This window comes from Schistocerca cancellata, chromosome 2 (assembly GCF_023864275.1).
Source record: "Schistocerca cancellata isolate TAMUIC-IGC-003103 chromosome 2, iqSchCanc2.1, whole genome shotgun sequence".
NCBI classification, from domain to species: domain Eukaryota; kingdom Metazoa; phylum Arthropoda; class Insecta; order Orthoptera; family Acrididae; genus Schistocerca; species Schistocerca cancellata.
In genome coordinates, this window is record NC_064627.1 from 657,587,652 (window position 1) to 657,659,740 (window position 72,089).

At 42.8% G+C, this 72,089-nt stretch overlaps 2 non-coding genes across 2 annotated transcripts; both read left to right on the forward strand.

Moving 5' to 3' along the window:
* The first annotated feature begins 1,148 nt into the window (after window positions 1-1,148).
* Window positions 1,149-1,220, forward strand: Trnap-agg (transfer RNA proline (anticodon AGG)). The gene has a single exon. It is a non-coding gene; the product is annotated as a tRNA-Pro (tRNA).
* A 21,458-nt stretch (window positions 1,221-22,678) lies between these two features.
* Trnap-agg (transfer RNA proline (anticodon AGG)) lies at window positions 22,679-22,750 on the forward strand. Its single transcript has one exon. It is a non-coding gene; the product is annotated as a tRNA-Pro (tRNA).
* The last annotated feature ends 49,339 nt before the right edge of the window (window positions 22,751-72,089 follow it).

The following is a 72,089-nucleotide window of genomic DNA, read 5'->3' on the forward strand; positions in this document are numbered from 1 at the left end:
CAGTGTATCAAGGAGTGAGGACACGTGACACTGCTGGTGGTGGTCCGTCCATCGGGTGGGAACGTTAAGCTCGACGTCCCCTTTCGTGCTGGTACCGATTCTCACCTTCTCCCTCCTCTGATTATCATACAACGCAACCTGACACAACACTACATACACCGATTTCAGTCTTCTGCACGTATCAGATACACTTAACACACGTCTCACATAACAAAAGGTGCCGGTGTGCAGGAAAGGCAGGAAAATGCTTTCCAATTAGTCGGTAGAACTTGCATCTCGGCGGCTTCCAGGCAACGACGCCACACGAAAAAAAATGGCTCTGAGCACTATGGGACTTAACTACTGAGGTCATCAGTCCCCTAGAACTTAGAACTACTTAAACCTAACTAACCTAAGGACATCACACACATCCATGCCCGAGGCAGGATTCGAACCTGCGACCGTAGCGGTCACGCGGTTCCAAACTGACGCGCTTAGAACCGTACGGCCACACCGGCCGGCTAGACGCCACACGATTTTACTTTTTTTAGCATTCGGTGTCGCTAGGAGACAAATACAGAAATTTATGTGAATTGGTATCATTTTAAAAGACATTAAAAGTCAGGATGAAAATAAGACAATAGAATTTGATGCTCACGCGTTATAGGCTTGTATTTTTAAGACGGGTATTGCCATATTTCCTCTGTCATTCTAATGCTGGTTCTTGTTCATGTCCAAATTATGCCGAAGGCGACGCCACGTCAGACTCTCAATCTCCTTCCCCATCTAACGTTTGAGCACAGCGGATAAAAATGCTACTTTTGTCGGATAATGCTGCAGCGTTAAATTAAGTTAACTTTATCGTTACTGTGTGATGCCAACTTGCTTCTGTTCTCTGCTTTTGAAGTTATTTTACTTGCTGAAGAACAACAATTTCAAATGCGCCACGCAGCTGTGAAAGTAGGCAGCCTTGGTTGAAAGCTGCCAGACTCGCAGCACGTGAGCCCCTCCTGTACACGTGTGCGGCACAGCTGTGTTTCGCGTCGCGTGAGGCTGGCAGAGTGGAACACAGCGACCGCTGGCGGCCGCAGAGCGCGCGCCGCGTTCTGCGCGCAGCTGGACCGCCTCGCTGCGTCTCACGCGAGAGAAAGGCTTTTTCTGTCACGTGCGGCTCGTTGGTCTAGGGGTATGATTCTCGCTTAGGGTGCGAGAGGTCCCGGGTTCAAGTCCCGGACGAGCCCATGTTTTTGTATCCTATTCCTTGCTACGTTCAGATTCCAAAATTGTTCACTAGAGCCGTTGGTAGCTTTGACTTACTGAGTGTTATTGTGCCTTTATAGTGACGACTGAGAGAACGGAGAGCCTGATAAACACGACGATCCTGTCGAAAGCATGGTACCTGGCGCAAATCTTAAGCATCCCGACAGAAATTGCGCGAGCACTAACGAGCGCAGTGTACTACCTGTTGTGGCGTCGAAATATATTCAAAGTGGCGCAAGCAACGTTCTCGCTGCCAACGAAAGATGGGGCCCTAGGTCTAGTTGATATAAAGACCAAGTGTGCAGCCCTTCTACTAAAATGGACGCTCGCCATCCAGGACAAAAACCCTGACAGCGTCACAGGCAAGATAATTGGAAGATACAAGCCCGCATCAGAAGAAGTGCCGGTCGACACGAGGCACATTCCCTTCAGAATGCGACACGTCAGGTTGCACTACGCCAACAAAAGTTACGTTCTGGACACCGTGGTGAACCCCAACCACAGAACAGCCAAGAGAATATACTGGGCCCTCAGGGAAAAGCCGGCAAAAAAAAAAAAAAATTGAACACACACTCCCGCAGTACAATTGGAAACAAATATGGGGAAACGTCCCGGAAAACGTGTTGCCTAAACATGCGAAGGAGACATGGTACAAAATTGTTAACAGAACGGTACCACCCAACCAAAGACTGCCGGAGATAAAACTCGTGACAAGTGCGATGTATGTGCCATGACCAACACCTTCGAGCACCGATTCACCTGCGGGAATGCCATTAACATCTGGGAAGCGTGCCAGCAGATGGTGGCCCACATCAACAGAATGGCGCCGGGAAGCATCACAGGGGAAGCACTCACCGCCCCATACTGCAACCCATTTCTACGGCCCAAGCGACTGGCGCTCTCTGGATCCTCACCATGACGGCACACGCCATCGTAGCGCGGAGGCAGACCGACCAGCTGGCCTTCCTGATGGACCTCTGGGAGGAGAATAAGACGGCCCAGCAGCACAGGCGCTACCGCGAGAACTTCAGAAACTTCCTGCAGATTCCACTGCAGACAGCGATCGCCAGAGTCCTCCCCAGCCTGTGACCCTGAGCACCGCCACCAGACACCTCACGTTTTTGAGCTTCTACTGCTATGAGTATGAATCCTGAATCCTTCCTTGTCATGCTGCTAAAGTTTTATGAATTTATTTGTAAAAGTATAGACAGTGAAAATTAAAATGTCCTGTGGTGCCTCTCCTGCTCCAAGTCGGCCCGTTTGACGTCCTACCCCCCTTAAGCAAAGATGATGATGAAAAGATGAAACAAATGACGTGAAAACGGCTATTCATTTACTTTGACAAGATTAATTTTTCCTAAAAGTCATGTTATTTCACGTCTCAGCATTTAAGGATGGTAGTCGATTGGCGATTATTATAGGCCCCGAAATAGGTTTTTCTAAACAGTACTCCCCTCGAATATAACAGACGTTTAAGATATCCCAAATAAGTCTGTTACTATTACTTTATTAACATTTTTATGTAATTCGTTTACATCAGTACTGGGTCCAACAATTCAGTATAACTTTCAATAAATTGCGAATCAGATAAATACATCCCTAAAGCATTTCTCCAAAAGTTTGGAAAATATCTGTGTCATACCATTAAGAACGTTACAAATTCATCATTTATGCGATACAGGATTGAAGAGTGCATTCGCCAGAATCAGCATTTCATTTAGATGTAACTCTGTTGTAAATACAGGTCTGCAGACTACGACTGTACGACTACATAAATGGAGGGAGCCCTGAATACTGTGTATCACTTCACCTTTCGTTTGAAGAAGTCAGACTATTTTTTTCGTAGTGAAGGATCTTTCACCTCTGTCTCGCCTAACCTCAACTTGGTGTGGTTTACCGGTTCCAAATGAGTACTCACGAACCATGTCCTGTTTCTTACCAGCAACAGGTACGGTCAACCGGCGAGTGAGCCCCTTCCCTGCTGGAATGTTTTTCACACACTCACGTGGGCTAAGCTTCAGGAACGCAACTGAAAAGCATCCTGTGTTAAACGAAGCTTTAAATGTTTTAGAATATCTTGCCGTTTTCGAGACTTTTTTTTCCTCAAGATACCGTATTCTCCAAAAGTTAGCTGCTAAATTTGGAAATTAAAATGCGTAGAAATACGAAATCTTTTATTAAAATATGGTCATTGCCCTCTGAAGGCCATCCCTTTATCCGTACCTCGACTGTTTTTGTAGACAGTGGGCAGCTAGTTACCAGTATAAGGTTTTCCGAAATGAATGCTTTAACTTCCATGGTTCTAAAAGAACACTTGTTACACCTTCGTTAGTGTACTCTCCCACTGAGTTGCCACCACCCGAATCTGCAAGACCTTAATATCAGGAAAATGTAAGGAGTATTAGTTGTGGCCAGAGCGCACCTACTCGCTCACTTGGTAACGCATAAGGGACGTTCGTCCTAGTCAATCGACTACCAAATTACATCTAAGAAATATGAGTGCAATGGGCAGCAGTCAAGTCAGCAACTTTCCCCTCAGACGCCTCCGCAAAAGGAGGCCTAAAGAGTCCCTCTAGTGAAATCACAGCCTGGTTGCTACTCGTATCCACAGGCGTCACCCCGAAGGCCAGTGTGGAATTTTGGTGTCATACATTGCGCATTTCACCCAGATCTCGTTACGCTGTAGAGGAAGAGAGAGTGGGGATTTAAAACCATAACGCTTTCCAGAAATTTTGCGCTAAACACAAATTCCTTGCATCATTTTCGTGCTTTTGTGGAATATGTAGTGTCTAGAGCTTGAACCGTTGTCAAAAAAAGCCTTTAAAACCAGAAAAACACATTCCGTAGACAAAACTAATGGGCAAAACATACACCAGTAAATCTGACTAGTCTTCATTTCCTTTGAAAATAAGAGTAACGTCTGTCTACTGTTGTTTACAGGACTTTCGCTCCCCGTTCCATAATAATTGTTTGTAAAAATATTGTATTTTTCAAGTGATTTCCTTCACGTCTTTATCTCAGTGTATCTCAGAGAGGCGAGTATAGTCAACTATTGTTGTCAAATCTGTTTAGACATTTCTCTTGGATTTGCGTGGCTTGGAATGAACTTTCATCATATACACATGTTTGAAATAGGTAGAATGCTACAAAGACAGTTTGAAAAACTGAATCAGGTTGTTGCATTAAAGTACCATATTCACAGATTGAGTAAATATGAGTTAATGTCACTGCGTACCCCACTTGTAGTGAATCACATGTCAGTTCTAGTATAATATATTTGTCCAGTGAATACCCGTTTATCATCTGTATTTCTTCTTGGTGTAGGAATTTTAATGGCCAGTAGTGTACTTGCATGTTGACGATCGTGGTCTAAGTGGCTAATAGACACTTCGTCATGAGGCGGCTCAAAATATCGGTTTTAATTTTTAACGGTTTTTCCAAGATTACAGCGAGATCCTCATAGAACTCGCCCTGGCGTGGCATCGACCTAGTGACGTCGCACAGGCTACCTGTTAGTTGTTGTAATCTTTGTACCCCGGAGCCTGCGGTCCAGCTATCGCCCTATCGTCAGATGCAGGAGTTGAGAGGACACAGTAGAGTGGCAGGGCCGGCTGCCTTCGTATACTGTCCGCTTCGTTCCTGAAGAGCAGGTCACACTGTATTGTAGTACAGACTCCTTGGGCCTTCGGTCTGTTTACCCTCCTTTCTACGCCGTATTCCCCTGCTTTTAAGAAGTCCAAAATATGTTACCTGTGGAAGTGATCTTTCACAGTTCAAACAATTAGTTTTCCAAAATGGCAATTTTACAACAAAATGAAATAGACAGCACTATTTATGAACAATGGATACGCTCGCCCTTACCATAGAGCGCCTCAGAGAAATTTCGATATTTCTACCCCTAAGGTTTCACTACACCTGGAGCCTCCAAGAAAGGCTCAAGGAATCTGAAGTAGCCTTTTCTATCGTGATCACTGCAATTTGTTCGTTCAACTTGCCCAGCCACATTGCACGATTAAAGCTGGTAGTTTTATGCGCAGATAAACATCCACCGGTTTAACTGCTAAAACAGCACTCTCCTTCAGGATACTAATTAAAATTCACCACCAGTTCAATAATATATTGGAGGTTCCAGGATTCCAGAAAGTATGCGTGTTTGATTAATGCATGAGAAACAACTACAAGCAGACTTAATTTGTTTGCGTTAAAAGAAAAGTAAAATTCATTTCCTTGTCTCAAATAACTCAGTTTGACATCTTCTGTCATAGATTTAATTTTTACTCTGAATGCTTCTGACATTTTAGAAAGTGTAATTCTGTGATGATACAGAATTTCAGGGATGATGGAGAATGGTAAATCTATTAATTTGATTTCAGGAATCCGCCGCGCGCTCTAAGGCGCTGCAGTCATGGACTGTGCGGCTGGTCCCCGCGGAGGTTCGAGTCCTCCCTCGGGCATGGGTGTGTGTGTTTGTCCTTAGGATAATTTAGGTTAAGTAGTGTGTAAGCTTAGGGACTGATGACCTTAGCAGCTAAGTCCCATATGATTTCACACACATGTGAACATTAGTTAAGGGATCCTGGTCCGTAAATGACTGAGTCGGAAGTTGGAAGCGAAAATCGCTCTGACGCCTCTGACATCAATCCTCTTCTACTACAAGCTCTTTGCTTTCCATATTTTGAGAGGAAGTACTATGGACCAAATATGAAAAAATTCCCGAAAAACATGGGCTCTAAAGTGGATACCTTAAGAGCTACCGGCACTTGTTCATCTTTGCTAATGTGAAACACATCTCTTCTCTCTTCTACTGAACAAGTGCTCATAGATCTTAAGACGTCCATTTTAGAGCCCATGTTTACATTTTTGCTCGTTTGGTTGATACCACCTTCTTGCAAAACAAGGAAAGCAATGAGCTTACAGTAGAAGAGGTCCATTGGCAGAGATATCAACAATTTTCGCTAATAACTTTCCACTCGGTCCTTTCCGGACCAGATTCTCTTACTACAGATTGATACATTAACCCGTTTCCATCACTCCAGAAAGTTTGTAACTTCATCATGGAATCACCCTCAATTTGATCATCTCGTTACGACAGTCATGAGAACCATAATCAGATAAGTCAGCTCTATGAAGAGAAGCCAGTGCAGACTGCGAGGCGAGGTGAAAATAAGAAACTAATGGCTCAGCAAGTCATCCGCCGCAGTTTTTCCGCACTGCCTGGTTTCCACACCGTCTGGTTTTGATCTAAAACTTTCTGTGATGACTAAGGTTACGAAGTGGCTCGTTGGTCTAGAGGTAGCCGGCACGGTAGCTCAGCATGTTCGGTCAGTAATAAAAAAACTGAGCCAAAGAATCAATGATGAATTTGAAAGGATTGTCTTGTGACGTCCGCCCAGACCAAACACAACGAACAATATCGAACAAAATGAATTAAAAAAAAAAAGAGGTATGATTCTCGCTTCGGGTGTGAGAGGTCCCGGGTTCAAATCCCGGACAAGCCCCAACATTTTGTGCTGCTCCTGGATTCTATGGACAACATTTGCAGAGTTACATTAAGCCTCTATCCCCTCTACCTTTCACTTAACATTAGACACAAGTTTTGGTTTTTTCAATATTGTCTTAATGAGCCCACATCGGTCGATCACAGGTGAGCTGTAAACAGGATATATTTTTCGTTATCTTTCAGACACGTAAGTATTGTTTCTTTCGTATTACTGTTTTCTTTTAATTTATTCTATTCTGTACTTACCTTCTGATGTGATATGAGTAAGAGAGCTGTAGTTGAACTTCACTGTCTATAATGACGTGTTTGTCTGCCAAACGGGAAAGCATTAGCAGTAATTTAACGGTTTACGAAGTTGACCTGAATTTATTTAATACCTCTTAAAAGTCCTGTAATTAAATATACGACCTTACCTAACTATGATACATAAAAGCACGTACAGTTTGTAGAGCATGTTATGGCGACGCAAAAGTCAATATAGCTGTAGCTACAAGCGTTTCTCGATATTACGTTTAGTCTGTGGCGAAAAGTGTCAAACGGATGCTAGCTACACGGGTTCACGGATTGTCTGACGAATTCTCTCGGCTCTACGCCACACCTTTTTTTGAGTCTGCATTTGCAACCTACGTCTCGATTATTTACTGGATGTATTCCCATCTCTGTTTTCTACAACAGTTATTAACCTCCATAGCTTCCTCTAGTAGCATGGAAGTCATTCCCTGATGTCTTAACAGATGTCCTACCATCCTGTCCCTTCGTTTTGTCAGTGTTTTCCATGTATTCCTTTCCTCGGCGATTATTAGGAGAACCTCCTCATTCCTTACCTCGTCAGAACTTTCAACATTCTTCTTAATTTCGATTCTCTTCTATTCCGGTTTTCCCACAGTCTACGTTCCACTACAGTACAATCCTCTGCTCCAAACACACATTCCCAGAGATTTCTCTTTCAAAGTAAGGTCTTTATTTGATACTAGCAGACTTCCCTTGTCAAGGAAGGCCCTTTTTGCCAGTTCCAGTTTGCTTTTTTGTGTCCTGCTTGCTCTGTTCGCCATGGTTTTATTTTCCTGCCCAGATAGCAGAATTCCTTAACTTCATCTACTTCGTGAACGCCAATTGTGATGTTAAGTTTGTCGCTGTTTTCATTTCTGCTACCTCTCATTACTTTCGCCTTTCTTCGGTTTACTCTCGGTCCATATCCTGTATCCATAACGTGTACTCATTACACTAGTAATTCCATTCTGCAAACCTATTATTATTCTTCACTTTCACTCAGGATAGCAATTTCACTACCGAATCTCACCACTGATATCCTTTCACCTTCAATTTTAATTCCCCTCTTGAACATTTCTTTTATTTCTGTCATTGCTTCTTCGATGTATAGACTGAACAGTAGGGGCGAAAGCCTACATCCCTGTGTTACAACCCTTTTAATCCAAGCACTTCGTTCTTGGTCCTCCACTTTTATTGTTCTCTTGGCTCTTGTACATTTTGTATATTACCCGGCTTTCCCTACAGCCTATCCCTATTTTCTCAGATTTAGAACGTCTTGTACCATTTGGCGTTGTCGAACGCTTTTTCCAGATCGGTAGTCCTACGAACAGGTCTTAATTTTCCTTTAGTCGTCCTCCATTATCAACCACAACATCACTATTACCTCTCTGATGCCTTTACATTTCCTGAAGGCAGACTGATCGTCGTCTAACACATCCCCCGTTTTCTTTTCCATTCTTCTTTATATTATTCTTGTCATAAATTTGGGTGCGTGAGTTGTTAACCCGATTGTGCGATAATTCTCGCACTTGTCAGTTCTTTTAGTCTTCGGATCTGTGCGATATATCTCCAGACTCATCCCCCAATGATTTTAGAAATTTCGGTGGAATGTTATCTATCCCTTCTGTCTTATTTGATCTTAATTCTTCCAAACCACTTTAAACCCTGATTCTAATACTGCATCCCCAATAATTTCTACACTGAGGCGCCAAAGAAACTACTGCAGGCATACGTATTCAAATACGGAGAAACGTAAGCACGCAGAATACGGCGCTGCGGTCGGCAATGCCTATACAAGACAAAGTGTCTGGCGCAGATGTTAGATCGGTTACTGCCGCTACAATGGCAGGTTATCAAGATTTAAGTGAGTTTGAACGTGGTGTTATAGTCGGCTCACGAGCGAAGGGACACAGCATCTCTGAGGTAGCGATGAAGTGGGGATTTTCCGGTACGACCATTTCACGAGTGTACCGTGCATATTAGGAATCTGGTAAAACATCAAATCTCCAACGTCGCTGCGGCCGGAAAAAGATCCTGCAAGAACGGGACCAATGACGACTGAAGAGAATCGTTCAACGTGACAGAAGTGCAACCCTGCCGCAAACTGCTGCAGATTCCAATGCTGAGCCATCAATAAGTGTGAGCGTGCGAACCATTCAACGAAACGTTATCGATATGATCTTTCGGGGCTGAAGGCCCACTCGTTTACCCTTGATGACTGCACGATACAAATCATTTCTCCTCGCCTGGGTCCGTCAACACCGACATTGGACTGTTGATTACTGGAAACACGTTGTCTGATCGGACGAGTCTCGTTTAAAATAGTATCGACCGGATCTACCTGTACGGATCTGGATACAACCTCATGAATCCATGGACCTTGCATGTCAGCAAGGGGCTGTTAAAACTGGTAACGGTGACGCGCTTGTGCAGTTAGTGATATGGGACCCCTAATGCGTCTAGATACGACTCCGACAGGTGACACGTACGTACACATTCTGTCTGATCACCTTTGTCCATTCATGCCTATTGTGCATTCCAGCGGACTTGGGCAATTCGAGCAAGACAATGGACGCCCCACACGTCCAGAATTGCTACAGAGTGGCTGCAGAACACTCTTCTAAGTTTAAACACTTCCGCTGCCCACCAACTCTTCAAACATGAACATTGAGTATATCTGGAATGCCTTGTAACGTGCTGTTCAGAAGAGATCTCCCCTCCTGCGTACTCTTACGGATTTATGGACAGCCCTGCAGGATTCATGGTGTCAATTCCCTCCAGCACTACTTCAGACATTAGTCGAGTCCATGCTACGTCGCGTTGCACCACTTCTGCGTGCTCGCACGGGCCCTACACGATATTAGACAGGTGTACCAGTTTCTTTGGCTATTCAGTGCGTATCGACTCTTGTTTCTTGTTCTATCACGCCATCAGTCAAATCTTTCCCCTTATGTAGACCTTCAATGGACTCTTTCCACCTATCCGCTCTCTCCTTCGCATTTGAGAGTGGATTTCCCGTTGCACTTGTAATGTTACCACCCTTACGTTTAATTTCACCAAAGGTTGTTTTTACATTTCAATATGCCAAGTCAGACCTTCCGACCACTTCTCTTTCGATTTGTTCTCATTTTTCATACAGCCATTTCGCCATCGCCGTCCGAGGTGGCCGAGCGATTCTAGGCACTACAGTCTGGAACCACGCGACCGTTACGGTCGCAGATTCGAATCCTGCCTCGGGCATGGATGTGTGTGATGTCCTAAGGTTAGTTAGGTTTAAGTAGTTCTAAGTTCTAGGGGACTGATGTCCTCAGAAGTTAAGTCCCATAGTGCTCACAGCCATTTCAACCATTTCGCCAACGCTTCTTTGCACTTTCTATTTATTTTATTCCTCAGCGACTTGTATTACCGTGTTCCTGAATTTCCCTGAACATTTTTTTACTGCCGTCTTCCGTCGATCAACTGAAGTATTTTTTTTTTTTCATTTACCTACAATTTGTCCCCACTCACCTTCCTTCTACCTATGGTCCTCTCTCCAACTTTTGTGACTGGCCATTTTAGAAAAGTTCATTCCTCTTCAGCTTAACTGCCTACTGAGCTATTCCTTGCCACAGTGTCTATATCCACAGAGAACATAAAGGATATCTTTTCTTTCCTTAGTATTTCCGTATCCCACTAATTTGCACCCTGATTCCTCCTGACTAGGCTCTTAAAACTTCCGCGTACTCTTCGTTACCTCTAAATTGTGCTCTTAGTCTATAGATCGTCGTGGGTACACCTTAGAATCCAGTACCTGATTTCGGAATCTCTGCCTGACCACGATGTAATCTAACTGAAATCTTTCCATATCTCCCGGCCGTCTGCAAGTATACCTGCTCCTCTTGCGATTCTTGGACATAGTATTCGCAATTACTAGTTGAAGTTTATTACAGAACTCAATTAGTCATATTCTTCTCTCACCCCTAGTACCAGGTCCACATTCTCCCGTAACCATATCTTCTGCTGTTTCCTCTTCTGCTCTTTCCCCTGCAAGCGCATTCCAATTCTGCATGACTATTAGATTTTCATCTCCCTTTACGTACCGAATCACCCATTCAATATTCTCATGTACTTACTCTCTCTCTCTCTCTCTTTTTCTGTGTGTGTGTGTGTGTGTGTGTGTGTGTGTGTGTGTGTGTGTGTGTGTGTTTTCGGCTAGCGACCTCGGCATGTATACCTGAACTATCGTTGTGGGTGTTGGTTTGCTGTCGTTTCACAGTAATTCACTCTCTGCCCTACCTCCCTATTCATAACGAATCCCACTCCTTTATATCATTTTATGCTGCTGTTTGTATAACTCTATGCTCATATGAGTACCACTTTCAGACTTTTGACATTCCACGCCCCGACTCGCAAAATGTTATCCTTTCGTTGATTATTCAGTATTTCTCTCACATCCATCTCACCCTTGGCTATCACCTCCCGGAAATACGAATGGGGGACTAGTCTGGAATCATTTGCCAATGGAGGGATCACATTGACACTTTTAAATTACAGGTCACATGTCCTGTGGATACACATTATGTGTCTATAATGCAGTGGTTTCCATCGCCTTCGGCATCCTCAAGCCGTTGATCACCATAGAGTCTTCCACCTTTAGGTGCAGTTTCCCATCCGAAGGGCAAGGCAGTGCCCTGAAACTCTTTCCGCTGATGATCTTTATTCGACATTTAAGTGGTTTGCGTGTACAAACCCGGGACCAAGGATATTTTGAGTACTAATAAGACGCTACCCCCTTTTTTGCCCTTGGCCACGGGTGGCCTCTTTTCGGAAAAAGAACACAAGGCTCCAATTCTTGTAATTTTCTAGCCTTTTAAAACAACTTCATCAAAATACGTTAAAAGTATTGGTGTAGTACACATATATGATTACCAAATACATATTACTAAAAAAGTGTTATATTTATTAGTGAGAGACTGAGCTTGGTGCAGTGACAGCAATTTTTCGATAGCTGGTGTCATATTTGACAACACAAGCCATATATCGCCATGTTCCATTATTGACAGTCCGATTCTTTTCTTAGTCAGTAAATTGCTGACTGCGCTAAATCGTCTTTCGGCTACATACAATGATGGGAATGCAATGAAGAACTTCTTCGCTGCAGCACGTAAAACTGGATATAATACTCGACTTCGAGTTTGAAGCTATAATTCTTCATATTCATTTTTTAAATTTTAGTTTTAGCTCTTCATTTGTTGTTAATTATCCTGTGGTGATAATTCTAGCGTTTGTAGATTTGAATGCTCTGGAATGATCATGTTAAGGAAATCGTGAAATCTATTTGTAAAATGTACTTTACGTGCTTCCAAATGCAGTCAATATACCGAAATGTCATCAACATATGTTTTCCCAGAGTGATACCATAGAACCGTCTCCCACCTAAACTTTATTTGCAAAGGCAAGAATGTTGTTGTTGTTGTGGTCTTCAGTCCTGAGACTGGTTTGATGCAGCTCTCCATGCTACTCTATCCTGTGCAAGTTCTTCACCTCCCAGTACCTACTGCAGCCTACATCCTTCTGAATCTGCTCAGTGTATTCATTTCTTGGTCTCCCTCTACGATTTTTACCCTCCACGCTGCCCTCCAATACTACATTGGTGATCCCTTGATGCCTCACAATATGTCCTATCAACCGATCCCTTCTTCTAGTCATTTTGTGCCACAAAATCCTCTTCTCCCCATTTCTATTCAACACTTCATTAGTTATGTGATCTACCCATCTAATCTTCAGCATTCTTCTGTAGCACAACATTTTGAAAGCTTCTATTCTCCTCTTTTCCAAACTATTTATCGTCCATGTTTCACTTCCACACTTGGCTATACTCCATACAAATACTTTCAGAAACGATTTCCTGACACTTGAATCTATACTCGATATTAACAAATTCCTCTTCTTCAGAGACGCTCTCCTTGCCATTGCCAGTCTAAATTTTATATCCTCTCTACTTCGACCATCATCAGTTATTTTGCTCCCCAAATAGCAAAACTCCTTTACTACTTAAGTGTCTCATTTCCCACTCTAATTCCCTCAGCATCATCCGACTTAATTCGACTACATTCCATTATCCTCGTTTTGCTTTTGTTGATGTTCATCTTATATCCTCCTTTCAAGACACTGACCATTCCGTTCAACTGCTCTTCCACGTCCTTTGCTGTCTTTGACAGAATTACAATATCGTTGGCGAACCCTGAAAATTTTATTTCTTCTCCATGGATTTTAATACCTACTCCGAATTTTTCTTTTGTTTCCTTTACTGCTTGCTCAATATACAGATTGAATAACATTGGGGAGAGGCTACAACCCTGTCTCACTCCCTTCCCAACCACTGCTTCCCTTTCATGCCCATCGACTCTAAAAACTGCCATCTGGTTTCTGTACAAATTGTAAATAGCCTTTCGCTCCCTGTATTTTACCCCTGCTACCTTCAGAATTTGAAAGAGAGTATTCCAGTCAACATTGTCAAAAGCTTTCCCTAAGGCTACAAATGCTAGAAACGTTGGTTTGCCTTTTCTTAGTCTAGCTTCTAAGATAATTCGTAGGGTCAGTATTGCCTCACGTGTTCCAATATTTCTACGGAATCCAAACTGATCTTCCCCGAGGTCCGCTTCTACCAGTTTTTCGATTCGTCTGTAAAGAATTCTTGTTAGTATTTTGCAGTCTGAGGGTATTTTGCCTGTCTCTTACATTTTGCTCACCAGATGGTAGAGTTTTGTCAGGACTGGCACTCACAAGGCTGTCAGTAGCTCTAATGGAATGTTGTCTACTCCCGGGACCTTGTTTCGACTTAGATCTTTCAGTGCTCTGTCAAACTCCTCACACAGTATCTTATCTCCCATTTCATCTTCATCTACATCCTCTTCCATTTCCTCAAGTACATCGCCCTTGTATAGACCCTCTAAATACTCTTCCCACCTTTCTGCTTTCCCTTCTTTGCTTAGAACTGGATTTCCATCTAAGCTATTGATATTCATACAAGTGGTTCTCTGTCTTTCCAAAGGTCTCTTTAATTTTCCTGTAGGCAGTATCTATCTTGCCCCTATTGAGACAAGCCTCTACATCCTTACATTGTCCTCTAACCATCCCTGCTTAGCCATTTTGCACTTCCTGTCGATCTCATTTTTGAGACGTTTGTATTCCCTTTTGCCTGCTTCATTTACTGCATTTTTATATTTTCTCCTTTCATCAATTAAATTCAATATTTCTTCTGTTACTCAAGGATTTCTACTAGCCCTCGACTTGTTACCTACCTGATCCTCTGCTGCCTTCACTACTTCATCCCTCAAAGCTATCCATTCTTCTTCTACTGTATTTCTTTCTCCCATTCCTGTCAATTGTTCCCTTATGCTCTCCCTGAAACTCTGTACAACTTCTGGTTTAGTCAGTTTATCCAGGTCCCATCTCCTTAAATACCTACCTTTTTGCAGTTTCTTCAGTTTTAATCTACAGTTCATAACCAATAGATTGTGGTCAGAGTCGACAGCTGCCCCTGGAAATGTCTTACAATTTAAAATCTGGTTCCTTAATCTCTGTCTTACCATTATATAATCTATCTGAGACCTTCCAGTATCTCCAGGCTTCTTCCATTTATACAACCTTCTATCATGATTCTTGAACCAAGTGTTAGTTATGATTAAGTTATGCTCTGTGCAAAATTCTACCAGGCGACTTCCTCTTTCATGTCTTACCCCCAGTCCATATTCACCTACTACGTTTCCTTCTCTTCCTTTTCCAACTATCGAATTCCAGTCACCCATGACTATTAAATTTTCGTCTCCCTTCACTATCTGGATAATTTCTTTTATCTCATCATACATTTCATCAATGTCTTCATCATCTGCAGAGCTAGTTGGCATATAAACTTGTACTACTGTGGTAGGCGTGGGCTTCGTGTCTATCTTGGCCACAATAAGGCGTTCACTGTGCTGTTTGTAGTAGCTTACCCGCACTCCTATTTTTTATTCATTATTAAACCTACTTCTGCATTACCCCTATTTGATTTTGTATTTATAATCCTGTATTCACCTGACCAAAAGTCTTGTTCCTCCTGCCAGTGAACTTCGCTAATTCCCACTATATCTAACTTTAACCTATCCATTTCCCTTTTTAAATTTTCTACCTACCTGCCTGATTAAGGGATCTGCCATTCAACGCTCCGATCAGTAGAACACCAGTTTTCTTTCTCCTGATAACGACTTCCTCTTGAGTAGTCCCCGCCCGAAGTTCCGAATGGGGGACTATTTCACCTCCGGAATATTTTACCCAAGAGGACGCCATATCATTTAACCATAAAGTAAAGCTGCATGCCCTCGGGAAAAATTACGTCTGTAGTTTCCCCTTGCTTTCAGCCATTCGCAGTACCAGCACAGCAAGGCCGTTTTGGTTATTGTTATTAGGCCAGATCTGTCAATCATCCAGGCTGTTTCCCCTGAAACTACTGAAAAGGCTGCTGCCCCTTCAGGAACCACACGTTTGTCTGGCCTCTCAACAGATACCCCTCCGTTGTGGTTGCACTTACGGTACGCCTATCTGTATCGCTGAGGCACACAAGCCTCCCCACCAACGGCAAGATCTATGGTTCATGGGTGGGGGGGGGGGGGGGCAAAAATATTTGTTATGATTTCCTCATATAATTCAATCAAGCTTATCAAGTGATTGAGGGAAATAAAGTACGCAAATGATGTTTTTGTTTGCACAACAGTAATACCAAGTTGACTCTAAAAATTAATAATCTGTAATATAAAGAAAATCAGTACGACAGAGACATATAATTAACAAAAATTACTTCGATTAAAACTTTTCAGAGGAAGACAAAGGAGCTAAACTTTTCAAAAACAGCTCATACAGCTTTAATGCACTCTATAGCTCTTGCTTTGGTTACAATACTGTACAGCAGATCATGTTATGGATGGATTTCATTTCATGCCTTTTATTTTTAATTTTGACTGGCATAATCAAAGTTCATCAAAATATGTTTGGGAGGCTAATTTTTGGAGCTTTTTGGTGAAAAAATAAACCAGGTTTCGACTAGAGAACTGTGGGAAACATCTCAAATCCATTTCTAACAGGACGATAGAACCGTGTGTTAACAGCCTATGACTGAGCCAGTATGATTACTGTCTCCCCAGTCTGTCACGTTATTATGCATCCATACCAGCCGGATTTGCAGGATTCATAACTGTGGCTGTATGCTGCACTACACAGAGCTCGGAGAGGCACCAATTCTTGGAATGGACATTTATTCCGATCCTGAAGTCTGACACTGTTTTCTCTTTTCTACCACAGAAGTGTTCCACTGAGGTCCACACATGAGTCAGGTCACTCTACTCACACCATAAAATGGCGGTCTTATTCAGGGTGCACTAAAATTACTTTGTCGTCTAAAACTGAACGTGACCCCAACAAGCCAACAGATTTCTTGTTGGTCGACGAACAAAATATGAACAGCTGTTAGGAAGATACAATTCAGTCGTGTTCAGATTGCGCTGACCCGGGTGGAGAGAATGGATTTGGTGGTCTCGCTAATTTCAAGACGAGAAAGCGACAGAGAATTGTTTGCCAACTATATTGCGGCTCTTTTCTGTTAAATGTTCGCATCAGCCATGATAGCAGGACAGCGCCAGAACTGCTGCCACGAGAAGGAAATGGCATAATTTCCTTGAAACAGCATGCAACTAAGCAAACCTAAGTTATATAAGGATTGCTAAAGCTACAGTATTTTCGTCGCACTCGGCAGTGCTGAACTTGAGGTTTAGTAAAATCGATGACAATCACTTATAAAAGCGGAGGAATTCTGCGATTGATTAATAGACTGCAGCCCAAATTCCAGGACGGAGCAAGTGCCCCCTCTTGCCCCCACTTCGGGACGTTCATACTTGCAAATAAACGACGTACAACCATTAAACGACACGCGATCATAATTTCACTAGACAACGTAATACTCTGTCTTGATCGGTTCTTGTAGTTTCGTATCTCAAGGAGAAAAAATCGGAACTCTTACAACATCACTCTGTTGTCCGGCTGTCTATCCGTCAGTTAACATCCTTTCTTATCACGAACAAGTTGTGGTATCAAGTTGAAATTTGTCAAACACTACGGTCTGCGGTCCCTTGGCGATGTAAAACATTTAAGCGTCTAAATCAATGCAAATGAAAGATATTGACATTTACGTCACATGTTTTGATAGTCCCAAACTTACTCACCAAAACCTATAGACGAACTACCTGCATGCATATTTAAGCTTTTACGCAACCCTCAAGAGCGCGAGTTCTACTCGCACTTTTCCGTTTATTTATTTATTTATTTATTTATTTATTGTGAACTTCATAATTTCACGTTTTTCTTCTTTAAGCCATCTTCAGAATCTGTCAAATAAAAAGGCACGTATGAAAAGTAGTCTTACAGCGCACACAATGTTAGATACATAAATAAAAGCGAACTGTACAAATAAACCTTACATTAATAAAATCTCGTAAAATTGCCGGACACCCATCGTGTGGATACAACATTCTGTGCCTTGTCCTCAGGGAGGATATCTAACAAGTCTATCAATCAGTGCCAAGACGAATAACTGCTTGCTTAAGGGCCATGGAAGGACCAACGCGTTATCGAACTGCTGAATTTGTGAAGATTTTTCTTTCTGATAAACCATCCAACTTTCCTGTAATTGTAATCATATGTCTCCTTGCATACGTACATCACATCTACAGATTTCCTCCATATTCGGATAATTCCCTCGTGGTGCGTCGTCTTTTTTCTTTATTTTTTTTCTTCTTAGACCATATTTCGGTACATGTGTAACAGCGTGCTATAATCGAATTTCAAATTCAAAGAGTTCGTCCAGACAAAAAATAGGAGGCCGCCTGCCAGTGGGCCAGAGGGATGCCCTATCTTCCCCATGTGGCTCGTATAGCTGTCATAGCATCCCACATGTCTCCATCGGTTTCTATCTTCGTATGCTTCCTCGTCTTCTTCAAGCTTCTTTTTCTCCTAGCCTTCTTCACCCTATTTAACAAGGCAACTTTCGGGCTTCTTCTCCGTCTTTCCTCAGGGTGGTATACCAATATCTTCTTTGATCGTCATTCACATCGTATGTCCATACCGGACGATCTGCTGTTCTATCTGTGATACTTTCTTGACTTTGGGTCATTCCGTAATCGTTGTATTTATTACGCGGTGCCGTTGAGATATTCTAGACGATCTTCTGACACTGTACATTTCTACAACTCTCAGTTTTTTTTTCCTCCATTAAGCTCCCTGCACTTGTCTTAGACGACCATGACAGACGGTTTACTTTCTGGACTGCTGTTTTCCCCAGGCTACTCGTTGCTGTGTTTCCCAATTACTTGTTCCGTCTTGCGATAGTATGTTACCCAAATAACTACAATTTTTTTACACGGCTTGATGTGCTTGTTTCGTAGTATTCCTCCACTGCATCTATGATATCCTTCTAATAATTTTCATATAACGCAGATACCATTCATTACATTTGCCACCACTATCAGATCTGCGAAGAACGAGGGGTGTATACATTGATTTTTGTTACCTCAATGTCCATTCCTGCACATTTCCTACTCCATGAATTTAAGGCTTTTTGGGTATATTTTAAACAAGACAGGAGACAAGCAGCATCCCTATTTTAATCCTTTTGCCATTTTGAAAGGCTGTGATGAAATTTTATTCCACATGTTAATTACTGCAAACATATGTGTTGCACACTCTCTGGACTTCAAACAATTTCTTCAGGGGTATTGAGTCACACGCCTTCTAGAGATCTATGAACACTGAATCTCTACTCAAATTCCATTCCAGTCTCTTTGCCATGAGTTGTCTTAAAATTAAAAAAAATCATTAGAAGACCCTTATTACCAGAATCCACTTTGCTCTTCAAAGTCCATCAAAATCTTCTCTAGCTACTTTGAAAGACCTCATGGGTCCCAATTGCAAATATTTCGGAGGCGGTTTTCAGTTCTGACAGTTGCGTTGCAACCAAAGGAAACCGCCCAAAAACCTCGGGCGGTACGGGGGATGGGACCTATTTTTAATATCGTTGGAACAACATTCGCCCTCTACGCTTTGCAGATGACGTCATCCTCCTTAGCAAAATCGACCTTAAAATTCCACAGTCATGATTCCTGATAATATTGCGGTCCCCACAGAAAACAATGCTCTGGAAATAGTAAGTGAATACATTTATTGTGGGCATATTAGGAAATAAAATCCAACTTGGAAAGTATAATCAGATAGCAGAGGTCATGCGGGAACTGGCCTCATCTGGACGGCATTCGGGAAACTTGGTTACATTCTCCGAAAAACGACAGGCCAAATATATTTAATGAAGTGTGTTCGTGACAAAAGCATTCTCCCAGTAACAACATACGTGCACAAGGCAATGAGACAACAAGTAGCGCAGATCGACTACGTATTCGTCAAAGGATAACAGAGAGAGCAATATTTGTAGTGCGTGAGCAAGACACGATCAAGAACAAACAAATAAGGAAAAGAACAGAGGCTATGACGAGTGAGTAGTGAGAGAAGTGTGGGATGTCTTCTGGCGAGATAAAGAGACGGCATCCAACGACGTTCGGAAAAAAACTGGATCCGGCCTCCGTACAGGTGTGGATATCCAGGGACTCAAACAGGAGAGGATGGTTATCCAGACAGGCACTATTAAAGCCTATTGCACGAGTATGTGTAAATGTATTTGTTTGTGTGCGTACAAGTTCAGTGACTTGCCCGACATGTGCAGTGTATTATTGGACAAAGCGAAGTAGAGACGCGGCCACAGCGGAGGTGAATTCGATCACGTAGGTAAGTATAGCCACGATACAGTACAAAGTAGAGCCCGTTGTTGCCTGTAGTGCAAGAGTGGAAAGTTATGCAGAAACCTTCGCTGTACCCACGAAAGGTCGCTGTTAATGTCATTAAATTTATTGGCGGTGAGAAGAAGAAAGAGGTGACAGTGTTGGAAGAAATGATAGACCATGCAAGCAAAATGTTAACGTTGAGTAAGCCGATGGTGTATAAAGTATGACAGGGGAACCACAATACTGAACGGAGTGGGATTTAGTTATCTATTCCAAGGAACAGCAGCTAACTTCATACAATAAATGTCGCTTTGACATACAAGGTGAACATTAATAAAACCGAGAAGTTGGGGGACCGATCTCTGACTGGAAATGAAGGAAAAAAAGGTTCTATGAACATGGGTCCGGAAATGCATCGTTGCCACGGTAGATGGCGCTGACGAATGACAGTTTCTCTAACCACGTGCCGGTGTGTTCCTTGTGTGTTGCATGCACGCTTTGTGATTGACACAGCGTACTGTAAGCAGCAGAATGGTAAAGTATTCATCTCGGGAACAAGCCGAAATGATGTTTATGTACGGCCAAGCATATGGAAACGGTCGAGAGGCAGCACGGCTACTCAGACACAAACCACGTCACACAACATATCAGGCCTTTTGGGGCGTTTGTGTGATCACGAATCCTTTCACACAGACAGATGAACGTGCAGGGAGGCGGCGGATTGTGCATACACCAGCTTCGGAGGACTGCCTTCGACAGGATATCCTGTGACACCTGGTCCTGACTCATAGCACTTCCTCGTGCGATTTCGCGGGAGCTAACGTGAGGATGAACTGCAACAGCAGTGAGAACATTAATTTTCCTTTATCTGTCGTCACTTGTTTCCCTGTTACGTTGTCTAGGTGTTACATTACCACTTGCACATGACTGGTTGAGGAGGTTCGTAAGCAATTGTCGAGATGGTAGACATCTATTGAGATATCTTGCCCCACACACTGTACAGGAACGAACTGGATTGTTCCTACACACTCTATACACCACCACCATGTCGGTTTTCCTGCCTTGGTAAGTGCTCTCGTCCACTCACGACTTACTGCTTAGACTGTCACACACTGACTGAGTAGCAAGTCGCAATGCACTCAAGTTCGTACCTAGCAGCAAGCAAGTGTCAGTGTGGGAACTTTTCAAATTACGATATCTCGTAAACGACTCGCACTAGAATCCTGCAACAAATACCACTGACTCTGTAATTTATCTCACTTTTAGTATGATAGTGTCAATAGGCATTCTTTCAAAAATGAGTGTTTGCACAAAAAATACACTTTCTAAGTACTACTACAATCTGTTTACTGGCTAACAAAAAATGGCTCTGAGCACTATGGGACTTAACATCTGAGGTCATCAGTCCCCTAGAACTTAGAACTACTTAAACCTAACTAACCCAAGTACATCACACACACCCATGCCCGAGGCAGGATTCGAACCTGCGACCGTAGCGGTCGAGCGGTTCCAGACTGAAGCGCCTAGAACCGCTCAGCCACACCGGCCGGCTACTGCCTAACAGTACGAGCCCCTGAATTCTGTGAAAATCGCACATCAACAGCACTTTCCAACTTTCCATTTCCGGAATATCTGCGGTGCACGTTTTAGGTGATTCATCCTGTATATACATACATATACATTCTCCACAGCTCTCATATATACATTTGAAGAAGTTCGTGTTACTGCTGTAAGCTGCTTTTAGTTAATAATGCTTTATTGACGATTGCTTTCTGTAGGAAGAATCAATTTCGAATCGATGTAAAAGTACATTAGAATAAAAACATTTTGGTCGGATAGTTTGAAACACAAGACATATCCAAGATAACATTTATTTTGGTCAAGAAAATTTACATCAAAAGATTCAATACGTATTACCAGAGGAAGGCACTGAACCTCATCAAACGTGCGGAAACCATCCGATTTCTATGTAAATTTTCTTGAACGAGAAAACTGGTAGCTTGGATATGACGTTTTACGTGTTGATCTAACGTCCAATGTTGTTTATTACGAAGTATTATTACATCGACTTGAAGATGGTACTTGTTACCGAGACTAGTCGTCAATAGTGTCGTGCTTACTAAAACCGACTGATGGCGTCAATTTCTTCAGATACGGATAAACGTTTTTAAGCAACAAATTCAGTTATTCATATTAAAAAAGTACCTTTTTTGAAAAAAATTGCAGCCTCCGTCGTACTTAAACGGACCATGAGAAAAATCATTTTCTCTATGGCATTTGGTTTTAATACGTACCTAAGCAAACAAGCCACTTGAGAATGAGACAACACAGCCTCCAAAACGGTACACCACATTATACGCCCGATGGTTCCGCCGCCTTGGGCAATTGTTCAGTTCACTTTGCAGGGTAACAGCTATGTCGCTGCCGACCGCAGGCGTTGCGACCTACGGAGACGAACGGTGTGTTACTGTCCATTCCTTGGCGTTACAGAAGTTAGGATAAGTTGATGACGAAGAGGAAAAAGAAGAAAAGGAAGATAAACAAAGGATGCAACTTTTTAGGGGCACAACATAGTGTAAATACTTTACTTGTATAGAGAATTCTGACTGGCTATTACTGCTATATTGCTCTCTCATATGGTTACTGCCTCCTTCTCTAAAGTAGGGACTGTCAGGCTCAGTACGACATCCATTAGCAGCGTCGCCCGTCACAGCTGAGATGGCAGCCTGTGTTGGCGACCGCAGCAGCAGCAGTAACGGGCCGCCTGTTGCACGGAAGTAGGTCATGCTTTAAGAGCTTTCTACATCACGCAAAATGTGCTCTCGCCAGTGGCTCGTTGGTCTAGGGGTATGATTCTCGCTTAGGGTGCGAGAGGTCCCGGGTTCAAATCCCGGACGAGCCCGAATTTTTATACTTTGTTCTTTTTCTCATAAGAGAAAGACTTGAAGCATTTAGGTGTTCGGTAAGCTGCGCCCAATGAGTATCCAGGAGACTGCGTAAGCGTTGGGAAGCAAGTGACGTAGGAGTTCACTGATCAGCCGACATTTAGGCCACGAGCGACGGAGCTGAAACATGCAACACAATTCCCTGTCGTTGCAGCCGCAGTGCCACTCACTGTTATCATACACATTTTGCTCCAGTACACTTACATTGCAATTGTTTAGTGATTCCTAAGACAAACTGATTTTCGAGATTGAATGCCTAGTAGTAGAAAAAAAACACCCTTCCACAAAATTCATTTGGTGATACAGTTCTTCCACCAAAACTTCATTCATTTCCAATTCATGCACTGCTATTACGCGCTGCCTAGGTATGTAGAGTGGCTCACAATACTTACGGTTCGATTGGATTTAGCCACCAAAAATGATCTGCAATAATATTTATAAACGTCGCAAATACTTTTAATTTTTAAACCTAATCAGTTGTAGCGCAGTTCGGATTTTTATGCCTAAAAGCTAATCTGCCCACAAACTACACTCCTGGAAATGGAAAAAAAGAACACATTGACACCGGTGTGTCAGACCCACCATACTTGCTCCGGACACTGCGAGAGGGCTGTACAAGCAATGATCACACGCACGGCACAGCGGACACACCAGGAACCGCGGTGTTTGCCGTCGAATGGCGCTAGCTGCGCAGCATTTGTGCACCGCCGCCGTCAGTGTCAGCCAGTTTGCCGTGGCATACGGAGCTCCATCGCAGTCTTTAACACTGGTAGCATGCCGCGACAGCGTGGACGTGAACCGTATGTGCAGTTGACGGACTTTGAGCGAGGGCGTATAGTGGGCATGCGGGAGGCCGGGTGGACGTACCGCCGAATTGCTCAACACGTGGGGCGTGAGGTCTCCACAGTACATCGATGTTGTCGCCAGTGGTCGGCGGAAGGTGCACGTGCCCGTCGACCTGGGACCGGACCGCAGCGACGCACGGATGCACGCCAAGACCGTAGGATCCTACGCAGTGCCGTAGGGGACCGCACCGCCACTTCCCAGCAAATTAGGGACACTGTTGCTCCTGGGGTATCGGCGAGGACCATTCGCAACCGTCTCCATGAAGCTGGGCTACGGTCCCGCACACCGTTAGGCCGTCTTCCGCTCACGCCCCAACATCGTGCAGCCCGCCGCCAGTGGTGTCGCGACAGGCGTGAATGGAGGGACGAATGGAGACGTGTCGTCTTCAGCGATGAGAGTCGCTTCTGCCTGGGTGCCAATGATGGTCGTATGCGTGTTTGGCGCCGTGCAGGTGAGCGCCACAATCAGGACTGCATACGACCGAGGCACACAGGGCCAACACCCGGCATCATGGTGTGGGGAGCGATCTCCTACACTGGCCGTACACCACTGGTGATCGTCGAGGGGACACTGAATAGTGCACGGTACATCCAAACCGTCATCGAACCCATCGTTATACCATTCCTAGACCGGCAAGGGAACTTGCTGTTCCAACAGGACAATGCACGTCCGCATGTATCCCGTGCCACCCAACGTGCTCTAGAAGGTGTAAGTCAACTACCTTGGCCAGCAAGATCTCCGGATCTGTCCCCCATTGAGCATGTTTGGGACTGGATGAAGCGTCGTCTCACGCGGTCTGCACGTCCAGCACGAACGCTGGTCCAACTGAGGCGCCAGGTGGAAATGGCATGGCAAGTCGTTCCACAGGACTACATCCAGCATCTCTACGATCGTCTCCATGGGAGAATAGCAGCCTGCATTGCTGCGAAAGGTGGATATACACTGTACTAGTGCCGACATTGTGCATGCTCTGTTGCCTGTGTCTATGTGCCTGTGGTTCTGTCAGTGTGATCATGTGATGTATCTGACCCCAGGAATATGTCAATAAAGTTTCCCCTTTCTGGGACAATGAATTCACGGTGTTCTTATTTCAATTTCCAGGAGTGTATGTGCAAAATGTAGCTCCATTATGCAGAATTACTTTTAGCTGTGTTTTTCATCTCACGAAATGTGATCATCGTCCTCCAACAGTTGGAAGAGCAGATACAATCACTCTTCCTTTAATTTTTTGGAAATGAGCTAACGATGCAGCGTTGAAACGCGAATCTGTGTCAAGTATTGCATTCACAGTCAGGCCTTAGATTTCAGCCTTTATTGCAGATTGTGGAATCTTAGTTGAATTCACATTACATGGATAAGGATTATGGGCCTGTTCCCCTTCCCCAGCATTGTATCATAACATTAACAATCAATCATTCCTAATACTACTATAGCGCGTATGACAAATCCTGACCAACATATTGGGACGACAGGTAATTGATTTTAATTTAACGTTGATGATTGTACAGAAGGACGATTATCCTTTAACACCGCCATACTAACTGGCATGTTATTTCTACAGTTGTTGTTTACATTAGGAGAAGCCAGCCGGTTCAGGTACCATTGATTATTGACAGAACTTTACTCGTACCCTTCCCTAAATCTTGGTTCATGTCTCTTGTTATCGAATATATTAATGTTGTGAGCATTAATGTTTCTGTTACTGTGGTCCTGCTCCATCGTATTCACCACTGGGTTGTGTGGAATCTGTACATTTCCATCCCAGTGTTCTTGTTACCCTGCAAAGAATTAAATCTCAAATGATTCTGACAATTTGCACTGAATTGATCGTTATACGAGGTTCCATTCGACCTTCAGTCTCGGTATAACTTACCTAACGTATTCATAACCGACGTGAATTCCTATATACTTCATTCTTCTTTTTTCTCCGAATTTTCTACACCGTGTGACGTCATTCTCATCCAAGATTCCACCTCCTACTATCTTTCGACTTCTCTTCTTGCATGGCTCTGTCCTGCATCGCATGCGTCACTCCATCTTACAATTCTAGGTGGGGTCTTCCACTTTTTCTGTGTCTTGGAGGTCCTCAGTGCCATATTTTACAAGGCCATCTTTCCTCTAGCATTCTTATAAGATGTCCATACCATGTTAGCCATTTGTTTTCAATTGTGTCTTCAATATTACTCGTGATACCATCTGTTCTTTAGCACTTCATTCCTTTTGTCTTTTCTTGTTACTTCACAGTTTCGTCCCCACAGCACCACTGCAATTGCCTTTAATTTCTTCTCATTGGCCGTGGAGACTTGCGACAGTTCAGCACCATACAGAGAAATGCTCCCAACTATAATTTTGTACATCCTCGTTTTCAAATTATTTGACATAGTTTTATTCCAGGTAATGGAGTGCCATTGCTTAATTGCTACCTTTCCTCTTTCCTATTCTGTGATGTAGTTCCCTTTGCTTCCACTTCTGTCCGAATTGACTGTCCCCGAATCTTTATATGATCGACTACGCTTTACCGTAGATCCATTATCTGTTAAAAGAACACTTCTTACACCGATGACAATCAAGTATTCTGTCTTTGTGAAGTTAATTTTAATACCCCACTGCTCATACACCTCTTTAATTTTTGGTAACATATAATATACATTCTCTTCTTCCTCGACGAAAATAATTTGGTAGTCGGTGAAATGAAGGAAGAACAGGATCTTCCTATGCTTTTACACTTCCTTTATCAGTTTTTCAGTGTTTAGTTCAAAAAATTTTTTAAATAGCGTAGATGCTAAGCAGCGTCCTTCCCTCAGTCCTTTGCTAAACTTAAGTTTCTGTAATAGTAACTTACCAAATATAAAACAAGTACTACCTGAGCAAAGCTTTCTAACGTTTTGTAAACATCATTTATGACTGTTCTGATAATTCGCTCCTTCCCATATCCTAGAAAATGGTACACTTCCATAGGCCATCTGCAAGTCTATAAAAGCGGTATGTCTCTCAAAGCCGTGTGCCATTCTCTTGTCAGTCACCTGTCAAATGCTGCAAGTGTTGTTAATACAAGTCTTTCCCGCCCAGAAGCCATTCAGTTCTTCTACTTCCTCAATTTCTCTCTCAGTTCTAGTTTTAATGACCTTACTATATAGTGTCGATGTAGAACTGAGTTGTGCAGACACTTTTTAAACATGTTTGTGATGAACCCTTTTTTTTAACTCGACAGGGATTGCCTCTCCACCAAGACAGAGATTAAATAACTTTGCGAGATCTTTAAATAATTCCATGTACAGCTCCATGTCCTGGTGTTTTGCCATTTTTGAATTGTTTAGTTGTATCCTGAACCTCTGCTGTTGTTATCTCCCGGATGTCTGCGTCATCTTACTTGCCTGCAAAGGAGCATAAATCATGAAATTCGGATCGATCTTCATCAGGTAGTTCTTCATAGCATGTCTTTTATCTACCTAGGCTTATCAGCTGTAAGTTTATACTATTACTGCTGACATTTGATCTTAGCTATTTTATCACTTTCGTGCTTCATTGCGCTTTGAACTCAGTATGCGGTTATTCATTTTTTCACCTTCAAAGTTTTACATAGCAGTTTCTGTTCTAATTACTGCTTTGTTTGCCTCTCCCCTCAGTCTCGAGTACCTACTTCCATCATCAGTCTTATTGCTCACGAACTGCCTGTTGTAGGCCTCCTTTTTCTTCTCCACGTTTGCGCCAATATCATCATCCCACCCATCACTTTTAAATTTACCAGACGTGTTCTCAACTACTCTGGGAGTTTCAAAGGCCGCTCCATAAATATATCTGACAGCTGTCATATACACTACTTCCACTATCGTATCTTAAGTCTGATGTAGCCTCCCACTCAATATAACCTTGTATCTGAAGACAACTGAAGGATCATCCTTATACTGTGATTGGTCAAGTTCCTCTCCATTCTCATTACAATCGTTTTGGCATCTACTAATTTTTTGAACAGGGAACAAATGCGCAAATCGAAGGAGGAAATGGTCAGATCCACATTCTGTTCCCTGATTGACTCTGCAATTCTGCACCTTGTATGATCACTTTCTGTTCCTGTAGCATAATGAATTATAGAGTGTAACTTCCTTGTAGGCTATTTCTACATACATTTATGGATCTCTTTTTGTTAAATAAAAACCATTTCATGTCTTCAGACTGCACTGTCCACATATTTCTACCAGCCTCTGTCTAGTATCATTCACAGTATCCTCCATGTACTAGCCTACAACCCTGCTAGCACCCTGCTTTCCTACTCGTTCCTTAAAATCTCCTTAAAAATACTGCTCCTTCCTATTGCTAATTCCATTTAGGAGGTTTGTCATATGACTAAAGAAATAATTCTTCTCAACGTCAGTGACTGTGCTGCAATGACTGCTACGTCATAAAAGGACAAGGCATATCTGTATAGGCTCATTGGAAAGCAATTTGTTTTGGCACTGTGTTTGAATTACATGCCTGCACAGCCTGCGAAGGAAAAGGGCACGCACACTACCTCTGATCACCCCCGTATGTGCAGCGCAGACCATACTATGTACAGGGAAACGCTCGTCATATGAAAGGTTTAATTATGCATCTCGTTACGTAAATATCTGGGGTGTTCAAAAAGTCTCTCCGCTGTGACGTGTGATTGTTAGCAGCCCGTGCCGTATAATTGTTCGCCTGCCTGGGTTACTTCCCTTGAAGTGGACTCTCCCAACATTCCACTGTTTCGTTTATCTCAGCCAGCGCCAGTAGTATAGTTGGTGTGTGTCGTTACGTGACGTGAACGTTTAAGTCTAGATCCTTTGTTCATTTGTTTAGTTTTTGATAATGTTAAAATGCTAACCATTGAAAAACGTGTGTTTTTAGTCGAACAAGTGTTCAAAGCTGGCGGTAAATACACAGTTTCAGTTTGTCAAATATTTAATTCAGTTTTCCCGGAGATAACACTCCCGCATCGCGATACTGTGCGAGATTTGACTAACAAATTTTGAAGTACGGGTTCAGTGACAGATGCACCGAGAAGTGGTCGTCCTAGCGTTTTGTCTGAGGATAAACTACTCGATATTTCCTACAAAATGTCCATGAGTCCGAACAAGTCAGTAAGAAAACTCGCAAAGCAAATCGATGTTAGTGCCAGAACGGCCCACACAGCTGTAAGGAAAAAATTAGAACTTTCCCCTTACAAAGTGACAGTCGTGCAAGAACTGAAAAACACTGATCATGGCAAGAAACTGCATTATTGTCAATGGTTCAAAAATTTCGTTCAACAAAATGGAAGGGATATTCTTAATGAAACGATGAGGCGTGGTTTCATTTATCCGGGTACATGAACTCACAAAATTCTCGTATGTGGAGTACTGCAAATCCATTGAGTATTCATGACGAACCACTTCATTCTGTGAAAATGCGAGTTTGGATTGCAATTTATAGACGTCAGATTATAGGACCCATATTTTTCAACGAAACAATAAACGCACAACGATACTGCACTGAGTTTCATTTCGGTGTATTCACTGCGGCATACGGCACTGCGAAGAAACTTTTTGAACACCCCGTATAATCTGAGTGTTTTATGTAAATGAAGTTGGAGACAAATATATTTACCTATAACGTATGCACTTGATAATTTACAACTCTTAATGTAATCACACCACCAAGCAGGTTGAGCAATCAAATTCTTGTTTCTGATGAGTCACATCAGTTGAGATAATCATATGACCCATGACTCTCATAATTAAGAGGAGAGAATCAATTTAATCAGAAATTGATTAAATTCGACGTAGCTTGTCTAAGACGACAGATACACTGTCATCATGGCAGTATATGTTGGCAGCGAGTACTAGTATTTAAAAACCTAATTAGATTGTAAGATTATTATTTTTATTAACCATTTTTATTATTTAATGTTAAATTTAAATGGTTGTGCCCGTATTCTGAATTTCATCAAAGATACGTAAATTCTGAATACAACAATCAAAATAAGAGACGGTCTGATGGAAATGATGTATCATTCCTAACTGCAAACTAAATAACAAGTATGCCATGAGCATAAACAATTTTCACTTTTGACAGCTCAAATTTTGAATAATTAAACTCTGATTTACGGGCAATCTATTACACTAAGAACTTACTATGATTACGTTTTCGAGGTAGAGTTTTAGCTTGCAGCTAATGGCACAATCATAATTTCAATTAAATGTATGAATAAAAAGTTGTAAATTTATATTATTGATCACATTAGGACCTGTGTGACGTCATTGGGTGCAGTTTTCGCGGCTGGGTGGACTCTGAGAGTTAGAGAAGAGGATAGTTTTTTGGGGGGGAGGGGGGAGGGGGTGATCGAGGCTTTAAAAGATGTCTGCGGCCACGTTCCTTATGGTCTTTCTGTGTGTCACAAACTTCTGGGTTGGCGGTCGGAGTTTGGGAGTCGGAGACAATAGGTTTGAGCAGTGGTCTAGCCACAACTCAGATGTTTAAAAATATTTCTTATTTCATGTGGACTATGATGAATTTTGTGCAGTGTCACGAATTAGTTTCTGCCGCAGTCGCAGGAATTAGAATCATTTGGGCTCAGTTTGCACTCCGATAATTTGGCAGTGTGCCACTGCAGTTAGTCGAAAACGTTATTTCAATTTCATATCTAATCCACCTACAGGGCAATACATCATTGTGCCGTTTACTTAGGTTTCACGAAGAACTTTTTTCGTAATTTGTAGTTGTGAAGACAGTGTGGTGTTTTAAAGCTGGATTATTACTTCATTAAATTTGTTGCATTGTTATACACAACTGGGGGCTCGAATCGTGTGATTTATCAATGCAAAGTAGCTTGTGTTGATCACCAGAAAACTATAACGTGTGTTGAGTGTACAATAAATTGGGTTTCCGAAAACTTAAATCACTTGTAGTTGTGTTAGTGATTTCAAAGCCACACCAGTAATCATTATATATTTTTATCTTAAATTACAGTGAAGCACTTTTGATAACAAAATCTGCACGTAGACGAACATTTGCAGAGCCGAAGTTTGGATTAAATTAATTTAACTAACTTCTACCGCAATAGAAACACGACAGCATATCGTTCACGTTAATGAACTTTCCCTTCTCTCAACCAGCACCTTGGACCTGCTTCGGACTGTAAAGTTCTGGACTGTATACCTCCATGCGCCGACGTTACTGAATTGCTACTGACCAACATTTCCCAACAAACGACTTCTCGAATACTTCATGAGTCCTACAGAACTCGGCTGCATCAACGTCCAAAGCGCTCCCACAACCCACTGACGAAACGTGTCTTCTGAACTTCAGTCCATAGACGTGGAAATACTCCACTGAAAGCTCGAATAAACATAACTGGATGGATAGTTTTATTTTCAGCTACATTTAATCAATTTTTTCTCTCAAGATTGCGAATGATCATAGTCTGCCCCCTACAAAAAATGCGATTGCAGTGACATATTCGATTCTTTAACAGTTTGTGAATATTGTGGCAGAAATGACAGTGACTCAGGGACATTGCCTCTTTTGTTGTCACAACGTATTGGTTGTCATGGAAGTCCTCTTTTAAACCTGTTAGCTCACGATTAACTGCCCCGACACGCTGATTAATCTCAAAGCGGCACTATAAGAAATCTTCTGTGATATGAGTCTTAAATTACTTTAAAGCGAGAGATACTTGTTTGCGCAAATTATCTTTCCCTGAGGTAATAGTCTCGACTACAGTGTGAACTTCCGGATGTATTTTGTAAGCGAGCTGTTCGTCTATTTGCTACAGCTAAGTTTGAAAGTCTGAATGTAGTATATCTCTCCGTTCATTATAACACTCCGCAATTGCTGTGTCATAAGAGTCGTTCTTGACATTTGTGCAGATGCACCCTCTATGGCAGTTGCAAGGTGGAATGATCACGCTTAACGTTTGTCGTCTCACCTTTTTATAGCTTGTGCATCTTTTGGCAGATTCGTAAGCGTTTCTTTAAACTTTAGAGTATCATTCACTATTGTAGAATTCGACTACGAGGCTTCCTGTGCCTGAGTGTGCAAGATATTCTGAGACTCAGTTAATACCTTGTGTAAGTTGTACTGTACTGATTTAATCTAACAGTGTAAGGTATTCTGAACTCGTATCTTCGACAATTCAGGCTTTAAATTCTCTGTTCGGTCCTGCCTTATCCCTTCCGATAACTCTTGTTTCAAGCTTGACTGCCTAGACTGTTTCAGCTGTTCGAATAATTGTTGTCGCTTATGAACTTCTAACATTGCTTGTATATTCTGCAACATTTGGCGGAACGGATCATGTTTTGCGGTTCTGTTGTGGCCTTTGCTTCGTTGTTCACCACCTGCTCAACAATAGCTCTAGTCGGTTCCGTCATGTTGTACACTTTTCGCATCAACACTTTAACACAATATTTCTATGGGAAATTGCTATCAGCCTATTCCTGCTTACTGGAAATATTGTTTCCAATCGTGGATTAATGTTCTTGTGACATTATCTTATCCGAAGACCGTATGATAAAACAGTATAAGATAGTCAATTATAGCCACACGCCACCAACATATGTATATATAAAAAATTAAATCTAACTACTAAAGAAAGATGTACAACTTACTGCCTCGAATAACCCAGCAAGAACTTTTGTTCTATGAAGCATAGACAGACAAGTGTGTGTTCACTTACACTGTGTCGGAATTCTTCGTAGCCCTGGATAATTACAATCAGATTTCGTTCCAACACTCGTTCCAGATTTGTCAGAATCGGAATCATTACATGAAACAAAAGTACAATAATTAATGTACTATCCTAAGCATTAATAAATTACAGAGAATATAATATAGTAACTATAAGAGTTGTCACTCATTAGTCATGCACAGAGTCGCCACACTAAAATATGCTACCTACACTATTCTTATAGTAAATAAGTAAATTTTCACTCTCAAAATGAAATGAATGTTCCTTTCCTAGATTTTACTGAAACGGAAAGAGATTAATTCAACCGGTGCAATGTGTTGCCGATAAGGAAGTCATCGTTCTTGAAGAGGAGTGGAGACCATGTGCTGCAGGTTCGTCCGTCGAACTGCAGTCGTTCTATTAAGCCCGTGCCCTCAGTCTGGAATCTTTACCACTGATGATGAGTAAGAGTAGAATTGGAATTTGTCTTCACCAGCAATGGACAGTTCATTGTTCATTCAGTTCATAAATCCAAATAATTCTTTAAACAAAGTTGGTGTAATTCTTTGTTTGCTTTCTTTTTACCTTTTTTTCCACAGATTTACTCACTACTTAGTACAGAAATCAATGTCTTTCCAGATAGAACTCAATTCAAACTTAAATCCATCTCAACTGAAACCAATCTGGTTTCCATACATCGAGAGATAACCAGAGCATAATGCCAAAGAATAAATATCTCATGAAGCGTCTATGTTTATTATATCTCTGCTGAGCAAGTAACTTTACGCTAGTACGTCATTACTCTCAACGTTCCTTTTATATGACTGTTTGTAATGTTAGATCTTGGTCACAAATGGGGATAATGAAGGGAATAATAAAAAACTTGGTTGTCTAGGCTTGCTACGACACATAAAGCACTAACTAAAAGCTGATAGTGCCATAACTCTTTCCGACTACGATCGTTCACGCCCTGTTCCAGACCTATACTTCCATGGAACGTGGCACATACCGATCACACACGCGACATGCTCGTTGTATAGAATACATTAACAGAATCAAATCCAATTAATGTCTTTAAAAAAACTGTTGGTTCTTTTTACAATTTTTTTCACTCTTAACTAAAAAAATCAAGTAGTAGAGATGATATACTCAGCATGTGCAGTTCTGCAACGGAAAGTTTAAAGTATCAACGATAAATTTAGTTAATTGCGAAGACTTGCAAGGATAGGATCTTCAAAAATTTGTGGTGCACGCAGTTAATGGGAAAATAACAATCGGATATTGTTAAACTACTCATTTCAGAGGCTTTTGCACTTCAAATCTCTGCAAATGTCAGAGTGAAACAGATAAGTATGCTAAGAACTTTTATTTTCACTCATGAATGTCGTATGGGCTTATATTGTGAGGTAAACAACCTCCATGAAAGAGTGTTCCCATTGGACAACCGTGCAGAACGCGAGTAATATGTAGTATTTAGGCACAATTATCTTGCAGTTATCGTCTTAACCAGTGAGGCATTTTAATCACAATTTCACACACCGAACAGTCAAACAAACTAATACACCTGCCTAATATCGTGTAGGGCCTCCGCGTGCACGCAAAAGTGCCGCAACACGACGAAGCATGGGCTCGACTAATGTCTGAAGTGCTGGAGGGAATTGGCACCTAAATCTTGCAGGGCTCTCCATAAATCCGTAAGACCACGAATGGGGCGAAGATCTCTTCTGAACAGCACGTTGCAAGGCATCCCAGATATGCTCAATGATGTTCATGCCTGGGGAGTTAGGTGGTCAGCGGAAGTGTTTAAACTCAGAAGAGCGTTCCCGGAGCCACTCTGTAGCAATTCTGGACGTGTGTGGCGTCGCGTGGTCCTCTGGAACTGCCCAAGTCCGCCGGAATGCACAATGGACATGAATGGATACAGGTGATCACACATGATGCGTACCTACACATGTGCGGCGTCTTATATCACTTCAGTTGCATACGCCCCACACCATTACAGAGCCTCCACCAGCTTGAACAGTCCCTTGCTGACATGCGGGGTCCATGGATTCATAAGATTGTCTCCATATCTGTTAACGTTCATCCACTCGATACAATCTGAAACGAGACTCGTCCGACCAGTCTACATGTTTCCAGTCATTAACAGTCCAGTGTCGGTGTTGACGGGCCCAGGAGAGGCGTGCAGTCATCAAGGGAATACGAGTGCGCCTCCGTTTCCGAAAGCCCACATCGATGATGTTACGTTGAATGGTTCACTCGTTGACACTTGTTGGTGGCCCAGCACTGAAATCTGCAGCAGTTTCTCTTCAGTCGTCGTTGATCCCATTCTTGCAGGATGTTTTTCCGGTCGCAGCCATGTCGGAGATTCGGTGTTTTACCGGATTCCTGATATTCACCGTACAGTGTCTGATCGTAAGGAAGAATCCCCACTTCATCACTACCTCGGAGATGCTGTGTCCCATCTTTCGTACGCCGACTATAACACCAGGGCCAAACCCACTTAAATCTTGATAACCTGCCATTGTGTCAGCATTAATCGATCTAACAACAGCGCCAGACTCTTGTTTTATTAGGCGTTGCCGACCATGACACCGTATTCTGCGCGTTTCGTATCTCTGTATTTGAATACGTATGCCTATACTAGTTTCTTTGATGCTTCAGTATATACCCAGTCATTAAATTTGCTATAAGAAGTAATACCGAGGTCCATAATAATAAACGCAGAAAATAATAACAACTCCCTTCGTTCACTTACCGAATAATAAATCCGTCTGACAGCAAAACTAAATTTTAAAATTTCTTTATTGTGAACAATTTCTTCTGTTGTAGAGATGAATATGTATATTTATATTCATATGTCTAGGTTAACAATGCAAGAGAATGATATAGTAAGTTATGTTCTCACGGTAAATGTTTTTGTTATCGTATTCGTTTTCATGATGTCAGAGTTGACCGTACAGAAATGTGAGTAATGTTAAATGGCCACTAAAATGACGCAAATAGCACACAAAACAGGTAACTAGACGAAGCATTCATGCAGGTACAGTGAGTCGGACGGTTGACTGCTTGCATGTGTAATAGAAATCAGTTTGATTTCATGTTTATGGCCGGCCAGGGTGAGTAGGAGGACAACCTATGTGGCAGCGCACGTTGCGTTGTTTCCAAATTTATTCAAGAGGGCGGCGATGACGTCATCCAAAATGGCGGCATGTAGACTTGGCAACATCGCATGACGTCATCGAAGATGGCGGATTTTGGCGGGAGAATAGTCCAATTGTGCTACGGCCACTAACCTAACCTTCAGAAAAAATGGCAGGAAGTTTGAATTTTGGCGGGAAAATAGTCCAACTGTGCTACATCTACTAACCTAAGCCACCAGAACAAAAAATGGCAAGAATTCCAACAGGATAATGCATGCAAGGACCTTACTTGTCTTTTTATTATTATTGATTATCATTTATTAACATTCACTATCATTTATTATCATTTATTATTATTTATTATTATTGACCTGCCTCCACTAGAAAATTCCCTCCAAATTCAAATTCCAACACGATAATGGCTGCAAAACCTTACTTTTGGTTATTATTGTTCATTATTATTTATTAACATTCATTGTCATTTATTATCATTCATTATCATTTATTATTATAGACCTACCTTCACTAGAAAATTGCCTCAAATTCAAACTCCAACACGATAATATCTCGAAAACTATACTTCTATCTATTACTATCATTTATTATTTATTCAAGATGTCCGATTTTCTCGGCGAGAAAGCTATTTTCATTACATCCATAACAAAAATCTATCACAAGTTCAAATCCCAACACCATAATTGATCACACGTACAAACTTACTCCCTCACTTACCTTTTTTCACTGGTAGCCTATCATAATCGCGTCAGATAATAAACTGCACTTATAGTAAAGTAATTCACGTCCTTTGATTTTGCAGGGGGGAAGGGACTGAAGACTTTATTTCAAGCAGTATGGTCACCACTTGTTCTCCAACACTGTCAGCACACACATCTTTGATTTCGCAGTGCAGTCACCATAACGTCCGCGCTCCAACTGAATTGGTTCAATTCCTCGCCACCCCCTGGCCAGCACGCAGAGACACTGCCTACGCCTGTCATGTGAGGCAGCCAGCACGACAGGTAGGCGGCGAGCGGCGCCACAAACGGTCTGGCTATGTAAACATCCTCACCCGCCTGCGAGCACTTAACGTCGGACACGATGGAACCTGTCGACCGCGTGCCGGACAAAGGACAAGTTCCACCCCAATTTCTTTTTTTTTTCTGAACAGGTTCCAACCTGCTGATACCTACCTCACACAACCACCCGAGATGTTTGGAAAGTTCTATCACATGCCACACTAAAAGCTATATTGGTCCTAAAGTTCACAAATTCCCAGCACTGACGGACAGGAACCGACACGCTTGCTTTGTCCAAACCACCTTCACGCCACATACCCGCAACTCCATGGCGACACCAGCACATGTGATGATGGAGCACAACTACGCTCTCGCCCCATAAACTCTGCAATTCTCTCACCAATAGACAAGGACCGACACACTCGAACTGGAATGTTTGTTACCGAGTTGGAAACTTCCTTGACATCATAACGGGCGATCAACCACATGGTTCTGTGGGACAAAGAACGCTCTCACTAAGTTAACTGATCACCCGATTCTCATTATTCACCCCACATACCCCGATTACCTAATCCAGGATCTTCGCGAAAACACACACATACGTGTGAACCGTCGCCCCCATCAAGATACGTACCTATGCAAGTCAATTTAACACGAAGCTCTCAACTCAAATAAAAGAAATTAACAAGTCCATATCACGCGCACATGCGGGAGCCATTGCACACTCCTAGCAAACTTCTCAACTCACATACCTATCAACTCACTTAAATTCTATATGTTCCCAAAATACTTAACCTCGCCTTTATTCATTCAAAATATATTCGCTCCCTACTATAAACTCCTCGCCAATAAAAAAAATAGCAAACAATATTCATCTCCAAAAAATTACCTTCAACGCCATTCTTAATATCATCAACCTCCAATGACGCCTATATAACATACTTGTAAATAAAAATAATAATAATAATGATACCACAAATGCCTGAAGTGGTAATTTTGCAACATGAAGTCACCCGAGCAATTAATTCTACGCACAATTGGAAAGCCCCTGGAAAAGATAAAATAGCAAATTCCTGGCTAAAGAAGTTCACCTCAACACATTCACATCTAACTAAATTATTTAACACTTACGTTGCAGACCCATACACATTCCCTGATACACTTACACATGGAATAACTTATCTGAAACCTAAAGATCAAGCAGACACAGCAAACCCAGCTAAATATCGCCCCATAACATGCCTACCAACAATATACAAAATATTAACTTCAGTCATTACACAGAAATTAATGACACATACAACACAGAACAAAATTATAAATGAAGAACAAAAAGGCTGTTGCAAAGGAGCACGAGGATGTGAAGAGCAACTGATAATAGATGCTGAGGTGACATATCAAGCTAAAACTAAACAAATGTCGCTACACTACGCATACATTGATCACCAGAAAGCTTTTGATAGTGTACCCCACTCATGGTTACTACAAATATTGGAAATATACAAAGTAGATTCTAAATTGATACAGTTCCTAAACATAGTAATGAAAAATTGGAAAACCACACTTAACATCCAAACAAATTCAAATAATATCACATCACAGCCAATACAGATTAAGTGTGGAATATACCAAGGAGACTCATTAAGTCCTTTCTGGTTCTGCCTTGCTCTGAACCCACTATCCAACATGCTAAATACTACAAATTATGGATACAATATTACTGGAACATACCCACACAAAATCACACATTTGCTATACATGGATGATCTAAAACTACTGGCAGCAACCAATCAACAACTCAACCAATTACTAAAGATAACAGAAGTATTCAGCAATGATATAAATATGGCTTTTGGAACAGACAAATGTAAGAAAAATAGCATAGTCAAGGGAAAACACACTAAAGAAGAAGATTACATATTGGATAACCACAGCGACTGCATAGAAGCGATGGAAAAAAAACAGATGCCTATAAATATCTAGGATACAGACAAAAAATAGGAATAGATAATACAAATATTAAAGAAGAACTATAAGAAAAATATAGACAAAGACTAACAAAAATACTGAAAACAGAATTGACAGCAAGAAATAAGACAAAAGCTACACTCCTGGAAATTGAAATAAGAACACTGTGAATTCATTGACCCAGGAAGGGGAAACTTTATTGACACATTCCTGGGGTCAGATACATCACATGATCACACTGACAGAACCACAGGCACATAGACACAGGCAACAGAGCATGCACAATGTCGGCACTAGTACAGTGTATATCCACCTTTCGCAGCAATGCAGGCTGCTATTCTCCCATGGAGACGATCGTAGAGATGCTGGATGTAGTCCTGTGGAACGGCTTGCCATGCCATTTCCACCTGGCGCCTCAGTTGGACCAGCGTTCGTGCTGGACGTGCAGACCGCGTGAGACGACGCTTCATCCAGTCCCAAACATGCTCAATGGGGGACAGATCCGGAGATCTTGCTGGCCAGGGTAGTTGACTTACACCTTCTAGAGCACGTTGGGTGGCACGGGATACATGCGGACGTGCATTGTCCTGTTGGAACAGCAAGTTCCCTTGCCGGTCTAGGAATGGTAGAACGATGGGTTCGATGACGGTTTGGATGTACTGTGCACTATTCAGTGTCCCCTCGACGATCACCAGTGGTGTACGGCCAGTGTAGGAGATCGCTCCCCACACCATGATGCCGGGTGTTGGCCCTGTGTGCCTCGGTCGTATGCAGTCCTGGTTGTGGCGCTCACCTGCACGGCGCCAAACACGCATACGACCATCATTCGCACCAAGGCAGAAGCGACTCTCATCGCTCAAGACGACACGTCTCCATTCGTCCCTCCATTCACGCCTGTCGCGACAACACTGGAGGCGGGCTGCACGATGTTGGGGCGTGAGCGGAAGACGGCCTAACGGTGTGCGGGACCGTAGCCCAGCTTCATGGAGACGGTTGCGAATGGTCCTCACCGATACCCCAGGAGCAACAGTGTCCCTAATTTGCTGGGAAGTGGCGGTGCGGTCCCCTACGGCACTGCGTAGGATCCTACGGTCTTGGCGTGCATCCGTGCGTCGCTGCGGTCCGGTCCCAGGTCGACGGGCACGTGCACCTTCCGCCGATCACTGGCGACAACATCGATGTACTGTGGAGACCTCACGCCCCACGTGTTGAGCAATTCGGCGGTACGTCCACCCGGCCTCCCGCATGGCCACTATACGCCCTCGCTCAAAGTCCGTCAACTGCACATACGGTTCACGTCCACGCTGTCGCGGCATGCTACCAGTGTTAAAGACTGCGATGGAGCTCCGTATGCCACGGCAAACTGGCTGACACTGACGGCGGCGGTGCACAAATGCTGCGCAGCTAGCGCCATTCGACGGCCAACACCGCGGTTCCTGGTGTGTCCGCTGTGCCGTGCGTGTGATCATTGCTTGTACAGCCCTCTCGCAGTGTCCGGAGCAAGTATGGTAGGTCTGACACACCGGTGTCAATGTGTTCTTTTTTCCATTTCCAGGAGTGTATCTGCCTTCGTCCTCTCATTTCTATATCACCAAACTTCTTCTACAAATATTTTGTACTTTATATTCTTCTCATTATATTCCATCTTTCTAGATTACATCGGCCCAGCGCTTCAAGAGCTTGATCGCCAACTCGAAATGGAGAGAGCTCGTCGTGAATGTAAGTACATCTCTAATAAAAATAAAAATATACTCGCTAAAAAATTAAATAAGTTTTTCTTCTTGTTCTTTTAATATATACCCTTCTTCCTAGTGTATTGATCTAGCCTTAACATATATTTTGTTTCTAGATCATCCTAATTCCATGCAGAGCGAGGGAGCCGAACACAGTAATAACTTTTTAGATGAGGACGAACTGGAAATGACTGACTAGCTTGAGGGGCTTGTCGAACGCGGCAATGAACTGCTAAAGCCGTGGAATGAGATCGGAGAAGGTGAATACTTTTCATCATTAGTCCAAAATAATTACCATTATTTACTGTTATAATAATTATTATTATTTATCCCTCTTTTAAATCCAGATCTCTAAACTGATATTTATGTTACAGGTATGTCACACGGCATCGCCCGTGTTCCGCAAGCAGCGGTTGCAGGCGCGGGGCTCGATGGTGGGCGAGGACACGCCCCACCTTGCATCGCACCGATCACTGCAGCTCGACAGGCCGCGGCGGCGACGGCGGCGGCGGCGGCCCAAACTATCTGGCGTCCATGGGCGTCCCAACAAGCGGGTAGCAGCACTGCCAGGGGTCCCTCGCAGCGGCCAGCACGTTTGCGCGAAGCTGCAGCTGACAAGATCGCCGAACCTCTGCCCGGCTGCTCGCACTGGCCGCCTACAGCCGCCGCAAGGGGGGCGGTCGCCACCGCCGCTACCAAGGTCACGCAGCATGGCTGCCCCACTGACCTCTCGTCGCCGCATTCTCCACCTCCCGAAGCTGACTGCCCACGACAGCGCCAGCGCAAGGTTCGTGTACCAACACGCATACCCCTCCCATTAAATGATGACCACGCACCATCGCCAACACCGTTGTCCACCGGCTGGACCCCCAGTATCATTAGCAGTAATAGTATTAGTGATAATCCTGTGGCTAGTGGCAGTTCTCTAACCCGCCCTTTTAATGAAGTAGATCATGTCGGTGACACCATACCTCAGTTGCAGTACCCGGTGATTGCCGACGCCTTCGAGGAGAGAATCTCGGTCACTCGCATCGAAAACCCGGTGGGGGCGGGGGGGAGGGGGGGGGGTACCGCGATCCTGTTGGATTTTTAAACGCATGCCTCCCTGTCCTGGAAACCGAGCTCCTCAGGGTAGTCGATAATCCGCCTTATACCGCCGTTAAGTGCAGTGCAGTGGTCTGCATTCAGTTATCGCACCCCCCCCCCCCCCCCCCCAAAAAAAAGCTCAGTCTGGTCAGGAAGAGACCAGCATTCATTATCTTTGGGGGGAATAATGTCGTGATAACGCGGAGCACATCGATCGCCGAGTGGTTTCGTAAATCCACCTTGAGTGTCATATTGGGCTGCTTTTCCGAGATGGAAGTCAAAGGCTCAGCTAAGGCACTCAGCAGAATTCTACACCTGTACATCCATATACATGTCCACGATCCGTTAAATGGAGTGTCTAGCTATATCAAGCTCCCTAAATATGTAGCTAATAAAGAAACATGCATTAATGCCCAAAATACAAAAGATCAGGCTTGTTTTGCATGGTCAATCCTGGCTTGCGAGAGAAACTACAATTATAGAGATTGCTCTTATCGTCCAGGCACATACAAAGTCAGTGATATTAACACACATTATAACTTTTATGGTATTGAGTTCCCCGTCAAGATCCAGGACATACCTAAATTTGAGGGGCAGAATACCGGAACATCGGAACACGTTTATGGCCTGGAGAAGAAGAAAAGCAAGTCAGACGAGCAAGACAAGCATGTCGTAGTCGGCCCCCTCCATTTCTCAAAATTTGCCGGTGAGCGTGAGCTGCATGTAAATATGCTTCTCTTTTCTGAAGGTGACAATTATCACTATGTCTGGATCAAGGACATGTCCCGACTCCTTTCCGCCCAACTATCAACTGATCGTCGTGTAAAACATATTTGTTTAAGGTGCCTCAATTATTTCTCCTCTGAACAGTTATTAGCTACGCATCTAGTAGACTGTACTTCCAAGGATGCGGTACGTGTTATTATGCCCTCGGAGGAAAACAAATTCATAAAGTTTAGGAATACTCACCACTAGGAGCGGTGTCCGTTTGTTGTGTGCGCCGACTTTGAGTGCCTCCTCGCTCCTGTGACCCGCTGTGAAGGCGATCCTACGACCTCCCACACCACCTTTACAGAAAAACACGTACCTTATGCCGCAGCGTACCAAACTGTATCGTCATATGACACCAGCCTTAACCGATACAAATCTTACGTCGGCGATAATCCATCGATTTGGTTGCTCTCTGAGCTTGAAAAATTTTCACTGGAAGTTGATAAGCTGTACAGCGGCAACGTTCCAATGACCAGATCGAAGGAGAATGAAGATTTGTATAATAAAGCCACCGAGTGTCATATTTGTGGGCTGCCGTTGGACAGAAAAGCGGAAACTCCTCGTAGGGACCACTGTCATCTTACAGGGAAATTCCGTGGCGCTGCTCACAATGCGTCCAATTTGAAGTACCAATTACCTAGGCACATACCAGTTTTCTTTCATAATTTAAGTGGGTATGATGCTCATTTTCTAGTTGATCACTTGGCCGATTTCGGTTTGGAGAAAGATCAGATGAGTGTCCTACCTGAGAGCGTCGAGAAGTATATATCATTCTCCAAACGAATGACGCCAAGAATTACGCTGCGCTTCCTCGATACACTACGTTTTATGCAGGCACCACTGCAAAAACTTGTTGAAACTCTACCTCCGGCGGATATGCATATCACTCGAGCTGCATTTCCCGACGAGGAAAAGTTTCAACTTGTGACTAGGAAAGGAGTTTTTCCATAGGAGTACGTGAATAGTATGCTCAAACTCGACGAAACCAGGCTACCCGACATAACTGCATTCTCCAGCGACCTCACAGGCGACACGATAACGAATGCAGAGTATCAGCATGCCGTGAATGTCTGGCGGGAATTCAACATTTCTAATTTAGGAGAGTACGCACGTCTTTACATGGACACAGACGTGCGCTTGCTTGCGGACGTTTTCGAGAAGTTCCGGAGTCTATGTATGACCACATATTCTCTGGACCCTGCCTTTTATTACACGGCACCGGGGTTGTCTTGGGACGCGATGCTCAAGAAAACGAAGTGCAGTATTGAATTATTGACCGATCCTGACGTGCTTCTTTTCTTTGAGCGAGGAATCCGTGGGGGGGCTCTGCCAATGTATTCATAGACACGCGAAAGCAGATAACCCAGGGATGGGTGACAGGTTTAACGCATCCCTTGATTCAAGTTATATATTGTATCTCGATGTGAATAATGTTGTGGGTTGGCAGGAGACCCAACACCGTAATATTAGAGGAAGCCGAAAGGCACGCGCTTTAGCTCACGCAGGCTGGCGTGAGGTCTGGAACAGGACGAGGAACTTAGACTTTAGCAAAAAAAGGACGTAGCTGTTGGAATACTTAAGTTTAATCCATAAATGATGAGCGTCGCTCTTGACGGTACATGTTTTACAGTATCAATAGTAACTGGTAATGGCGCCTTGCTAGGTCGTAGCAATTGACGTAGCTGAAGGCTATGCTAACTATCGTCTCGGCAAACGAGAGCGTATTTTGTCAGTGAACCATCGCTAGCAAAGTCGGTTGTACCACTGGGCGAGTGCTAAGAAGTCTCTCTAGACCTGCCGTGTGGCGGCGCTCGGTCTGCAATCACTGATAGTGGCGACACGCGGGTCCGACGTATACTAACGGACCGCGGCCGATTTAAAGGCTACCACCTAGCAAGTGTGGTGTCTGGCGGTGACACCACAAATAACTTATACGGACACGCTATGAAGGAATGTCTGCCTATTCGCGAGTTTACGTGGCTGTCCGAAGATGAATGCAAGGGATTAGGTGGAAAAATCAGGGGGGGTGGGGGGGGGGGGGGTATGGCTGCCGATTCTGATGTAGGGTATGTTGTGGAGGCAGAACTCACATATCCTATTAGTTTGCATGACGCGCATGCCGATTTGCCGCTGTGTCCACAGCAACTAGTTCCGCGAGGAGGTTCCACACCGAAACTGATGACATGCTGGGGGGCAAGCAGAGGTACATCATTCACTATCTTAACCTCCAGCAATGCCTCAGCTTGGGTATGGAGCTGGTTAAAATCACCCGGGCTATCTCCTTCAAGCAGTCCCCCTGGTTGAAGGAGTATATTGATCTGAATACGAGACAGAGAACTTCCGCGTCGTGTGACTTTGAGAAAGATTTTTATAAATTAATGAATAATTCAACTTTCGGAAAAACTGTGGAGAATTTGAAGGAACGACGTGAAATTTTTATTAGAACGCAGTGGGATGGGCGTTACGGCGTACGAAAATGCATTGCCAGACCAAATTTTAAACGGGTCACTATTTTCAATAAGAATTTTGTTGCTGTGGAGATGGCTAAAACTTCAGTAGAGTTTACTAAACCTGTCTATGTGGGGATGTGCATACTAGACCTACCCAACTCCACATGTACCGCTTTCATTATGAGTTTGCGAAAACTCATTTCGCAGATCCTAAATTACTTTATATGGATACAGGTAGGGTGAAGAACTGCGATCCATATGAAGTAATTAGGTACCACGCCAATGAATTCGACACGTCTTCTTATGCGGCCGATAATCCTTATGGTATTGTTCCGCAAAACAAGAAGGTTATCGGTCTCATGAAAGACGAGACGAATGGATTGCCGATTGTGGAGTTTGTAGGTCTTCGGTCCAAGATGTATGCATATCGCACATTGGAAGGTCCCACTCGGAGACGGGCTAAGGGGGTACGACGGATGGCATCACGAGCTCTGTCTATCGAAGACTATTTGCAGTGCCTACGTGGTGGTGTTCGCGGTGCTGAGCTGCAGCCGCCGCATATTGTCCGGAAAACTAGTATTCGATCGATAGCGCACGAGGTGTACACTGTGCTGCAGTTTAAAATCGGTCTGTCGCCTCATGACGAAAAAAAGGGTCATCTGTGATGAAGGCATTGAAACTCGCCCGTACTCACACTACTCACTTGTAGCGAGAGAAGGGGTGGGGGACTCTGATTGAGACAGAGAGAGGGAAAGAGAGAGAGAGAGACGGCGAGGGTGTCTGCAGAGTAGTAGTATGACCCTTTTATCATAGTGTAAATATTGAATGAGAGTGTTTTGTAGTGTGTATCAGCTTGCGTACTTCCGTGTATGTCTGAGTGTGTGTGAATGTCTATGAGCCTGTGTTAAGTGTGCATGTGTGTAAATATTATTTATTCTATCAAAAAAAATCATAAAAAACAGAAAAAAACTAAAATAATCCCATTTATAAAAAAGTCTTTATATATATTTGTATTTTTTTCGCCGCTATTACTAGTCAAGACTGAAAGCAGATAAAAATTTTACACCTCTTATAATCAAATAGAAGAAGACGAAAATACAAATTTCGCAGTTCGTATCTGCTTTGATCTTAGTAGTAGTTGTAAGTTTCACCTGCCACTAGCCATCAAGTCAGTACTAGGTTTTTAAGAATGTGAGTTCCACCAATTAAATACTTTATATATACTTGACTGTGCAAAAAAAAATCTTTATACCGAGAAATATGTGTTCACCTGCCTGTTGTAGTGAAAAATGTCTAGAGCCACTTACTTCAATGAAATATAATTTAAATTGCTGGTGGAAAATGTTTTAGAGCCACTATCTTGAACTAAAAATACGTTTGCCTTCAGTTAAAAAAGTGCTTCCGGTGGAACTTCACTAGAGATATTATTTACCTTGTAAGATAATATAATTACGTTCTAGTATCTCTACTTTAGTTTTATATATATATATATATATATATATATATATATATATATATATATATATATATATATATAGTGCTTATATATTTATGAATAATGTAAAAACCCGTATCTGCAAAGATCAGAACTTTCATATTTTTACTTGAAGACAAATAATGTATCTGTAAACTCATATAATGTGAAAAAAAGTGAATCATTTTACAGTAAACTGATATGTCGCAAACAAAATCTGAATTGAATAATAAATTCAATTATTTTATTGTAAAAAAATGCCCCGAGTTTGTTATTATTTGATCCTCAATCATGATCCATATACGTTGCACTGTCACAGTGAGAGACCTATAAGATTTTTACTGATTTAAAGACAGAGATGAAATCTGAATGACGCGTGCTGGACTTCGTCCGCCGGTCACAAACAGACCCCGCCACTCTCTTTGTGGTCCTGTCACTTTAAACGGCGGGCATCTGGCAAAGCCGACCCTAGCACTCTCTCTTTCAGGTCCTGTCATTTTCAACGGTTGACTCATCGCCGCGCCGGCGAGGTGGAGGCAGGTAAACTGTCTCAGACAGCTCCAGTGGAATGCGCTTCATGAACAGTATCACCAATAAACTTACTTCTATGGAAGTAGGTGTCACATAAAGACAACAACAAGATTTCTTATGGAGAAAAAAATTATTTATTTATTTGTGAGCCATTTTAAAAGTAATTTTACATTTTCAGATGCTGACACAAAACTATTTTTTTCTTCTTCACACGTTCGCTGTCTAAGTTGATGGATAGGTGGACAATCGTAGTATTCCAGGTTCTGGATAGCCGCATATTTGAAAATTCGACGCAGCCAGCTACTCTTCTCAACGCCTTTAACGTAGATTACTGTCTCCTTGTGATCAAATACTCTCAGCAATTGCAGCAAATGTTTATAAGAGATGTCAGGGGCGTCCCACCTAATCCCATGATAGAATGTTGTTAGCCACATCGCGCTTCTGACTTATTGCACTTGACGTCTTTAAATGGTTTCGGCGATTCAACTCTTGATACAAATGTTCCTATTACTCCATCACTTTGCGTGAATGTTATTAATGCACAGTCTTTAATTATGAAACACCTGCACTCATCATAGTAAAATCCTTGAACGTCATCTGCGATCCTCACACCTTCAGGTAACATCGTGATCTACGCTAGAGCTAGCAGAGTGTGTATTAATTTATACAACTCGTTGCACTACACCAGTGAGCGGACAGTAGTTGACGAGAAAATCATGCAAAACGAGAGCATATGCCGAAGTCTGATCAGGGAAATTTGCTGAAGATTCAAATTCAATCCGTACATCTATAGGTCCTGATTTAGTTATCTCACTCTGTTTTGAACAGTCAATCACGATTATTGGTGCTAGCTTCTTGAAACTCTGTGGACTGAGTAGGCATCCTTCATTTTCAACACCTTCGTAGTAAGATGCTCGAAATCTCGCATACATGTCAAATGCCAGACTGTATACATTGCTGTCCCACTGTAGATGTAGATTCTCATATGGGTAGTATTCTGAATTCAAGTAGACTCTGGCGTTAGTTAACTTGCAGTGGTCAAATTCAGTTGAGTCCTTTGATACATTAGCACGCCTTTGAGTTTGAAATGCTAGTATGATGAATCGAGGTGCTTCCAAGTGCACTGATGTTTTAATAGCCCAAGTATGTGTGGACGCTGTAGGTAGGACTTGGTATTCAAAAAGCTCCCATGATCGGAAAGTTAGTGGTAGGTAGGTGCCAGCATTCAGAACTTTTAAGAGCTTCAAGCGCTCCTCGTCGGCAACGGTGATGTTAGGCATTTTCCATGATATGCTATTAATCTTGGTTTGAACATTCTCTGCAGCTGTTTGAGAGAATGAATTCGCATCACTTGCACTTCTCACCAAAATAAGTTCCTGTTTAGCGTTGATAATTATTCGCTGCATATCCTCAAAATAACCCATAAGCATTTTCAGTGGCACGCACGCAGTAAATCGGCTTTGTCCACCCTCCCCATCCGCTGCATCTATGAACCACCCAACATTTTCCAACTGTTTGAATCAGAGGGTGAGGCTGAAACGTACGTCTTAAGGGCTATTGTAATGCCAACATTTCCAGTTCGGTCTATTTCAATTCCATTGAGTTCATAGCGTATCTCTTGAAACAGGAATGCTACGGCATTTCGAGTGAGCTTCGAGAGCGCTACGGCAGCCCCGTCAGCTTTCTTAAATGTGTAGTCCAGATAGAAGAAGCTCTTGCTAGGCAGTGTTACCGCGTCCTGATGCTGGATAAAAATCCTAATTTCATCATTTTTGTTAAATGTGCTTGAAGCGTAGGGTTTGTGTGAGTGGTATTCATGACGAATAATTCGGTCATAATACTCTACTGACTGAGTTACGTTGAGCGACGTCATTCTGCGGCTTTAAACCTGCTGAAATGAGGAATTCGTAATTAAGGCGTGTTATCACCTTGCCCTTCCGTGTTGCACTAACGGGTTGTGAGCCTGGTGTGCTAGCTTTATACCTTATTCCCATCTCGCCTTAGATGGACGCGTACAATGATCTCTTCTCCTCTAAAGTTAACGAGCTGATTATTCTGATGCACAATACGCAGTTCAAGGTAGTCCAGTGTCTGAACTGTCGCCGGGAGATATAAGGCGTCTGTGGGGACTTGAACTATTTTATACACTGTGCCGACTGTAGGAAAGAATCCGTAAATTGAATGAATCAATTTATCGTTCAGGTATGAGTTTGTGGCAATATTACACTCAACGTGGATTGTACTCACTGGGAGTATATCCACGGCATGATCTGATGCGTAAAATTGACTTCCGTCCTTCACCAAAACACGATCCTTCGCAAAACCTAGCAGTGGACCAATTGAATGTCTCTGTGTAAAGTCGATCGTAGCACTCTCTGTCCGTATTTCAGATTTAAGGGTATTAATGTTTGCCCGTAGTTCAATACCTTTTTCTGACTGTTTTAAGAGTTCGTTTAAATCATCAATATCGTAGGCACCAGGTTGTATTTGTAGAATCTCCTTCCGGCCGTCAATTTCAAGATGTAGTTTATTGTTGCTCTGTGTAATATTTGGAATGCTGTTATACGTCTCTAGACCAATCAGTGCAACACTCCAGTCCCCTGCACTTAAATCAATCGGCGGAAAGTAATTTGCGCGTAATACTGATCCTCGCTCTTTTAATGTCAGAGTCTACGACATTGCATCTAAACATCAAATGATGGTCATGTGTTCAATGACAGCTCTTTTATATATCGCGCACATGATCTGACGATGACGCATTCTAGAGAGGGTTCGCCGTCGCTGTGATGAGAAACATAGCGCAGAGATGACCACAGAGATATGTGTTAAAGTCCTGATATCACCGGACATTGTAGAAGACGCGTCTTTTGCTGGTGAAGTAGCGTTGTAATTCTTCAGGCGGCTGTAAGTAGCCGAATGAATCGAAATACTGAACTGTATTTGGACTTTTGTTAACATACGCAACCCAGTGGGTCCCTGGACCCCCAGCAACATCTAAATTTACAATTCCGCACTCATTAGTCCGCCACATGGTCTTCGGTAATGTATTCCGCATAAAGACGCCGCGGAATCCACGAATGTGAAGTTTTTGTTTCATAATTTTAACTAATCTTTATTCGTGAGCGCTCTGTCGGGTAGGATAACTAACGGACTTTTTTTTTATTTATGAAGAGACCTAGTTATTTCCTGTATGGTTTCAAGTAGAGACCTTTTCCGATAGCTGCAGCCTCCATAGCGCGATTATGTCTTCTGGCTTCCTCTAATTGGGCTTGTGCATTCTGTGCGTTTTTGACCGTTTTGGCTACAGCTGCGCCACCTCCTGTGAGTGAACCTATAGCGGACAGTACTGCAAGGGCTGGAACGAGGAACGGGATAATTCCGCCCGAAGTCTTTGGCAGCAGTAGGACCCTAGGTGGCTTAATTGAAGTCGTGTTTTTCTTCTTGGTCCCACCATTGAACACACGTATAGCTGCAGACATCGAGGTGAAAATACAGTCTTTCAAACAACCGGGTTTGTTGTTCATCTTCTTGTTCTTCTTCGCTCGCAAAGCTGTTCGCACTGCTTTCATAATTCGTTTGAAATTCATCGCACCCAAGCCCAATTTAATTTTCCCACGCATGGTTTTATCAACCACGAATGCAGTAACGCGTTGACCTATTCCGAGATCTTCTCTTCGCCTTATTTGTTGGCTTTATCTGCTAATATCCGGTCGGCGACGGGGCGTGCTCGGAGATTCTTATTTGCTGCGTATGCGAGGTCGTGCTCGAGGCAGGCTTCGTCTAGTAGGTTAATACCTTTATCGCCTCGTACCAGGTGCTTCTGAAGCTTTGTTCCAGGCCCACAGAAGTTATATCCGGGAATGTGCAATTCAACAGGCAACTTGTCGAGAACACCGCCTCCACCTCTTATTATGATGTGCCTCCTATTGCGCATGGTACGCTACTGAGGAGATAGAGGTCTACTCTCCCCGTTATATACTAACATGTCAGCTTCGATCCAACTGTTTTCTGATGATGGAAATCCTAGCCATTTAACCAGTGCTCTATTCCCACGACGTCTTATCACGCGCTCGATGAGAAATACATCTGGTTCAGAACTCTTCTTCAATTCCTCCGTGTAAAAGCATCCTGCAATTTCTTCGCCCTTGCCGTCCTTTAAGATATATGTCCTAGGGTTGGTTCGCTGCACTTTGGACACTGTGAATATCTCAGCCGACCAATTTGGTAAGTACGATTTCTCGAACGCTGTATTGTGTTTTGAAATACGTACTAAGTCACCTATATTGAACTTCTGTTCGCGAGGGTCGAGCATTTTAATCCGGAAATATACTGTGTCCATGAGTGAATTATCGCGTACATCGATCGGTCTCCTTTTTATTGTACTATGTTTGGTTCGATTATACTTTGCAATTATCTGTGAGAGGATATCTACCCAATTGTACGAACCGCGAAGATTAAACTGCATCCACATTTGAGCTTTGATTGTTCTGTTCAACCGCTCGACGATACTAGCTTTAAGGTGGGTAAACGTGGAGTAGTGGTGTATGCCAACCGCGCCATCACAGTCTTGAAATGGTCATTGTAAAACTCCCCACCGTGATCGGTTTGAAGATTGGCCGGGCATCGATTCGTTTTCACAGGTAATGCCGAGGCGAATTTAGAGTTTGTATCAATAACCATTAAAATGTATTTCAATCCATTATTATGAGGTGAATATCGATTCATATCTACAAGATCAGCTTGCCAGAGGTCAGCCAGCCCTTTAATCATGACATGTCTACGAGGGGATGTTTTGCGTGCTGGCTTGTGCAGTTCTCGAACCACGGTTTCCATACTTATTCTCTCTTGTAGCTCTGAGATTATGGAGACAACCTCATTCGAATGAGCTGTATTGCCCGCAGCAGCCGAAGCCATCAACAGTCGAAGTCTGTCTATTAGTTCATCTGGGTCATCGTAATATATATATACTGCGGGACTTGATTGCTCACTCCTTTATGCTGAAAGTCTACACCCTCACCGACACTTTTAGTTTGCTCATTGAGTAAAGGTTGTATAATGGTAGTGTATTTAGAGTTTTCAGGCTTTTTCAGTGTTCCGTCAGGATTTTTGTACAGACCAGTCAAGTTAATTATTTCCCGATAGACTTTGCGATCATCGGTTGAGTATTTTAAGTTTTTTGATGGCCTTAGGAAGATTAGGTTCATTAAGCCAGGTGTTCTTTTAAACTCTGTATCCACGATGCGTATTGTGCTATCGGATAAAGTTATAGTTTGAGAGCCCAGCATGTACGATATCGCCCTGCTGACACCAAATGTTCTATCTATCTTAACGGTCGGATACTGGTTGGTGAATTCTGCTTTTGGGTCATTATTATGCAAAGCTATCTTGGCGATGGATTCGATAACAGGTTTAAAAGTTTCATTTAGTGTTTGCTCGCGATCTATATGCCCCATCTTAAGCAAACGTAATTTCTCTCGAACTGCTTTGCGCGCTTGAATGGCTTTATGCTTTGTCGACATCTCGAAGGATACTAATCAGAACTCTGAATATCACGTGGTTTTATACATGCTTTGTGGTACTTCTTCTTCTCCTTTTTTCCTACGCCACCTTCTTCACTAACAACGGCCTCGGCTTCTATCACGCCCTCAATTGCACTAATTCTGTTCTCTATCCGGTTTTGGTTAATGGCAAGAAGTTTCTGGGTGTCCTTTAATTCCCTTGCAACTTTAACTAGTCTGAACTCAAGATTTTTAAATTTGATATCGGTGTACATTCGGTCACTCTGTCTTTGCATACCTAATCTCTCAGACTGAGCGTCCGCCATGCGTGCGAATTTGTTCATGGTGAAGTGTTAACTGATGGGATAAGGTATTTTCGTACGTTTATATATGGAGACAGTGTTGGAAGTTCCGGCTATACCTACCGTCATTTAGTTTACGGGTTTTATCAATAACGAGAAAGCCGTATTGTGAGTGGTTCCAGCAATCAGCACATATCTTTACAAATTCATTGTATGACATGTCGGTCCCTACGTGAGCATGATAAATGTGCTTTAAATTGAGGTTGTCTTGTTTGAATGCTATAATGAGATTTGCATTGTCCCTCACCAGCTGTTTTTGGATCCTGGAATACGTTTGACTCAGATAAAATACATCAACACCCATATGATGGCCAAAGAAGAAATATTTACGGATTTGATCTTGCTTTTCAACAGCGACATCGTCAAATATGAAGGCAGTGTTAGGATTTACCTCTTCAGGTGGGGGGACGTCGTCGCTCTCACTGAAGCCTCTGTACGTTACACCGTCTACTCCATCTAATATTTTCTTCAGTAACTGGTACTTGGGCTGAAAGAGTGTTTTGGAGAAGACGAAAAGGTGCTCGAAGCGGACTCCGTCTATGTGCCTTAACAGAGCCATGAGGACATTTGTCTTACCACAGCTGGATGGACCTGCAATTATAGCTCGTATGCTGTCGGGAAGGAGTGGTCCATTCTTGTTGGTCTTCTGGTCTTGGTCATCATCACAGGACCAGTCACCTACAATATAGCGCTTGAGGCGAGAGTGTTTCACCCAGCCCGCCATGATACCTACTGTGGTAGGTCAAGGTGTGGAATACGCTTTTATATGATTAAAAATATGTGTTTGTGTGTAGTCACTATAGCGCAGTCACCTTACCAACTGAGCTACAGCGGCTACACAATAGAATGAACTCGAGGTGGTATATTTAAAGGGAAGGCATTCATATAGATTAACGTAGGTGACATTTTGTGTTGACAAATAAAAAACACGCGATGACAAATTTAATATTATAAAATAATATATTTATTTATTAAAATATTTACAAATATGATCAGCATGAGAAAAAATCAGTACATTCTTTTTTAAGCGGTGCAGCAGAAGCACAGTATTTGGAAAATAGCTGCTTCTTGTATGCTTGAAATTCAGCACGTATATCTCGTAATGTTATGGGTGAATTACAATAGTCCGGTATTCCATCAGTAAATTTGAGTTCGACATTTTCAACACTTATTCGAGGAATAGCACAAGACTTGGGCACTGGTGTTATACACATACTAAAACAATGTTCTATATCATCTATGTGAAGGCTACATGTGTGAAGCCAGTTAATGATGTCGGTGTACACTGCCTGAACGTATGGGCACCATCTATTTAGTCTCTATATCATACTAGTTAGAGCCATGTCTAAATTGAACAAGTTATCAACAGTGGGGTGATGCATGAAAATAGTATAACCATCAGCACTTTTAATTTTTAGTGTAGCATCATCATACATTGATAGAATACTCACAGTTAGACTGCCACAGTACATGTCCTGGTAAGAGTGGGACGGATAATATTCGGTAGCCATATGATTCTTGATTTGTGTTTTTAAACGACACAGTTCATCCCACTCATAGTCAGAAAATTTCACTTAAATATTTTTGAGCACATTTTCCAGCACTAACACACTTGAGAGGTTACCGTATTGTGAAACTTCAAGTCCTACATGGATACGTTCTGAACCACTAACTGTTAACACACAGCTTGAGGCGAATAGTAAAGGATGAAGTGAAGCGGCGGTCGGTATCTTCTCATCCACGACATCCACACCAGCGCTGTTAGCCTGCTGTTCTTGCACTGATGGTGGGATGTACCTTGTGAGATTATGATCAGTGGACGGTGCGTATGAAGGAGCCCAGTACTGTGAAGCCCCGTCAAGTGCAGCCTCTGGCACTGACATTAACACGTGGCTATCCTGTTCCAGCAAGCTGAGAAGCTGAGCTACAGGATCCTGCGTGGACGAGTCCGAGGCCTTCACATGCGTGGACCAGGACATGCTGGGACCTGCTGATGCTGGCGTCATGGGTGGAACTGCTGGAGGACCAAGACGAATATCCATAAGAAATGATGTGATGTTGGTAGAGAAATAATAATAATAGCAATAATAATAATTTGAGGACTTACTTTTCTGGTGCTGCTTGTTCCTCCTCCTATTCTGCTGTGGTGGTGACTGATGCTTCATTTTGATCGACTGGAACAGAGATGGAGGAGCTGCTGAGTCCTCCTTACACAGAAGCCAACTACGTCATCATGATGCTGTGCTGCTATTGGTTGAATAAGGTGAACACGTGACCTATCGAAGTGCCCTCTAGCGGAGAATCGTGAACTAGATCAGTTTGTCACTCTGCTGGATCGGAGGCAGTCGTCTTTTGTGGGCTGGGAGCTTATATGTGGGTTTTAGAAAAGGCAGACAGTTCAAACACTAGCAGATATTTCCATGAGATGGGTAATGCATTTTTAAAGCATTTCATTGGAGGGAATTTATTTGGAGGACTGTTTTCTTGTTCATATGTTCCAGGATTAATGCACGTTCCCATTCAGCATGTAGGAGGTTATGGGGGCAGTCCTTGGCTGTATGCTTGCAAACTACACTGCTGTTAAACTCATCGCGGTCGAACACCAATAACCCACCGATTGAACACATTCTGCAGGATGGACTTCAATGGTATATACGTTGTATACAAATATGCTTATGCCAAAGCGAATTGGCGTCAACTGAACGTCTCTTGTGTTTTGGAAGAGTGAATGTTTGATGGTAAATAAGCCTGCAGTTTGCGCATGCACATGAGCATATGCTGGTTATGGGATGCATCATGGCTCCATCCCTCTGCATTGCCGAAATCTGCTGAACAGAATTCTTGTACTTATTGCTCCGACACTCCTCCATTATCATACACTTCCACATCTCATGTAGTGAACTGTGGCTACAGTCCTCCCTCGAATGTCTACATGAAATGCAGTTATTGAAGGCTGCTCTATCACCCACATCCATCTCTATGATCGAACACATGGCAATGACAGCTCAGCAAAGACTGAATGTGCAGGAGAACGGTAATGGTAGTTCAGTGGAGGTAGCACAATTGGCTTTCTTCCCGCCAAAAACATCCATCTTTAATGACGTCACAGTGGGGCTCTCTGGTGTCAAGGGCATGAACTAACACAGTTGGATTGCACACACACGTGCATGATATAAATAATAATAAATGATAATGAATGTTAATAAATAATAAAGAAAAGTACAGTTTTTTGCATGCATTATCCTGTTGGAATTCAAACTTCCCGCCATTTTTCTTCTGGACGCTTAGGTTAGTGGACGTAGCACAATTGGACTATTTTCACGCCAAAATTCAAAGTTCCCGCCATTTTTTCTTGAGGTTGGCTTAGTGGACGTAGCACAATTGGACTATTTTCCCGCCAAAATTCAAACTTCCCGCCATTTTTTCTTGAGGTTAGGTTAGTGGATGTAGCACAATTGGACTATTCTGCCGCCAAAATCCGCCATCTTGGCCAAGTCTACAGGCCGCCATCTTGGATGACGTCATCTCCGCCATCTTGAATAAATTTGGCAACAATGCAACGTGCGCTGGCACATAGGTTGTCCCCCTACTGGGGTGGCCTTGCGGTTCTAGGCGCTACAGTCTGGAACCACACGTTCGCTAAGGTCGCAGGTTCGAATCCTGCCCCAGGCATGGATGTGTGTGATGTCCTTAGACTAGTAAGGTTTAAGTAGTTCTAAGTTCTAGGGGTCTGATGACCTCAGAAGTTAAGTCCCATAGTGCTCAGAGCCATTTGAACCATTTTTTCTTGTTCATGATTACTACTACAGTAGTATATGGATGGCTGTACGATACTCCTACCTTCCTGAATTTGTTTTTTAAGTTCAACCCATCATCTGATGACCTGTTATAAACAGACAGAAGTAACTGATGTTGTGTTACAAATTTTACAGAAGCGCAAATTTCTTTTAAAAGTCAAGAACAAAACTCTTTTTGATACAGAAATATTTATCACTTTACATGCAAAAACATGAGACTTCATAGACGTCAAATACTAATTTGTAGAATAATAGGTAGCATCATTAGTTGCACAGTTCGATCCTAACTGTCGATGTATCGTCCAAGCAGTGGCCAGCGACGCTGTGTGTGCTGGGAAGGAGGCTTTGTCAGTTAGGTGACGTAACCGTATCGATGCACGTTTGAAGGGCGCCACACAGAAATATGCGCATCTGTAAAATTTGTAACATAACATCTGTTACTTCTGTCTTTTTATAATAGGTCATCAGATGGTGGGTTGAACTTAACAAATTAATGAAGAGAAAACCACGACTGTTTTTAAGCAATAACACACTTTCCAAATTTATTTCCAGTAATTACATTCATAATGGTTGTATGCCTCTACAAGGACTTTCAATCTGGTTTAGTATTCTCTTCTTGCGTGAATTACCTGTCATCTACTTTTCACTTCCATACAAGGCTACACTTCAGATAAATATCTTCAGAAAATACTTCCTGAAATTTACACTTACATTAGACGTTAACAAATTCCTCTTTTTCAGCCTATGGTAGCAACTAACTGGAATTCGGTACCTACCCGTATCGACGTCTCCTATACCGCCTCCCGATTCACAGCGGGTAACAGGGCCGCTGATCTCCGCCACCAGCTCCCAGTGAGATCCAAGCCGCTTGTCTGTGTTTATATAAGCATCCCTCCCACCTACTGTAAGCGGATTAGACGCCGCATATATCATTCACGCTAATGTGAGCAATTTTTCGCTCAGATACCAAAAACGATCACAGCTAGAGTTTCCGGGCGCACAACGCCACTACATTTGTTACGTAAAAAAACGCTTAGTGACCTTACGTATAGAATGAATGTTGCACCTCCCATTCAGATCATTTCACCCTGTAATTAGCTAAGTACAGTCACAAAAAGAGTACCCTGACGCATATACATCATGAAACGTAGTATCAAGGATTGGGTCAACAATTTCTATTGTAAGAATCATCATATTCATTGTAATTATATGAGAAAGAAGGGTTACAAATCGAGCAATTATGTTCAGAGCTAAGATAAGCAGATCAACCGAATAATTACAAAATATTTTCACGAATGGTGGGTTTAGCCAACGTCATGACTGCACGTTCTGTTATGGTATAAAGCTGTACTCAGGGATTAGTAGCCTGTGGGAAACGTACGTCGCATACAAGTACGCCACAGTGTAGCTTTGGGTAATCTGCAAATACAGACCGAGAGACTTGGAATGTTGGTAAGACAGTAGCCCTTTCTGTAACAATATATATGAACCTGAACTAGAGTTATCACATTGGCTCAGTCGTGGCTAACAAAGTGGTAGATTTTGGTCGATTGGTAAGATATTGTAAAAATGCAGACAGTCTGCAACGAAGACAAGTTACAAAACACTTGTGTGACTCTCTTATACAAACGTGTGACACCTACAACAAATGGGATTAACAAAAAATATTGAACGAATGCAAAGAAGTGAAGCACGAATACCTTGACCCACGAGAGACAGTCACTGAAGTGCTGAGGATATTAATTGGCAGACGCTTGCAGATACATGCCAGTTATCAGAGAAAGCATGCTCACAAAGTTCCAAGAACCAGCCTGCCACCTACCACTCCCGTAGGGACAGTGAGCACAGGATTAATTACAGCAGCAGAGAGTATTTAAATGGTTTTTAATCCCGCGCTTGATAAGTGAATGGAATCTAATACATAAATCTATAAATGGGAAGTGCCCTCCTCAGCCATGCTCTTCACGCAGTTATTTGCTGAGTATAGACGTAGGATGTAGTATGCAGATGTAGGTGAAGCGGTAGATGTAGACTCATTCGGGAGAAACATAGTCCAAATTCCCGCCTGGTAAGTCCGTTTTAGAAACACTGACGACCCAGTCCATTATGACCATTTCCCACCGCGAGAATGAATGCAGCCTGGTGGCGATGGGGGACGCGAAGCGGTAAAGAAAGTATATAAGCGGAGCAGAGACCTGTGGGGAACTATTCCAGGGATGACGCGGGTCGCAAATAGAGAAATCCACTGATGTAGGCGACCGCTGAGGCTCGGGACCGGGGAACGAGAATCTTGGATTCGTCGAAACCTGTCGGCTGTTGACTTGCCACTGTCGTGCCTGTGGAAAGTGACAGAAGGACCATGAAACCACGTGTAGGAGAGAGAGTGTAAAACATTCACGTCTCATCACAGCGTGTAGAAGTCGAATGCTTGTCTTCTCTGTCAAGCAGGACAGGCGGCGATCTGTGGCAGATCTGAAGACGGACTACAGTGCTGGTGGAGGCACAACTCTTTCGGAGCGCACCGCTCTGCGCACATCGTTGAGCGTGTGACTCCACAGCAGATGAGCCCTACGTGTTTCTGTATTGACACAATGATATGTCAGTATTTTAAACATAGCTGCGCAACAGCAACGGTTCCACGTAATAAGACTAAAAACAGCCGACCAGTTGCAATGGATAAAGTAATCTTTCCCTAGGTTTCGACAGATTTAAATCTATCTTCTTCAGAAGGCGGCAGTATTACATTAATATGGGATGATGTATCGTCGTCATTTTTACAAATATCTGCATAAATCCATTAGTCCAAATTAAAATATAGCCCTGTAAATAGGGTTTGTCATGTAAATAAAATTTAGTACATGGATGTTGCAGAGCTCACAACATCCATGTACTAAATTTTATTTACATGACAAACCCTATTTAAAGGGCTATATTTTAATTTGGACTAATGGATTTATGCAGATATTTGTAAAAATGACGACGATACATCATCCCATATTAATGTAATACTGCCGCCTTCTGAAGAAGATAGATTTAAATCTGTCGAAACCTAGGTAAAGATTACTTTATCCAATGATATGTCAGTTACGAATGCAGTGGGTATGGGATGAGATAATAAAGTTTGGACCTTGGATCTATGGAAAGATGTCGCCTTGTCGGATAATATCATTTCTTGTTACACCAGACTGATGATAGTTGGCAGTTGGCAGCCGTGGCCAACGGACGCACTGGTGTGCTCTGACGTAAACAACAGCAGTGGCGTGGTGTTGAGAGTTGTTTTGAATACAGTTCAGTGGTCTCATAATTTCGTGATTTTTCTGTACAATACTGTTATTATAAATATCGTGTTTTCTAGAGCTTTCATTCGTTTCGTATATTTCGTGATATAAAACCTACGTTAAGTGAAAATCGATGGTGTGTTTACAAGCTAGTGTTAACTTGTGCTGGTCATATAATCGTTACGTGTTGTCTTGGATCCATTACAGTGTCGGTTTGAGAGTGTTGTTAGAAAATATCGTCCTTTCATAGTTTTCATTCACATCGTGACTGGTACTACCTACGTTCAACGAACAACGATCGTTTTATTCGACAGCTGCATGACGATTAGAAGTTAGCTGCACAACTCACCGAAAGCTACGTTTTTATCGATTATTACTTTATTACAGTTTAAGTATGATGTAGTGCTTTTTAGTTTACTGTAAGAGTAGCGTCATGTGTGACGAAGTGGATGTTGCTGTAGGCTAACTGGTATGGGGAAAACATTGCAGAACTATGGGAGAATGCAGTGAAGAAGCTAAAAAAGTATCAGATGATGTTCTTCAATTGAGTTTCTGATTATGTAATTGAGACAAGAAAATCATGGAACAGGGAAAAAAGATCTGTGTCCGTCAGCCAGAATTAGAAATGTCATATTTTGGATCAGATGGACTGAAGGGAGAAAGAGACAGTGGGGACTGGGAGGAGGTGACTAGTAAAAGGCAAAAACAGGAAAACCTCAGAAATCACATTTACAATTCCGCTTAGCAATCTGTTCGACTTGTTTCCTGAAGTAGGGGAAGAGCCTCAACCAGTTTTTGAGCTTAATATGGTGCAGCAGACTCGTAGGAACGACTTCAAGGCTAAATGATAGAAAAGTCACGCAGAAAGAAAAGAATCTTACTGCTGGGGAGCAGTCACAGGAAAAGTTACGCGTAGAATACCAGGTCACAAACAATGTGAAATGTTGCACCAAGCTCAGCCACGTCAAAGAGAACATAGGGGCCCCGTGCAGAGGAGGAGGAGGAGATTAGTGTTTAACGTCCCGTCGACAACGAGGTCATTAGAGACGGAGCACAAGCTCGGATTAGGGGAGGATGGGGAAGGAAATCGGCCGTGCCCTTTCAAAGGAACCATCTGGGCATTTGCCTGAAGCGATTTAGGGAAATCACGGAAAACCTAAATCAGGATGGCCGGAGACGGGATTGAACCTCCATGCAGAGATTTCCATAGCGATGATAAAGTACATACAGTAGAACGAGCAGGAAACAGTCAGGCTAGCGAGTTAGAATATAGTATTAAAGGTAACCTAGAAGAAATAAGAGCTATGACAGCACAACCTCGTTTTGGGTTTGAAGAGGTTTTGCAGCGACATGACCAGCCCTGGGTTCACACGGCTGTTAACCATGTGTACGAGGAACTGAGAGAATTGGTACTGACTGAAACGAAGTCTCATATCTGTGCCGTGCCTGTTGCTGCGATTGCGTGATGAGAATACACTAATCATGGCCTGTGCCTGAATAGGAGGGGTAAGGAAAGATGAGCTGAGCACCTTGCACAAAGCACACAAGACGTACTGTCTCTGACTGCTGGAGTGAAAGTGGCACATTTATTTTAGGTTAGAGTAAGGCTACAGACAGAGAGAATTGAAAGAAACTGGAGCAGTTCAAGACCAAAATGCGTGTGACAGTTTCCAGAAAAATAAAATTTGTTTCATGAGAACATCTCCCTCTGCAGAAAAACTAAGGAGACTGCTCCACTCCAATGATATGAGTTTAACACCGCTGGACCCAACTCATCACACGTCACACAGCCATGCACTCATAGATATAATAGCAACAAAGCGACCAGATAAAATAATTCGCGCCAATCAGACATCCGCTCCAGGACTCTCTGCTCACGACGTGATATTCTTAAATTACTCAGTGCATACTACCAAAGAAAAATCTCACCTGGTAACCTACAGAAACCTAAAAAATGTTAACCATGCCGCTCTTCAAAAGGATTGCTCAGACATCCCTTGGCATGATATAAGCAATGAACCGACTTTAGACGGAAAAATTCGGGAATTATGTCGCAAAATTATTGCACTGTATGATAAACATGCTCCTCAACGCACTGTCAAGGTAAAGAGAGCTCCCGCTCCGTGGCTCACCACTGCATTACGCCAGTTAATGAATAAAGTGATGCTGCACATAGGGCCTTCAAGCGTAACCCAACTCCCGAGGCGTACGAAGCTTATAGGAAACTCCGAAATAGAACCAAGCAAAGCGTGAGGAATGCCAAACTCGGACATGCCCACTCTGTCGTATGCGGTATAACAAAACCTGCTGCACTGTGGAAAAAGCTTCGCAGTTTCGGTATAGGGAAGCGAAGATCTGACACTGTTTATCAAGCGTCTGCAGAAGAATTCAACGATTTCTTCTCAACAGCTGTAAACTGCCACGCAGCGACAAATTACCAGCCCCAAGATATCAATCTCTCGAGAGACAAGTTTTTCCTAAAACATGTAACTACCGGCACAGTACACAAGGCAATTATGAGAATCTCTTCCGAGGCAGTAGGAAATGATGGAGTGAGCATTGGCATGATTAAGAACATCGTAGACACTATTACTCCAGTTATCACAGACATCTTCAACCTGTCTCTTGTCAGTAGTACATATCCTACTGAGTGGAAGCAAAGTTTAATTCAACCTATACCCAAGACTGACAACCCTAAGTCGCCAGGTGACTACAGGCCGATCTGCATACTACCTGCAATATCTAAATCCCTAGAATACATCGTCCATGAACAGCTGACGGATTACCTCAAAACTCATAACATCCACAACAAATATCAGTCAGGCTTTCGAAAGCACCATAGTACAGCAACTGCATTAATCAAAGTAACTGATGACATTAAACATGCTATGGACAGACGTGAAGCTACCATCCTAACACTGCTTGACTTTAGCAAGGCTTTTGATACAGTTGACTTTGATATATTACTAATTAAAATGAAACAGCTGAATTTCTCAAACAGCGCTATACACTGGTTCGACAGCTACCTCAAAAACAGAAGTCAACAAGTCATTTGTGGGTCGGAAAAGTCATCATGGAAAAACGTGCGCTCTGGAGTCCCAAGGTAATGGACTCCTTGGTCCATTACTCTTCTCACTGTACATTAATGATATTTCTTCAGTGATTCACTCCTGCAACTACCATCTATATGCCGACGACATCCAACTGTACATAAGTGCAAGCCCCAAGAACATTGCTGACGCAGTAGCTAGTATGAACGCAGATCTTTGCTCTGTTTCTCGATGGGCACAGAACCTAGGTCTGAAACTAAACGCCAAGAAATCCCAGGTCATACTTATATCTCATCCAAAGTTAATCAGTCGGTACTTTCGCGAAACAGTCCCTCAAATACTCCTCAATGGTACCCAACTACCATACCAAAAACAGTAAAAGACCTTGGAATAATCTTGGATGAACACCTAAACTGGGAAGAACAAACAGTCACAGCTTGCCGGAAATCGCTCTCCTCCCTACATGCAATTCAAAAATTTAGAAAAATATTTCCAACCCATGTTAAACAAAAATTAGTCCAAACACTAGTCTTGCCTAATCTTTACTACTGTGATGTAGTTCAACACGGCACAAATAGTGATAATTCGAGATGCCTCGAGCTAGTGATGAATGCTTGCGTTAGATACGTATGCAATATACGGTTGTATGATCATATCATTCCTTCATACTCCCAGCTAGGTTGGATACGCCCACATAAGGCACGCGATCTCCACACGATGTGCTTACTTCATCGATTTCTTAGCCACTGGTGCCCCCAATACTTATCTTCTCACATTAAACACCTATCATCATTCCACAACCGCAATACCAGATCGGATACGTCTAGCATCTTGGCTGTGCCTTTACATAACACAAAATCTTTCTGTGTTTCATTCTCCATCTCAGCCATACGACTATGGAACGCGCTCCCCTGTGATCTGCGTCTTATCCAGAACCACTTAACATTCAAGAGGGAACTCAAGACTTACATATTAGGGACGGTATAGCCACCATTGTCGTGCCCCTCTCATCTTTTTCTTTCTCCTCTCCATCATAGCTTCGAATTTTACCATTCTATTTCTCTTTCTCTAACCTATCTACCTCTTCTATATCTCTTTCACCCCATTCTATCGTCTTATGTCTCTGCTTGATGAGAATAACTCACAAGCTGCGAGAATATAACGAGAAAATTCCCAACTAGCAATAGCCCTGACATTCATAAAAGAAAAATATGTTTACTTTCATATACATAGTCATTATTATTATTATTATTATTATTATTGATTGTTATAATTATTTTTTGATTGTTATAATTATCATTGTACTACTTTTATAATCTCTATTTTTTTCTTTAACATGAATACTGTATAACATGTTATATGTCCTTAATGTTCTGTAGAAACTGAAATTTGTTGAAACTGAGTATGCCTGGTTAGGTGTAAGAGAGGGCCTGAAGGCCCTAATCTTGCCAGGTAAAATAAATGCATAAATAAATAAATAAATAAACATTAGAAAGTTAAAAAGAAGATGGATGAGCTTATTGTATGCATAGAAGATGTGAAAATTCTGAAGTGATAGATTTTTGTGCCTCTCAGAAAACCATGCCACCACTGAGATGGAGAAGATAAGTGTCAGCGTTTATAGACCTACATCAAATGGTTCAAATGGCTCTGAGCACTATGGGATTTAACATCTATGGTCATCAGTCCCCTAGAACTTAGAACTACTTAAACCTAACTAACCTAAGGACATCACACAACACCCAGTCATCACGAGGCAGAGAAAATCCCTGACCCCGCCGGGAATCGAACCCGGCAACTCGGGCGCGGGAAGCGAGAACGCTACCGCACGACCACGAGCTGCGGACAGACCTACATCATTTTCGTGTGGAGTTCCTATGGAAAAAGGAGGAGATCCAAAATATATAATAGTTGGACACAAAGTAAAATATATTGAAACTATATCAGAATCTATAAGCCTGTGTTGTCACTGCAGAATGCTTCTCTGATAACTGTAACAATCTGCAGATCACCTCCGGGAAACTTTCAGCTATTTGTGAGAAATCTAGAGGTGTTATTGAGCTACCTGTCAGACAAGAAGGAACATTTAATAGTTTATGGAGACGTCAATATAGAATCCTTAAAAGCAGACAGGTAAAATGAACTAGAATTATTGCTTGGGACGTTCAGTCTGATTTCAGTCGTCAGTTTTACAACTCGTGCGCAACTAAACAGTAGGACTTGGATTGACGAAGATTTTATAGACAGTGCTCAGCCTGAAACAATTAATGTTTACTCTGTTGTTAATGGACTGTCTGATCATAGCGCACAGTTAATGGATATAAACAGTTCGGCATCTTACAATCCAAGGGTAGGTTCATACAAAGTAATAAGGCTTATTGATGAGAACTTAAAAGGGTTGGTAAGAGATATATATAGAAAGAGATTCTAATATCAAATTCAATTTATTCCATAGTAAATTTGTGTTATTAATTAAAAGTTGCGTTCTTAAAACGTTGTCTTGAATACCCATTACAAAATGATCCATTGATAATTAACAGAATTAAAACCTCATACAAAGAAAGAAGGAAATTTCTGTGAAGGCCTGATTAAGTCAAGATCTGACATTACTTGTATACTTCAAAAAATACTGTAGTATTTTAAGGAAAGTCATTAAAAATTCAGAAGATTGCTTGTCCTGAGAGAAACAAATAATGCAGATAATAAGATTAAAACTATATGGAACATTGTCAAATGGGAGACAGGACCTCAAGTCAGTGTACAAGATTCCGTAGCAACGAACTTACATGACAATGTTATGACTGATGTTTCACAAGTTAAAAGTACCTTTAACTAACACTTTCCAAACATAGCAGCAAATATAATATTGAATTGTTCAATTGAAGAAGCAACAGAATGCACTAAAAATGTCATTGCACGAAACTTTAAGTAACTATAAACAATTCTCAGATGTTTTTTATTCCAGTCTCTGATCACAATATCAATTCTTTAGACGATGACCGGTTTCAGTCCATAATGACCATCCTCAGATCTTTTTTACACCATGTCCTAAAGTGATAAGGCCATAATGGCATCAGAGTGCCCAAAAGGGTTCATTTTTGGGTCCATTCCTATTTCTTATATGTTGTTGTTGTGGTCTTCAGTCCTGAGACTGGTCGATGCAGCTCTCCATGCTACTCTATCCTGTGCAAGCTTCTTCATCTCCCAGTACCTACTGCAGCCTACATCCTTCTGAATCTGCTTAGTGTATTCATCTCCTGGTCTTCCTCCACTCTGTCCTCCAATACTAAACTGGTGATCCCTCGATGTCTCAAAACATGTCCTACCAACCGATCCCTTCTTCCAGTCAAGTTGTGCCATAAGCTCCTCTTCTCCCCAATTCTATTCAATACCTCCGCATTACTTACGTGATCTACCCATCTAATCTTCAGCATTCTTCTGTAGCACCACATTTCGAAAGCTTCTATTCTCTTCTTGTCTAAACTATTTATCATCCGGGTTTCACTTCCATACATGGCTACGCTCCATACAAATACTTTGAGAAACGACTTCCTTACACTTAAATCTATACTCGATGTTAACAAATTTTTCTTCTTCAGAAACGCTTTCCTTGCCATTGCCAGTCTACATTTTATATCCTCTCTACTTCGACCAACATCAGTTATTTTCCTCCCCAAATAGCAAAACTCCTTTACTACTTTAAGTATCTCATTTCCTAATCTAATTCCCTCAGCATCACCAGACTTAATTCGACTACATTCCATTCTCCTCGTTGGGGGACATGAGAGAAGCCTCCACGAAGGGTGTGTCCTGACAACTAAGACTTACACATCCGGGCGTCCCCTGGGCGTCTAGGTATACCTAGACGGCTGATTCTCTCACACCAGAAGCAAACAAACATGCGAGTAAATAAACGGTCCTTATCAGAGCCAACTTTAACTATCGTATCTACAAATATTGAAGGCATATCATCAGCCAAAGAACATCTGTTATCCAACCTATGCCGTGACAAAAAATGCGACGTCCTGTATATACAAGAGACGCATAGAGATGAGCGACAGAGACTACCAAAAATACCGGGCATGAAACTAGCTGCAGAAACACCGCACTCTCAGTATGGAAGTGCTATATTTGTAAGAAAAAATGGTTCAAATGGCTCTGAGCACTATGGGACTCAACTGCTGTGGTCATAAGTCCCCTAGAACTTAGAACTACTTAAACCTAACTAACCTAAGGACATCACACACATCCATGCCCGAGGCAGGATTCGAACCTGCGACCGTAGCGGTCGTGCGGTTCCAGACTGTAGCGCCTTGAACCGCTCGGCCACTGTGGCCGGCTATATTTGTAAGACCAGGGCTTCAGATAATCAGTGCTCACTGCACCGTAGAAAATAACATCGAAGTCATCTCAGTGGAGCTGAGTAACTACGTGGCTACCTCTGTGTATAAGCCCCCTTCGGCTGCATTTTCCTTCACACCACCCAGGAACTTCCATAACAGCAAGACGTCTGTAGTAATCGGTGACTTTAACAGCCATAGTCATTTGTGGGGATACTCTGAAGATGACGAAAATGGGGAGGCAGTCCTCTCCTGGGCTGAATCCTGCCAGTTGTCTCTTATACATGACAGCAAGCTACCCCCTTCCTTCAACAGTGTCAGGTTGCAACGTGGATTTAACCCTGACCTCCTCTTTGTGAGTGAAGACATCACACATCTTTGCTCCAAATCAGTGTGCTCGCCCATACCAAAGACGCAACACAGGCCACTACTGTGTCAAGTTCTTCCAGCAATAAGGCCACAGGAGGTGAATTTCAAACGGAGATACAATTTCAAGAAAGCTGATAGGAAAAAATTTGCTAAGATGCTGGACAAGGAGATTAAGTCTGTGCGACCTATTCCTGAAGAGTATGACAGCTTTGTTCAAACTGTCAAACATTGCTCCCGGGCATCAATTCCAAGAGGGTGTAGGACAATGTATCTGCGGGGTGTGACACCTGAAACAGCTGCTCTGCTGGACGGATACTATCGACTATATGAAGAAAACCCTTATAGCGAGGAAACTTATCTGGCTGCGCAAAATACTCTCTCCTCAATCTCTGAGGCGAAGAGAGAACAGTGGATTAAACTGATGACAGAATGTGAGATGAGTAGAAGTAATCAAAAGGCCTGGAAATTGTTAAGACACCTTAACAATGATCCCTCCCAACCCAATACGCATACAAATGTGAAGGCAGACCACATCGCACACCAGCTTTTGAAAAATGGTAAACCTGACCATACCAGTAAAATCGGGAGACGAACCCTAGCAAGGGAGTCCGAACAAGAGGGAAACATTCTGTCTCGACCATTCACTTTGATGAGCTCCACTCAGCTCTAAATAAGTGCAAAGTCGGAAAAGCAGCAGGGGTAGATGACATAAGAAGTGAACAGATCAAGAACTTTGGTCCAGGCGCAAAGTGCTGGCTACTCGAGCTAATGAATAATTGTGTCAAGAGTGGCAACATACTAAAATCTTGGCGGAAAGCAAAAATTATAGCTATACAAAACAGGGAAAGACCGGGATGACCCCAAAAGCTGTAGGCCAATCTCCCTCCTATGCCACCTGTATAAGGTATTGGAAAGGTTGATCCTCCAAAGAATTACAGATATGATAGAACCATTACTGATCCCTCAACAGGCAGGATTCAGACAAGGGAAGAGCTGCACAGGACAGGTGTTGAATTTGACACAGCATATAGAGGACGGCTTCCAAAGGCGGCAGATAACAGGAGCGGTGTTTATAGATCTTTCAGCCGCCTACGACACTGTCAACCACAGACTCTTGTTGCTGAAGCTATACAACCTCACCAAGGACTACAAACTAACCTGTCTAATTAGAAATCTTCTGCAGAACCGAAGATATTTTGTGGAATATCAAGGACAAAGAAGCAGATGGAGGCAGCAGAAAAATGGGTTGCCACAGGGCAGTGTACTGGCACCCACCCTCTTCAATATATACACTAACGACCAGCCGTTACCAGAAGGAACACAAAGCTTCATACATGCAGATGACCGAGCAATCACAGCTTTGAGAGGGTGGAGCGGAAGCTAACTGATGCTCTGAAAGAATTAACTGCCTATTACAGGGACAGTAATTGAAACCAAATCCTTCTAAGACCCAGACCTGTGCTTTCCACCTCCGAAACAGACAGGCTAGTAGAACCTTGCAGATAGATTGGGAACACTGCAAGACTCCAAAATACCTCGGAGTCGCTCTGGACCGTGCTCTTACATATAAGGAACACTGCTTAAAAACAAAGCAAAACGTGGCTGCCAGGAACAATGTGGTTAGGAAGCTGACTGGAACAACATGGGGAGCACAGCAAGACACAGTGCGCACATCCGCATTAGCCCTCTGCTACTCTGCAGCTGAGTACGCTTGCCCAGTATGGTGCAGATCTACACATACAAAGAAAGTTGATGTTGCTCTGAATGAGACATGTCGTCTCACTACGGGTTGTCTAAGAGCCACACCTGTGGAAAAACTGTACTGCTTATCCGGCATAGCCCCCCCGGACATGCGAAGAGATACAGCAGCACGGAGTGAAATGAAGAAGGCATTAACATCCGAAACCCACCCACTACATGGCCACCAACCGGCACAGCAAAGACTTGTGTCTAGAAAGAGCTTCCTTCACAGTACAGAACCACTCGCTGACACTCCACATCAACACCGGGAGAAGAGATGGCAGGTCAGATGCCAGCATCTGGAGGAGTGGCTGATCCAGCAAGAAGTTCTTCCCCCAGGCCACACAGAGAAATGGTTCACATGGAAATCAACCGCCTGCGTTCTTCTGTCACAAGATCCAAGAGTAATCTGGAGAGGTGGGGCTTCCAGGTGGACTCTCTCCAGTGTGACTGCGGAGCTGCCGTGCAGACATCAACACATCTACTACAATGCATATTACCTCCAACTCTGTGCACCATGGAGGACCTCGTAAACGCTACACAAAGTGCACTGGACGTTTCAAAATTTTTGGCATCCACTGTATAGATTAAAATCACCTTATGTTTGACAACACAATCTGTGTCTAATCATTTATTTCATTCTTGACTAGTTTAATTTATAAACCATAATGTATGTATGTATGTAGTAATGTATCTAATATTGTTTTTTTTAGTTTGCTTCTGACACGATAAATAAATAAATTATCCTCGTTTTGCTTTTGTTGATGTTCATCTTATTTCAAGACACTGTCCATTCCGTTCAACTGCTCTTTCAAGTACTTTGCTGTCTCTGACAGAATTACAATGTCATCGGCGAACCTGAAACTTTTTATTTCTTCTCCATGGATTTTAATACCTACTCTGAACTTTTCTTTTGTTCAATTTACAGATTGAATAACGTCGGTTCTGGGCGCTACAGTCTGGAGCCGAGCGACCGCTACGGTCGCAGGTTCGAATCCTGCCTCAGGCACGGATGTGTGTGATGTCCTTGGTTAGTTAGGTTTAAGTAGTTCTAAGTTCTATGGGACTGATGACCTCAGCAGTTAAGTCTCATAGTGCTCAGAGCCATTTGAACCATTTTCAATAACATCGGGGATAGGCTACAACCCTGTCTCACTCCCTCCCCAACCACTGCTTCCCTTTCATACAGCTCGACTCTTATAACTGCCATCTGCTTTCTGTACAAATTGTAAATAGCCTTTCGCTCCCTGTATTTTACCCCTGCCACCTTCACAATTTGAAAGAGTATTCCAATCAACATTGTCAAAAGCTTTCTCTAAGTCTACAAATGCAAGAAACGTAGGTTTGCCTTTCCTTAATCTTTCTACTAAGATAAGTCGTAGGGTCAGTATTGCCTCACGTGTTCCAACATTTCTACGGAATCCAAACTGATCTTCCCCGAGGTCAGCTTCTATCAGTTTTTCCATTCGTCTGTAAAGAATTCGTGTTAGTATTTTGCAGCTGTGACTTATTAAACTGATAGTTCGGTAATTTTGACCTCTGTCGACATCTGATTTCTTTGGGATTGGAATTATTATATTCTTCTTGAAGTCTGGGGGAATTTCTCCTGTCTCATACATCTTGCTCACCAGATGGTAGAGTTTTGTCAGGACTGGCTCCCCCAAGGCTGTCAGTAGTTCTAATGGAATGTTGTCTACTCCGGGGGCCTTGTTTCGACTCAGGTCTTTCAGTGCTCTGTCAAACTCTTTACGCAGTATCATATCTCCCATTTCATTTTCATCTACATCCTGTTCCATTTCCATAATATTGTCCTCAAGTACATCGCCCTTGTATAGTCCCTCTATATACTCCTTCCACCTTACTGCTTTCCCTTCTTTGCTTAGAACTGTTTTTCCATCAAAGCTCTTGATATTCATGCAAGTGGTTCTCCAAAGGTCTCTTTAACTTTCCTATAGGCAGTATCTATCTTACCCCTAGTGAGATAAGCCTCTGCATCCTTACATTTGCCCTCTAGCCATCCCTGCTTAGCCATTTTGCACTTCCTGCCAATATCATTTTTGTGACGTTTGCACTGCTTTTTGCCTGCTTCATATACTGCATTTTTATATTTTCTCCTTTCATAAATTAAATTTAATATTTCTTCTGTTACCCAAGGGTTTCTACTAGCCCTCGTCTTTTTACCTATTTGATCCTCTGCTGCCATATATATATATATATATATATATATATATATATATATATATATACACTCCTGGAAATGGAAAACAACACATTGACACCGGTGTGTCAGACGCACCATACTTGCTCCGGACACTGCGAGAGGGCTGTACAAGCAATGATCACACGCACGGCACAGCGGACACACCAGGAACCGCGGTGTTGGCCGTCGAATGGCGCTAGCTGCGCAGCATTTGTGCACCGCCGCCGTCAGTGTCAGCCAGTTTGCCGTGGCATACGGAGCTCCATCGCAGTCTTTAACACTGGTAGCATGCCGCGACAGCGTGGACGTGAACCGTATGTGCAGTTGACGGACTTTGAGCGAGGGCGTATAGTGGCCATGCGGGAGGCCGGGTGGACGTACCGCCGAATTGCTCAACACGTGGGGCGTGAGGTCTCCACAGTACATCGATGTTGTCGCCAGTGGTCGGCGGAAGGTGCACGTGCCCGTCGACCTGGGACCGGACCGCAGCGACGCACGGATGCACGCCAAGACCGTAGGATCCTACGCAGTGCCGTAGGGGACCGCACCGCCACTTCCCAGCAAATTAGGGACACTGTTGCTCCTGGGGTATCGGCGAGGACCATTCGCAACCGTCTCCATGAAGCTGGGCTACGGTCCCGCACACCGTTAGGCCGTCTTCCGCTCACGCCCCAACATCGTGCAGCCCGCCTCCAGTGGTGTCGCGACAGGCGTGAATGGAGGGACGAATGGAGACGTATCGTCTTCAGCGATGAGAGTCGCTTCTGCCTTGGTGCCAATGATGATCGTATGCGTGTTTGGCGCCGTGCAGGTGAGCGCCACAATCAGGACTGCATACGACCGAGGCACACAGGGCCAACACCCGGCATCATGGTGTGGGGAGCGATCTCCTACACTGGCCGTACGCCACTGGTGATCGTCGAGGAGACACTGAATAGTGCACGGTACATCCAAACCGTCATCGAACCCATCGTTCTACCAT